General features: G+C 43.2%; 4 protein-coding genes and 1 long non-coding RNA gene across 6 annotated transcripts in view; 2 read left to right on the forward strand and 3 right to left on the reverse strand.

The window, feature by feature from the left end:
* Nucleotides 1-268: 268 nt before the first annotated feature.
* LOC121399067 lies at nucleotides 269-18,872 on the forward strand. Its single transcript, XR_005964726.1, has 4 exons — nucleotides 269-715; nucleotides 6,488-6,562; nucleotides 6,704-7,111; nucleotides 18,399-18,872. It is a non-coding gene; the product is annotated as an uncharacterized LOC121399067 (long non-coding RNA).
* A 4,052-nt stretch (nucleotides 18,873-22,924) lies between these two features.
* b2m.S (beta-2-microglobulin S homeolog) lies at nucleotides 22,925-29,619 on the forward strand. Its single transcript, NM_001088531.1, has 4 exons — nucleotides 22,925-22,997; nucleotides 27,183-27,458; nucleotides 28,616-28,640; nucleotides 28,814-29,619. The coding sequence occupies exons 1-3, from the start codon at nucleotides 22,937-22,939 to the stop codon at nucleotides 28,624-28,626; spliced, it is 348 nt and encodes a 115-aa protein (NP_001082000.1). The 5' UTR covers nucleotides 22,925-22,936; the 3' UTR covers nucleotides 28,627-28,640; nucleotides 28,814-29,619.
* A 5,025-nt stretch (nucleotides 29,620-34,644) lies between these two features.
* tnfrsf12a.S (tumor necrosis factor receptor superfamily member 12A S homeolog) lies at nucleotides 34,645-45,317 on the reverse strand. Of its 2 annotated transcripts, none has more exons than XM_041578009.1 (5): nucleotides 44,670-45,317; nucleotides 37,555-37,650; nucleotides 36,570-36,707; nucleotides 36,408-36,465; nucleotides 34,645-35,094 (listed from the first exon to the last, which is right to left on the reverse strand). In XM_041578009.1, the coding sequence occupies exons 1-4, from the start codon at nucleotides 44,743-44,745 to the stop codon at nucleotides 36,413-36,415; spliced, it is 363 nt and encodes a 120-aa protein (XP_041433943.1). In that variant the 5' UTR covers nucleotides 44,746-45,317; the 3' UTR covers nucleotides 34,645-35,094; nucleotides 36,408-36,412. The 2 variants fall into 2 exon arrangements, with proteins under 2 accessions (XP_041433943.1, XP_018096301.1); XM_018240812.2 differs by having other exon boundaries at nucleotides 34,645-35,091; nucleotides 36,403-36,465; nucleotides 44,670-45,309.
* An 11,962-nt stretch (nucleotides 45,318-57,279) lies between these two features.
* On the reverse strand, nucleotides 57,280-60,653 carry gjb3l.S (gap junction beta-3 protein-like S homeolog). The gene is made up of 2 exons (XM_018240787.2): nucleotides 60,097-60,653; nucleotides 57,280-58,174 (listed from the first exon to the last, which is right to left on the reverse strand). Exon 2 carries the CDS (start codon nucleotides 58,170-58,172, stop codon nucleotides 57,447-57,449), a length of 726 nt encoding a protein of 241 aa, XP_018096276.1. The 5' UTR covers nucleotides 58,173-58,174; nucleotides 60,097-60,653; the 3' UTR covers nucleotides 57,280-57,446.
* An 8,096-nt stretch (nucleotides 60,654-68,749) lies between these two features.
* Nucleotides 68,750-71,882, reverse strand: part of spnl.S (spn like [provisional] S homeolog) — a 4,340-nt gene continuing 1,207 nt past the window's right edge. The window contains exon 2 of the mRNA XM_018240774.2: nucleotides 68,750-71,129. Coding sequence (XP_018096263.1) covers nucleotides 69,818-71,062 — 1,245 coding nt within the window. The 5' untranslated portion in view covers nucleotides 71,063-71,129 and the 3' untranslated portion in view covers nucleotides 68,750-69,817. The remainder of the gene's footprint in view (nucleotides 71,130-71,882) is intronic.

The raw sequence follows: 71,882 nt of genomic DNA on the forward strand, positions 1-71,882 counted from the left end.
ACATTCCTTTAATAAAGCTAAAACACCTAAAAACATTGTGGCATTCTGCCAAAGCTTGAAACATTATCTCGCCCTTATCTTTATCGAAAAGATTACTTTTTACCTTGCCCTTTGCAACAAACCGATTCAATTTTTCAATATCTGCAAAAATAGAGAGGAGAAGCAACATATTAACATTTTAAACAACTTTTAGATATTTGAAAGTGGCAAGGGATCTCAGAGATAGCAAGTTAGATTGAATTCCAAAACCTGCAATTAAAGTCAAAGGAGTTGAAGCAGATGATTCACACCACAGAAGAGGATTACAAGCTGAAAGAAGCTACAGCCTGCACCAGTGCATTGCACGAGTTAAATCAGAAGATGGAAAAGTTTCAGCAGGAGTTTTGCAAGGGAAACTCAGGAAGTTCAAACGAGACACACGGGATTACGAGAAAGGGGAAGTTTACAGTTGGAAGAACGCCAGACGCGAATATCGACAGCGCAGAGTGCCAGTGAATACGACACAGGAAACTTCTACTCCTTTCTCGTGTGCCCAAGACAGCTTTTCATCGGCGTCCTCACAAAGTGCTGCTGCTTCCTCTTCATTTGGTTCTGCTTCAGCTTCTTTTTTAGGGGTCGATCAGTTGGAAAAAAGGCCCGGACGAGAAGAGGGGGGAGAAAGAAACCGACCACCAGGCAAGCGCAACGAATTCCAGAGGCTGGCGAAAAAACACCGGTAACTAACATTTTCAATTTGTCTGACTATGTATTATCGAACAACGAATTGGCAGTCCTTAATAAGGGTTTGAACTTTGTTCCAGTACACACGAACTCTCTATTTAATTTTTCTGTGGATTTGTTTAAATTTACTAGAACGCTAAAATTGAAAGCATATTTTTCTGATAAACAACAGGGGGTTAAAAATGAAACAGCTATGAAATTGAGAAATAAGTTAAATGTGAAAAGTAACTTTATGCCACCAGTCCACTATCCCTCTATCGATTCCTTTGAAACTGCAGTGATGTTAGATCTGGAAAAAACATTGGCTAAAAAGGCTATTTCTAAATCTCACAATTTAACTCCAAGTGAGAAAAAAGCAATGAAGTCTTTAAAAGATAATACCCAGATTCACATCACTAAGGCTGACAAGGGAGGAGGGATAGTGATCCTTAACAAATGTGATTATGAGAGGGAAGCAGACAGGCTTCTGGGTAATACCTTACATTATAAAATGTTGTTAACTGATCCAACAATGAAAATTAAAACGGAGTTGGAAATTTTGCTGAATGAAGCGGTGCTGAATGGTATCATTACTGATGAGCTTAATGGTTTATTAATGCGTTATTTTGTGAAAACTCCTTATCTTTACTTTTTGCCTAAAGTACACAAAAGCCTGGTGGATTGGCCTTTTGTGTCGAACGTAGGTACACTGTTGCAGCCTTTTGCCATCTATGTGGATACTTTTTTACAAGAATTATTACCAACATTAAAATTTTGCCTGGTGGATACTACAGATTTTTTAAATCGTCTTGAAAAGATCAGTTTGCCAAAATGTCCCTTTTTGTTGTGTTCCTTGGACGTCAAGGACCTATTCACATCGATTCCACATGTTGATGGGATAGAGTATACGGGCATACTTAACTAAGACCAGTCACCCAAATTTCAAGATTAATTTTATTTGTACGTTATTGGAGATAGTTCTAACCAATAATTATTTCTATTTCAATGGTCAATATTTTTTGCAACTACAAGGCTGCGCAATGGGTGCTAACATGGCGCCCGCATATGCAAATATTTACATGGATTTTGTTGAGAACAGCTTTATCCATAACAACAATCAGTATAGTCCATTTATCCATAATTATATGAGATACGTGGACGATACATTTTTTATTTGGACTGGGTCTACTGAAAAGCTATTTGAATTTTTGGAGTATCTCAATAAGACGCATGATACCATTAAGTTCACATTGGAGTGTCACGAGACCTCGTTGCATTTCCTGGATGTAAATGTGTCTTATACTGGGACTGGCTTTTTGACATCCTCGTACTGTAAACCTACAGACAGAAACAATTTATTGTGTGCTACTAGTTTCCACCCTCCTGGAGTTTTCAGAGGGTTACCAAAAAGCCAGTTTGCCAGAATTAGACGCATTACATCGAATGACGATCTATACAAGCAAGAGTCTGATAAAATGGTGGAAAAATTTAAAGAAAAAGGATATAAACATACTGAACTTGTAAAAGTAAAAAATGAGGTGTTACAATGTTCTAGAAAGGAAATGCTTAGCAAACAGAGACAAGAAAAAAGGCAGGCAGCTAGGATACCATTCACCACTGTATTTGATTTTAATTCTAAAATCATTAAGAACACTGTGTTAAAGTATTGGGGGCTGGTAAGTGCACCTCCATTATTTTCATATAGGAGAGGACGATCAGTGGGGGACTTGGTAAAACAAAAGGCGGTTCAAGGAACCACACTGCAAAGTACCCTTACAAGTATCAAATTACAGGGCACCCACCATTGCCACAATTGTGGACACTGCAGTGGGATCATTGCAGGTGACACGGTTACACATCCCCTTAAGGGTTCTAAGATCAGGATAAGGGGTTGGTTCACTTGTGATACTAAGGCGGTAGTGTACTGTATAAAGTGTCCTTGTGGACTCGCTTACGTCGGACAGACGAGTAGAGCAATAAAATTACGCTTAAATGAACATAAAAGTACAATACGCAATTACCATCCCCCGATAGACCAAAAGGATGTAAATGAAAGTAATAAAAAAAGAAGGGAAACTGCTTTGGCCAGACACTTTTTTGAGAAAGGTCACAGGGTGTCACAACTAAGATGGTTGATTCTCGAAAAAATTACCCCAAATAACCAGCAGGACAATAAAAAATGATTATTACAAAGGGAATGCCACTGGATCTGGGCATTGCAGACAAGGGTCCCACGTGGACTGAACGAGGACTTCAATCTAACTTGCTATCTCTGAGATCCCTTGCCACTTTCAAATATCTAAAAGTTGTTAAAAATTTTAATATGTTGCTTCTCCTCTCTATTTTTGGAGATATTGAAAAATTGAATCGGTTTGTTGCAAAGGGCAAGGTAAAAAGTAATCTTTTCGATAAAGATAAGGGCGAGATAATGTTTCAAGCTTTGGCAGAATGCCACAATGTTTTTAGGTGTTTTAGCTTTATTAAAGGAATGTTTTAATGTTTATACTGAAATACTATTTAACTTTGTTCACAGGATTTGCTCTGTATCGAAAATATTTTTTCTACAATTTTTCTAATTGTTTAAGGTCTTGGGAACTGTATTTGGACTTTTTTTGAACTTTTTTTGTACTATATTTTATCCACGAATGGAGTTGCTAATTGTAGTAATTAAGGGTTAAATTACCAAACATGTGTGGGTTAATTTATGCATAAGTAATGTTTAAAAGGTTCACTTTGTGGTGTGCTTTGCTGTCTGACGAAGGGGCCCGCCCCCGAAACGTTACATTGTAATAAACACGCAGGGCTTTGCCCGCATGCATCGAGCTCTGAGTGCCAGTTTTTCTTCTATTACGCTGACTACAATTGGGGTTGCCGATCCCTTCTGACTGTGCACCGGGCCAATTTATGCTGGAGAGGCCAGGGTGTGCTGGTGGGTTCTGGAAATTGAACAATACAGGGGGATCACAGGTGTGAACAATACAGGGGATTAGAGTCTAAATTTGAGGTTTAAACAATGCAGGGGCCAGTTAATCTCTGTAGTGATACCTATTAAATCTTACATATGGTAAACCACAGAAGGGTGGGTCGCGGGCCGCCAGTTGGACAGCCCTGATTTAGATCATTGCTTGAGGCTATTAGTTTGACCCGTAAAAACTGGCCCTTAGGGATACCTTTAATTGTGTTCAGGACGTGATAATTCTCTGGTCTGGGTATATTATTCCTATCTGTGAGTTAGAACAGGTCAGTAGCTATATGTTCATTAACATTACTGACCTGTACATCTAAGTATTGGATACTTACTTTATCATATTTAACTGTGACTGAGGGATCCCCGCAATGGCGTAACTAGATGAAACTGGGCCCCACAGAAAAATAATTTTAGGGCCCCAAAAATATCCAGAGGTTGTCCTGTTTAACAATATAAATTAACATTACTCATTAAAGGAAAACTATACCCCCCAAACAATGTAGGTCTCTATTAAAAGATACTGAGTAAAACAGCTCATGTGTAAAACCCTGCTTCATGTAAATGAACCATTATCATAATAATATACTTTTTTAGTAGTATGTGCCATTGGGTAATCAAAAATAGAAAATTGCCATTTTAAAAAATAAGGGCCGCCCCCTGAGATCGTAAGATTCACTGTGCACACATACAAACCACATGTAGGGTCACATGAGCCAATTAACAGACAGAGTTCTGCCTTTTGCTTCCTCACTTCTTCCTGTTACAGTTAGAGTTGTAGTATTTCTGGTCAGGTGATCTCTGAGGCAGCACAGATAGAGTCACGAAATGGTGGTTCAAGGCAAGAGATGTAAAAGGGCAATATTTATGTAAATATATATTCCAGTTTGGTAAGATTCTTTAATATGTCATTCAATTTGATATAAACTATCTGTTGCTTAAGTATTCATTTTGGGGGTATAGTTTTCCTTTAATAAGGACCTTTTGGGGCTCCCTATACCATCTGAACACCTGTGCAACTGCAGGGTCTGCAACTTGGTTTAAAAAGATCCAAAACTGAGTTTCACAGGTCATGAAAGGTGCAGGGCTTGTGAAAAAGTGGTGGGTTTGGGTGGATCATAAGTAAGTATTAGAATAATGGGTGTGGTTTGGGTGGATCAGGGGTCTGACTGTGTGCTAGGGCCATTATTTGCAATGGGGGCCCATTCTATTATTTAATAGGGCCCCATTGTCATGGGTTCCAGGTGACCAAATGGACTAATAATTGGGGTCCCTGCATTGTGGCAAAAGAAAAGAACCTGGCAATCTGAACAGGAGAGAGTGAAACAGATCTCTGTTAACCTATGGGATTGGAGAGACACAGAAAAATAGGTGGGCTCATCACCCATAGAACATTCATTTCCAAGGGCACATCTGATGGGCACAGGAGGGAAAGCTGCTTCTCATGGATAATATGGATTAGATTTCACAGTTTAGCAAAATTGATTGTGAGCCCCAGAGGCTCAAAGCTGCTTCTGTGTATTCCCAGAAGCGATTTTAAATGCAATTCATGTTATCGTGTGGACCCATCTTAGTGGACTGCAGTGCCTGGGAACACGGGGTAGAGAAGAGGGCAGTATGTGTGTGTCGTACTTGGCAAACACACATGTGATTATCAGCTTGAATCAGCCTATATCTTGTGATGTCTTTTTAACAACCAGTCTTCAAAGAAAGTGAACGTTATTATTACTATAAATGCTTGCAGTAGGTTATCATGTAAGACCCCCATGGCCCAAAACTATAACCCTGTCTGTTTTCCTTTGCTTCTTTTATTATACAGTACATATCTATATAAATATAAATACACATACCTACTTACCTCTGGCACCGAAAATGTTGCTGCCACTGAGCACAATAATTCTGTGCTCTGATCTTTATTTTAATATATATATATGTACATATATGTACATAATCTTTGGGAAATTATTTGACTCATCTGCTTTTCCTGCCCCAATAAAGCAATAAAACATTCTTCCCATTGATCTACCAGGAAACAAGAACCAAAATACCAGTTCCACATCTTTGTCACTGAGAGAGTATAGGATCAACAGCTAGGTGGATAACAGTAAATTAGGCTTGGATTTGGCAATCTGTATATTTGAGCAAAAATCAGACTGGCTGAGGTCAGATGCCAAAGACAGCCACATATTATTGGTAAGAGTTGGCCAAATCTGACCCCTTTCACTTCTCCAAATGTATTGAAGTCTATGGGCAACATTATCTTTCAGCCATTGGAAGAGTATCTTTTTCATGGTGAAACCTGGTGAAAAATTCACTGATCACTAGTTATTGGGCCTATGGGGGTAGGGTTGTCACCTTTTTACTGGCACAAATCCAGACAGGGAGCAAGGCCATGTGACATTGGAACAGAGATGATTATAATGTTGTTAGGAGATAGGCCAGTGACATCAAGGGGCAGGCAGGGATAGGTTGAATTTCAAGTCAATCAGGCAGAGTTTTCTCTAGATTTCAGACTTTTACATGCTTTTTTTAGACACATTACCCTTACACATACATACTTTTTATAGCAGGTGGGGGCACCCTCAAAGCAGACACCCAATGTGACAATGTGTAAATTTACATTCATTGGTAATTTTACAAAAATAAGGGTTTTTTTGTGAGGTCAGCATACTTCTAAGGGCTTTTACTAGATATGAAATACAGTGAACGTGTTGATTTTGCAGAAGTGGAAGTGCGCTGTTATGATTTTGGGTTCTCTGCAATCCATGTAAAGCAGGAGAAGCTTGGTATTTATATATAAGATTTTTTATCTTTGTATCAAAGGACACGTGGAAGATAAAACGATGCAGAATGGAAACTCTGTGGTGATTTCCAGGAATGTCTTTCTACCTACTGGAGGTATTTTTGAATTTTCACATTTGTTATTGTCAGGTTCAGAAGACACTGCACTCTCTGCATCAGCTGTATTATCATACATATAATACAATATGGATCCAACATGTTTCTCTTTATTTATTTTTATTTATTTGTCTGTTACAGTGGAATTGCAGCAAAATCCAGGCAGAAGAAAACAGAGACATAATCACTTTATGCGCACCCTCACCTAACTCAGTCTGGCCTCTGGCATAATGAGCTCCCACCATGCTTCCCAACAATTCAAAAGTCAATTTATGGCAAGCCCCCAATTCTCCCTAATTTGCCTAGTTTTACCCAGACCACCCCCCATCTGCCCAACACCCTGCCCACTTTCTGCTAACCTCTGTCCTTTTAGAGTCACATGGGTACATGTTTGCCTATTAGATATGGAAGAACATGGGAAATAAATGCTGCCAGGATGAACCTAATAGATACATTGGCATTGGAATATAAATTATAGACTGTTACAACTCTAATAATGGCAGCTCGGGACATTCATCATACACAGAGCCCCAAGTCAAGCCTCTTTAGGTAAGTAAAAACCAGGCCAGGAGGAGTATCCCAGTGGTCAGACAGAGTGAGGTGACACCCCTGTGCTGCATTTAGCACCCCCTAATCATCTGCTTTTGACATTTACTTGCCAAACAGCAGAATGATCATAAAGAGAGAAGGCATGTTAAGGTTCTCATTGCATGCTGGGAACTAGCACATGGAATATCAGATATTTTATAGTCAGACATAAAGGTCTGATCTGTAAATAGCACTGCCTGTTATCCCCCTGCAGACAGACATATAGTAGATTGTGACACAGTAAGAGACAGTCTGTAGATTGTGACACAGTAAGAGACAGTCAGTTTGCCACTCACTATATGTTTACAGATTTACTTTAATCTATGTCAACCCTATACACTGGCTTTTCTTTGCTTTCCCAATTCTTTATAATCTAATAGTGTCATTTCTACAGCTTTTGTATCTCCTCTGCCTTTCTCTGTATCGTTTTGGCCTCTCTTTGCTTGTATGTCCTCAGTTCCTCTGTCTGTATTAGGGATGTAGCGAACGTCGGAAAAAAAGTTCGCGAACATATTCGCGAACTTGCGCAAAAATGCGAGCGGTTCGCGAACGGTTCGCGAACCCCATAGACTTCAATGGGAAGGCGAACTTTAACATCTAGAAAAGACATTTCTGGCCAGAAAAATGATTTTAAAGTTGTTTAAAGGGTGCAACGACCTGGACAGTGGCATGCCAGAGGGGGATCAAGGGCAAAAATGTATCTGAAAAATCTGCCTGTGTGTGCTTGGAAGAGATAGTGTAGGGGGAGAGCTGTTAGTGATTTCAGGGACAGATGATAGTAAGCTTGCTGGCTAGTAATCTGCTTGATACTGCTCTGTATTGGAGGGACAGAAGTCTGCAGGGATTTGAGGGACATTTTAGCTTAGGTAGCTTTGCTGGCTAGTAATCTACTGTTCTCTTTAAACAACTGCCATACGTTGACCTTGTAGGCATTGTTTGCCCAGTTTTTTTGGACGCAGCCACTGAAGCACAGTTGCCAGAAAAAATATGCCATATAAATGCTGAAAATAGTAATTTTTCGCCATACGTTGACCTTGTAGACATTGTTTGCCCAGTTTTTTTGGACGCAGCCACTGAAGCACAGTTGCCAGAAAAATTATGCCATATAAATGCTGAAAATATAAATTTTTTTGGTTGCAGCCACTGAAGCACAGAGGCCAGAAAAATTATGCCATATAAATGCAGAAAATATGCATTTTTTGGTCGCAGCCACTGAAGCACAGTTGCCAGAATAATTATGCCATATAAATGCTGAAAATATAAATTTTTTTGGTTTGCAGCCACTGAAGCACAGAGGCCAGAAAAATTATGCCATATAAATGCAGAAAATATGCATTTTTTTGGTCGCAGCCACTGAAGCACAGTTGCCAGAAAAATATGCCATATAAATGCTGAAAATAGTCATTTTTTGCCATATACGTTGAGTCAACGTATGGCAAAAAATTACTATTTTCAGCATTTATATGGCATATTTTTTCTGGCCTCTGTGCTTCAGTGGCTGCGGCCAAAAAAACTGGGCAAACAATGCCTACAAGGTCAACGTCGTTGACCTTGTAGGCATTGTTTGCCCAGTTTTTTTGGCCGCAGCCACTGAAGCACAGAGGCCAGAAAAAATATGCCATATAAATGCTGAAAATAGTAATTTTTTTGGTCGCAGCCACTGAAGCACAGTTGCCAGAAAAATTATGCCATATAAATGCTGAAAATATAAATTTTTTTGGTTGCAGCCACTGAAGCACAGAGGCCAGAAAAATTATGCCATATAAATGCTGAAAATATAAATTTTTTTGGTTGCAGCCACTGAAGCACAGAGGCCCAGAAAAATTATGCCATATAAATGCAGAAAATATGCATTTTTTTGGTCGCAGCCACTGAAGCACAGTTGCCAGAAAAATTATGCCATATAAATGCAGAAAATATGCATTTTTTTGGACGCAGCCACTGAAGCACAGTTGCCAGAAAAAATATGCCATATAAATGCTGAAAATAGTCATTTTTTGCCATACGTTGACCTTGTAGACATTGTTTGCCCAGTTTTTTTGGTTGCAGCCACTGAAGCACAGAGGCCAGAAAAAATTAAACCAGTAGGGTTTGCACCCTAGTTTGTAACGGTGGCGGAGGGAGGAGGAGGACGCTAAAGGACAGCTGTGTGTGGAGTCATGAGGCTTGAAGAGAAGGACAGCTGCATAGAAGTCAGAACAAGTCTTCCGGCGTGCAGTAACCCTCCGAGATCCACCCCTCATTCATTTTAATAAAGGTCAGGTAATCGACACTTTTGTGACCTAGGCGAGTTCTCTTCTCAGTTACAATCCCTCCTGCTGCACTGAAGGTCCTTTCTGAGAGCACACTTGAGGCTGGGCAAGACAAGAGGTTCATGGCAAATTGTGACAGCTCTGGCCACAGATCAAGCCTGCGCACCCAGTAGTCCAGGGGTTCATCGCTCCTCAGAGTGTCGATATCTGCAGTTAATGCCAGGTAGTCCGCTACCTGCCGGTCGAGGCGTTCTTTGAGGGTGGATCCAGAAGGGTTGTGGCGCTGCCTTGGACAGAAAAACATTTGCATGTCTGACGTTACAGACTGGCCAAAGGGCTTTGTCCTTGCAGGTGTGCTCGTGGCAGGATTACTGGCACCTCTGCCCCTGGAATGTTGATGAGTTCCTGAAGTGACATCACCCTTAAAAGCATTGTACAACATGTTTTGCAGGCTGGTTTGTAAATGCCGCATCTTTTCGGACTTGTGGTATGTTGGTAACATTTCTGACACTTTATGCTTGTACCGAGGGTCTAGTAGCGTTGCGACCCAGTACAGGTCCTTCTCCTTAAGCCTCTTGATACGGGGGTCCTTCAACAGGCATGACAGCATGAAAGACCCCATTCTCACAAGGTTGGATGCAGAGCTATCCATCTCCGCTTCCTCATTATCAAGGACTGCATCATCCACGGTCTCCTCCCCCCAGCCACGTACAAGACCAGGGGTCCCCAAAAGGTCACCACTAGCCCCCTGGGGAAGCCTGCTCCTGTTGGTCCTCCTCCTCCTCCTCCACAAAGCCACCTTCCTCCTCTGACTCCACTTCTGGCACCTCTCCCTGCGTTGCAGCAGGTGCCTGGGTTCGTTTCTGGTGATTCCGACCAGAAATCGTGCGCTTCCAGCTCCTCGTCACGCTGGTCTACAGCCTCATCTGTCACTCGTCGCACGGCACGCTCCAGGAAGAAAGCGAAGGGTATTAGGTCGCTGATGGTGCCTTCGGTGCGACTGACCATATTTGTCACCTCTTCAAAAGGTCGCATGAGCCTGCAGGCATCGCGCATAAGCACCCAGTAACGGGGGAAAAAAATCCCCAGCTGTGCAGATCCAGTCCTACCACCCAGTTCAAAAAGGTACTCGTTGACGGCCCTTTGTTGTTGCAGCAGACGTTCCAACATAAGGAGCGTTGAATTCCAGCGAGGTCTGGCTGTCAGAAATCAAACGCCTGACTGGCATGTTGTAGCGCTGCTGAATGTCAGCAAGGGCGTGCCATGGCTGTGTAGGAACGTCTGAAATGGGCCGACACCTTTCTGGACTGGGTGAGAACGTCCTGGAATCCTGGGTACTTGGAGACAAAACGTTGGACTATTAAATTTAACACATGTGCCATGCAGGGCACATGTGTTAAATTGCCTAGTCTCAACGCTGCCAACAGATTGCTTCCATTGTCACACACCACTTTCCGATCTGCAGTTGGTGTGGGGTCAGCCACCGATCGGCCTGTGACTGCAGAGATGACAGGAGTACAGATCCGGTATGGTTTTTGCTTTCCAGGCACGTCATCCCCAAGACAGCGTGACAACGGCGTACCTGGCACGTCGAATAGCCTAGGGGGAGCTGGGGGTGCACAGGTGTGGAGGAGGAGAAGGAGGACCCAGCAGCAGAGTAAGAAGAAGAAGAAGACGAGGTAGAGAGCGATGGAGGAGTAGAGGTGGTGGCAGAACCGCGTGCAATCCGTGGCGGTGACACCAACTCCACTGTTGTTGTTGAGCTACCCATTCCCTGCTTCCCAGCCATTACCAAGTTCACCCAGTGGGCAGTGTAGGTGACATACCTGCCCTGACCATGCTTGGAGGACCATGCGTCAGTAGTCATATGGACCTTTGGCCCAACACTAAGTGACAGAGATGCGGTAACTTGGCTCTGCACATGTTGGTACAGGTGTGGTATTCCCTTTTTAGAAAAAAAAATTGCGGCTGGGTACCTTCCACTGCGGTGTCCCAATTGCTACAAATTTGCGGAAGGCCTCAGAGTCCACCAGCTGGTATGGTAAAAGCTGGCGGGCTAAGAGTGCAGACAAGCCAGCTGTCAGACGCCGGGCAAGGGGGTGACAGTCAGACATTGGCTTCTTACGCTCAAACATGGCCTTCACAGAAACTTGGCTGGTGGCAGATGACTGGGAATGGGAACAGGTGGTCAAGGTGGAAGGCGGAGTGGAGGGTGGTTCAGACGGGTCAAGGAGAGCAGAGGTAGAGCAGTAAGATGCTGGACCAGAAGGAGTGTGGCTTTTAGTTTGCCTGTTGCCTTTGAGGTGTTGCTCCCAAAGTGCTTTGTGCTTGCCGCTCATGTGCCTTCGCATAGAAGTTGTACCTATGTGGCTGTTGGGCTTACCAAGGCTCAGTTTCTGACTGCACTCATTGCAAATTACAATGCTTTTGTCAGAGGCACACACATTAAAAAAATCCCACACTGCTGACTTTTTGGAAGTGTGCGATCTGGCGGTAACAGTAGAAGTTGGCGGAGTTGGCGGTATTGGCGGCAATGGCGGGTGCGTTGGCCGGCTGAACACAGGTGCCGATACATGTTGTTGCCCTGCTGATCCCTGCGGGCTGTCCTCCCTGCTTCTTCTAAGTCTTATTCTCCTACTGCCTCTCTGACTCTCCGTCTCTCCATCTGAACTACCCTCCTCTTGCTCTCTTCTACTAGGCACCCACAAAACATCAATCTCCTCATCATCATTCTCCTCAGATGCATCAATTTCTTCTGACACATCACAGAAGGAAGCAGCAGCGGGGACCTCCTCCTCATCACTCATTATGTCCATCTCTATCGTGTTCTCTGCCAGAATTAAATCTGGTGTAAGGTCCTCATCTCCTTCATCTTCTTCTGGCAATAATGGTTGCGCATTACTCAGTTCAAGAAACTCATTGGAAAATAACTCCTCTGACCCCAGTGAAGAAGGGGCACCGGTGGTGGAGGAAGTGTTACGTGGGGTGGCCATAGCAGTGGAGGATGAGGAGGATGTTGTGGTAAAGTTAGAAACGGTAGAGGATGGGGTGTGCTGTGTAAGCCAGTCAACTACCTCTTCAGCATTTTGGGAGTTCAGGGTCATTGGCTTTTTAAAACTGGGAAATTTGCTAGGGCCACAGGATTGCATAGCAGCACGGCCCCTAGCACGGCCTCTGCGTGGCGGCCTGCCTTTGCCTGGCATTATTTTTAAAAAAACAACAACAACAACAAAAACTCAGTTGGTTTTTCTGGAAACGATAATACACACAGCTAGATGGCGGGTTGAAGAAAACACTGTGCAAATAATGCCTACAAGGTCAACGTATACACTACTACAGCGGTGGATACGGATTACGTAAAATATATGAATGCTGCTTGAAAAAAAGTAACTCAAGTGGTTTTTCTAGAGACGGTAATATTATGGATATTTAGACAGAATGTGAACAATGTCACACAGCTAGATGGCGGGTTGAAGAAAACAGTGTGCAAATAATGCCTACAAGGTCAACGTATACACTACTACAGCGGTGGATACGGATTACGTAAAATATATGAATGCTGCTTGAAAAAAAGTAACTCAAGTGGTTTTTCTAGAGACGATAATATTATGGATATTTAGACAGAATGTGAACAAGGTCACACAGCTAGATGGCGGGTTGAAGAAAACAGTGTGCAAATAATGCCTACAAGGTCAACGTATACACTACTACAGCGGTGGATACGGATTACGTAAAATATATGAATGCTGCTTGAAAAAAGTAACTCAAGTGGTTTTTCTAGAGACGATAATATTATCAATATTTAGACAAAATGTGAACAAGCTCACACAGCTCGATGGCGGGTTGAAGAAAACAGTGTGCAAATAATGCCTACAAGGTCAACGTATACACTACTACAGCGGTGGATACGGATTACGTAAAATATATGAATGCTGCTTGAAAAAAAGTAACTCAAGTGGTTTTTCTAGAGACGATAATATTATCAATATTTAGACAAAATGTGAACAAGCTCACACAGCTCGATGGCGGGTTGAAGAAAACAGTGTGCAAATAATGCCTACAAGGTCAACGTATACACTACTACAGCGGTGGATACGGATTACGTAAAATATATGAATGCTGCTTGAAAAAAAGTAACTCAAGTGGTTTTCTAGAGACGATAATATTATCAATATTTAGACAAAATGTGAACAAGCTCACACAGCTCGATGGCGGGTTGAAGAAAACACTGTGCAAATAATGCCTACAAGGCCAACGTATACACTACTACAGCGGTGGATACGGATTACGTAAAATATATGAATGCTGCTTGAAAAAGTGACTCCGGTGTTTTTTCTGGAGACGGTAATATTATGGATATTTAGACAGAATGGGAACAAGGTCACACAGCTCGATGGCGGGTTGAAGAAAACAGTGTGCAAATAATGCCTACAAGGCCAACGTATACACTACTACAGCGGTGGATACGGATTACGTAAAATATATGAATGCTGCTTGAAAAAGTGACTCCGGTGTTTTTTCTGGAGACGGTAATATTATGGATATTTAGACAGAATGGGAACAAGGTCACACAGCTCGATGGCGGGTTGAAGAAAACAGTGTGCAAATAATGCCTACAAGGCCAACGTATACACTACTACAGCGGTGGATACGGATTACGTAAAATATATGAATGCTGCTTGAAAAAAGTGACTCCGGTGTTTTTTCTGGAGACGGTAATATTATGGATATTTAGACAGAATGGGAACAAGGTCACACAGCTCGATGGCGGGTTGAAGAAAACAGTGTGCAAATAATGCCTACAAGGCCAACGTATACACTACTACAGCGGTGGATACGGATTACGTAAAATATATTATGGCTGCTTGAAAAAGTGACTCCGGTGTTTTTTCTGGAGACGGTAATATTATGGATATTTAGACAGAATGTGAACAAGGTCACACAGCTCGATGGCGGGTTGAAGAAAACAGTGTGCAAATAATGCCTACAGGGCAAATAATGCCTAAAAGGTCAACTTATACACTACTACAGCGGTAGTAAAATAAAAAAAAGTAAAATAAAAAAAAATGAATATTAAAAAAAAAAATTAAAGTTGGTGCTGCTGAACTACTAGGAGCAGCAGATTAGCACACCAGTCCCACTCCCCAACACTGCTAGACTAATAGCACTGGGCTCTTATAGTAGTAGTAGTAGTAGTAGTAGTAAAACAACAAAAAAATAAATAAAAGCAGTCCTTACAAGGACTACTGTTATTGCAGCAGTCAGCAGATGAGATCAGAAGCAGGACAGCTGCCCACTGCAGCTACATACAGAGCACTGCAGTAGAAGGTAGATTACTAGCCAGCAAAGCTACCTAAGCTTAAATGTCCCTCAAACCCCTGCAGACTTCTGTCCCTCCAATAACAGAGCAGTATCAAAACGATTACTAGCCAGCAAACTTTCAACTGTCCCTGAAATCACTAACAGGCAGCAGCTCTCTCCCTACACTATCTCTTCAGCACACACAGGCAGAGTGAAAAAACGCTGCAGGGCTTCGGTTTTTATAGGGAAGGGGAGTGGTCCAGGGGAGAGCTTCCTGATTGGCTGCCATGTACCTGCTGGTCTGGGGTGAGAGGGCAAAAAAAAGCGCCAACAATGGCGAACCCAAAATGGCGAACGTCGCGCGACGTTCGCGAACTTCCGGCGAGCGCGAACACCCGATGTTCGCGCGAACAAGTTCGCCGGCGAACAGTTCGCGACATCTCTAGTCTGTATCTCCTCTGCCTCTCTTTGTCTGTATCTCCTCAGTCTACCTCTGTATCGTCTCAGCCTCTCCTTGTATGTATATACAGTACTCAGTCTCTCTCTATATATGTATCTCTTCAGCCTCTATATAAGCTTCTTCAGCATCTTTCTCTATATCGGTATCTCTTTAGCCTCTTTATGAACTTCTTCAGCTTCTCTCTTTATACCTGTATCTCTTCAGCCTCTATATGAACTTCTTCAGCCTCTCTCTCTCTCTATATCTGTATCTCTTCAACCTCCATATGTGTCTCTTCAGCCTCTTTCTCTATCTGTATCTCTTCAGCCTCTATATGTACCTCTTCAGCCTCTATATGTACTTCTTCAGTCTCTCTCTATCTGTATCTCTTCAGCATCTATCTGTATTTCTTCAGCCTCTCTATCTGTATCTCTTCAGCCTCTCTTTATCTGTATCTCTTCAGCCTCTCTATCTGTATCTCTTCAGCCTCTCTATTTGTATCTATTCAGCCTCTATATGTACCCCTTCAGCCTCTCTCTATATGTACCTCTTCAGCCTCTCTCTATCTGTAGCTCTTCAACCTCTCTATCTGTATCTCTTTAGCCTCTCTCTCTCTATCTGTATCTCTTCGGCTTCTCTCTCTATCTGTACCTCTTCAGCCTCTCTATCTGTATCTCTTCAGCCTCTCTATCTGTATCTCTTCAGCCTCTCTATTTGTATCTAGTCAGCCTCTATATGTACCCCTTCAGCCTCTCTCTATCTGTATCTCTTCAGCCTCTCTCTATCTGTATCTATTCAGCCTCTATATGTACCTCTTCAGCCTCTCTATCTGTATCTCTTCAACCTCTCTATCTGTATCTCTTCAGCCTCTCTCTATCTGTATCTCTTCAACCTCTCTATCTGTATCTCTTCAGCCTCTCTTTATCTGTATCTCTTCAGCCTCTCTATCTGTATCTCTTCAGCCTCTATATGTACCTCTTCAGCCTCTCTCTCTATCTGTATCTCTTCAGCCTCTCTATCTGTATCTAGTCAGCCTCTATATGTACCTCTTCAGCCTCGCTCTATTTGTACGTCTTCAGCCTCTCTCTATCTGTATCTCTTCAGCCTCTCTCTATCTGTATCTCTTCAGCCTCTCTATCTGTATCTCGTCAACCTCTTTATCTGTATCTCTTCAGCCTCTCTATCTGTATCTCTTCAGTCTCTCTCTCTTTATCTCTTCAGTCTCTATTTGTACCTCTTCAGCCTCTCTATCTCTTCAGCCTCTATCTGTACCTCTTCAGCCTCTCTATCTATATCTCTTCAGCCTCTCTCTCTCTATTTGTATCTCTTCAGCCTCTCTCTCTCTCTCTCTCTCTCTCTCTATCTGTATCTCTTTAGCCTCTACCTATCTCCTCAGATCTGTTCTGAGTGGACTCTCTGGCATCTGTGCAGGTAACACACTTGCTTTGTTAATCATTAGAGTGGGATTAAAGTGGGATTTTACCTTAGTAAGTTGTCACACAGAGCTAGAGACAGTCTGTACAAGCTATTCATTACATTGACAATTCTGGCTGCTAGGCTCAATGATCAACCAGAACTGAAATAATTCAGGAAATTTCTGGTTGTTGAGAAAAGTTATGATAGCAACCAGCAGGGAGTTTAATGGAAGAACACCAATTATTACATTGTGCATAATTAAATCAGTTCCTGGGGTTAGGGGGGCTTCTGGGTACAAATAATCAAGGTATGCAGGAAAGTTAAACAGAACACTAGGAATTGTATTTGCAAGCTATATTGATTCCTTTTTTTTTTAATTCATGGATATTGAAAAGCTGCTTAACACTTGCTTCAAAATATAGGGCCACAATAGGGCCACAATATTATCACTGCCGCCGAGGCCTTTGCCAAGCTGAAGGTAAACTGGAATGTACTCAATAGCACAATTTCTCAGCTATACTATAAGATTCATACAATCCATTGGGAAAGTGGGTGTAGGCAGCACTTTTATGAGGTGCCCCTGATATCTGTGTGTGTTTTGCTTTCTCTGATTTAACTACACTATGCGCCATACGCCCATTACTCAGGGTTACCTTAAATAAACACTCACAGCTCACAGTTTATTCCATTCAGCTGGATAACATTAATTCCATGTTGAGCAACTTGGTGTCAGCCTACGTTATGCTTTGTATTTGATATATTGCTTTTATATATTACACTGTAGCTGTATTGATGTAAGTGATATCTGACCTTGTTCCAATCTATCCTCATAGAGAGGCAGCTTCTCCAGCAACAAATTATTTTGCAGGAGGCAATACTAAAGATAGAGAAGATGATGGCTGTGTTAGACAGACAGGTAACTATTTTTAAAAACATTAAGCGGGGGTGCAATGAGGCTGTGACCACAAAATATATTGCAATATATGGACAAACAATCCCTGTTTTGTTTAAAGGGTAAGGCATTTTTCAGTAGCAGTATGCACAAAATGTCTATCTTAAATATATTGATAATGGGTTGAGTGCAGAGGACCCTTGTATTTGTCTATATGTATTTTGTGGTCACAGCCTCGTTGCACCCCCCTTAATGTTTTTAAAATTAGTGGTGAGCACAACTTTCCCTTGTTTGTTATAGATCTGCATGTGTCCTGCTGAGACTATCCCTCCTCTACCAATGATCTGCATGTGTCCTACTGAGACTATCCCTCCTCTACCAATGATCTGCATGTGTCCTACTGAGACTATCCTTCCTCTACCAATGATCTGCATGTGTCCTACTTAGACTATCCCTCCTCTACCAATGATCTGCATGTGTCCTACTTAGACTATCCCTCCTCTACCAATGATCTGCATGTGTCCTACTGAGACTATCCCTCCTCTACCAATGATCTGCATGTGTCCTACTTAGACTATCCCTCCTCTACCAATGATCTGCATGTGTCCTACTGAGACTATCCTTCCTCTACCAATGATCTGCATGTGTCCTACTGAGACTATCCTTCCTCTACCAATGATCTGCATGTGTCCTACTTAGACTATCCCTCCTCTACCAATAATCTGCATGTGTGCTACTTAGACTATCCAAGAGTATTAATGTACCAGCTTCCTTTCTCCCAACACATTCTTCTCATCCCACATTGGGCTCACCCCAATCTGCAACCTCTAATCTCATTATATTCCACAGCCCTTCACTGGGATAGTGTACTTCCAAGGTTATGTTGTAATGAAATCCTATATGCCATCATGCCTCCCCTGCTCATCTCTTTCCTCCTCTAATCCATAGGCTGAACAAGATTTTATCAGAATCCCCTCCTCCTGGCCATCTGGACATCCAGCTTCCCATCATCTCCGATGAGTTTAAATTTTAAGTTCGGAGGAAGATGTTTAGAGCCCTGATGCCGGGTAAGGAGATAAAGTGCACTGTATAGATAGTGGCCTAATCCACCAATTCAAGCTAAATCCAGTTCATATCATCATAATAGTGTCGGGCACACACTGGCACTAGTTTGGCAGAGATTGATTTGTATTGTATATTATGAGGACCAACTGTTGTATCTCATGAGACAATATGGTGACTTGATCATGAGCACCTATTTGATAGGTATCATGTCATGTAAGAGATAAGAACACTCTGATACTTTACCTGTGATGTTGTGTAGTTGACTTAAATCTTAGAAATTAGAAAACCTTTCTCACATCTTTCCTAAGCAGAAGAACATCAGCCTCTTTCTTTCTCCTGACAACTTCCTTGACTACTTGCTGGTCAGACTGGTGGGAAACTGACCAGCAGGTGGCGCTGTTGTAACACAATTCATTCATATTAATAGCACATGTATCCCTTAATATCTTGGAATAAAAAATAAATAAATAATGAATGTAAATGACCAGAGCACTCTCATCAATTTTACATTCACTTATTTTAAAGGTGTACTTATCCTTTAAATGCAACATGTTATACCCCCAAATGGCCGCAAGATGTCACTACATAAACAGCCAACATTATGCTACACTTTTTGAGGTCAGCACACATGGGAAGTTGATCAGTTCTGGACACAAATCCAAGATAAATAAAAACATTTTTGTTTTATGTGGCACCCCTTCCCTATTCTGCCTGACTCTTTTCCAGTTTTTTGTTTGTGTCCCTTATCTTTCTCTTCTCCCCTTCTGCCTTATTCTCCTTCCATCCATTTATCCTTGGGATTCTCAGCTCATGTCCTCAGTCTTTCTTCTCTTCTTCCTCCCCTTATTCACTCTAAGGACTTCTCATCCTTCTTCTTCTGCCCTCCCATCCCATTTCTGCTTCTGCTCTACCCTCTTGTTCATTAGGAGGTGCCACCTATAGCAGCAGCTGTTGGGTTAGGCGGCAGCCTCCTCCTGAATAAACTGCTGGAAACCTCTGAAGACATTAGAAAAGAGCAGAAAAAGGTTACAGGAACAGAATCTCTTAAATCTTGTGAGACCCTGCTCCTGTCAGAATTTTCACAGTGAGAAGATGGAGGAGACACTTTCTGGGTCGATAGAGGATTGTCCTTAGAGACCAGTTTAAAATGTTGTATAAAGAAAAAAAAAAGAATTGGGTCACCAGATAATTCTTCTGCCTCTGAAGAGGAATTTACACCAAATAAGAAAAAAAGCTTGTAAGGGTAGGAAGGGGTTAATTTACCATGGGAACCACTTTTTCCTCCAAGGATGGAAATCCACACCGCTGCTTCTTAATAATTATGGAATATTTATTGGAACATTCTTGTAACATCCATTCAACTTTTATACATCCAGGGCACATTCACAGTTGTAAATCACGTCACAGTTCAATAACTTTCCATTTCTTGCAAAGCATTTACTCTCCAATTCATGAACCCCTCACATAGAGTCACAGGATCATCCCTTTCCAGGGTCACTAACCTCCCGGTCCTGGCAGCCCGACGTATGTGCTACACCTCGCCTGCCCTACTCCGATTAGGAATTCCCTTCACACCTTCTGGTCCTACCAGTCCAGCATACAACCTCTGCCCCTCTGGCCTACTCCAGATAGGACTTTCCTTGCCCCTCCTTCAGGATCTCCATGCCTCACTATCACTGTTGCCCTCACTGGCAAAGCCTTGTCTCCTAAGCCTCTACCTCCTCGTTGGGGTCTTGGCTACCCATTCTAGTTATCACCTAACTGTCTGAAGTACCAAGTACTTACACTTGTAGCCCTAGCACTATCTTTTTCCAAACTTTATTCACCAACCAACAACCCTTGGGTGTGGTTCCCCTTTAAATACTTAATGTAATATTCCCCTTCCATGTGCTGCTCCTAATTCTGTGCATGTGCCTATCAGCCACTTGAGCCCATGAAACCTTTTCCCACACCATTTGCTTGACAACACTACCATCTAGTGGTGACACATGCAAATTACACTTTTACATTTTAAAACATTTTCACTCATTCATCATTTACAACTTTCCATTTTACACAATTCACATACATTTAGCACACAACACCAATCACCCTCTTACAAGCTGTATAACTTAGTCCTTAGACTCTTGTAAGACTTCCTCAGACAGCTCCCCTTAAAGGACATATAATTTAACTAAAACTAAAACTCCCCCCAATATTGTAGGCAATAATAAACAATATATGGGGTAGCTTTTATTTTGGGTTAAACATTAATTTTATTTTTACAAATAGCCCCTTTATCGGATCTCCCTATAGATGTTCTCTGGTCCCTGTCTGTGTTTCACATGAGGGGTGGGCGTGTCCTAACGGTCCCTGCCAGAAGCACAGTAGGAGGGGACAGCCAATCACAGCCCTGCAGTCACACAAGCACAGACAGGCTTCAGTTCCCTATCAGGTCAGCCTAGCTTTATAAATCAGTCTGAAACACTAATTCTGTAAGCACATTCTGTCTATATCTAAAAGAGTAAAATGCACTGGTTCATTCCGGATGTTCACACTATGGAGAGTGTTGAGAGCTGCAGTTCAGCAATGGAGAGCTCACTGTATAGACAGTGTTGGGAGCAAATACCTGACAGATTCAAGCCTTATGTACTCGACTGGGAGAGTCTAGAGCCTATAAAGAGATCGTGGCTGTGGATGCCTGTCAGCTCTGTGTGAGACTACCTGTCTGTGTGACTCCTTTGGGGTGAGTGTTACCTGAGGGAAGGGGTAGGAAAAGATAAGGATCCAGTGATCTCCTGTTTGGAGAAACAGGCTGTTTGTGTGCCTGCCACGTGGGAGCAAATACTTTCCATCGGGAACGTATGTGGGCAGGTAGCGCTACCTAGGACTGGTACTCTTTTGGGGACAACGGATGGAGACTCTTGGGCTGCCAAAATGGAGTTGCTGGACTTTTCCTGGCAGCGAATTACCAGGACTGGACTGCTACTGGTTCCTAGGGTAGTGGGTCATGCTTTGAATGCATTTATGTGTATAATGTTACAGTTTACTTCCCCTTTAAAATTGCACTTCTTTGTATAAAGTTTATATTTTTTAAATAATAAAGTGTGAGATTGATTTGTTTCCAAATAGACCTATAGAGCCGGACTGGGAGCAAAAAGCAGCCCACGTGTAAACACAAACACAGACACAAAGAGACACACAAACACAGAGGCACAAACACACAAACACAGACAGACACACAAACACAGAGACAGACACACAGACTCCCCTACCTCTCCTAGGAGCTTCGTGAAACAGCACAGGATCTCTGACACCTCCCAACCCGCCTGCCTTTCCCTGACTGATCTCAGGAGGAGAGAGGAACACGCAGCTGCTTGGTGTGTGTGAAGCAGAATCACAATGTTCATACTGTAAGTCTCTCTACAAACAAATCACCACAAATCAGAAGCGGCCCATTTCACAGGTAAATAGAGCGGCCCTTCTGGAAATTGCCCGAACTGACAGATTGTCAGTCCAGGCCTGTCCCCAGGTGTATTCTGGGACCCCATTAGGTGGAGGCGCTGCCAGAGACGAGTTTCCCAATACCTTTCATTTAGCAGAGGGGACTCAGGACCTGCATCAGTAACAATGATGTGATGTACCACCTGGGCATCAGGGGGGTCGCCAAAAATGGGTTACATTACTGTGTAGAAAGCAATTTTAAAAAGTCTTAATTTCTGGTGAACAATCTAAACAACTGAACTCAAAAACAAGTTAACAACCCCATTAATACCCGTCTCTCTGTATATAAATATATAATCGCATGTAAAGTCGGACATAGACGCGCAGAATTGTATCGGAGGAACGATCGGACGCCCCTATTTTACGACTTTGCCACTGACTATTCAGATGAAATAAAGAAGTAAAAGAACAAATCAGACGAAGTTCTGGCAGTGACAACAATCGTTCTGTCTGACAGATAGAAGTGACAGTTACAGGTACAGACTACACAAAATATCCCCGCGGTACAAATAATGTTGGAACGATCCACACACGGTCCAAAAATAACACAAACTTCCATTCAACAACTTTATCTTGACATCTATATGAGCAGCTTTATATCACTGCAGGGAGGCGGGGCCATGAGTACAAAGTCTCTGTCCTGCACTGTCTGTCCTGACTCCACACACACACACACTGAATGAAACCAATAGACACACGTGACACACTCCGCTCAGGACCAATGCGCGCCCCCGACTCCTCCTACTCGCGCCCCTGCGCCACTTCAGCTGCTTTCACTTTCGGAAGCCCCAACCTGCGGACCAATATCTACTTAGCGACCAGTGACGTTTGCCTAATTGTGATTTTTGGTTGGCTGCACCGTGTATGTAGGCCGGCTGACAGCGAGCACAGCAGACATAGTTGTCTGGGATTGAGGGATTGAGAGTCAGAGCGACAACATGAAGATCGCGCTGGTCCTGCTGAGCCTCCTGGCACTGACCCTGGCGGAGAGTAACATTAGTGAGTGTGGCACCGTCCTCTCTCCCTACTATCTCCTCTTTAGTCTATCCCCTACTCTCCTCTCTCCCTACTATCTCCTCTTTAGTCTATCCTCTACTCTCCTCTCTCCCTACTATCTCCTCTCTAGTCTATCCTCTACTCTCCTCTCTCCCTACTATCTCCTCTCTAGTCTATCCTCTACTCTCCTCTCTCCCTACTATCTCCTCTCTAGTCTATCCCCTACTCTCCTCTCTCCCTACTATCTCCTCTCTAGTCTATCCTCTACTCTCCTCTCTCCCTACTATCTCCTCTCTAGTCTATCCTCTACTCTCCTCTCTCCCTACTATCTCCTCTCTAGTCTATCCTCTACTCTCCTCTCTCCCTACTATCTCCTCTCTAGTCTATCCCCTACTCTCCTCTCTCCCTACTATCCTCCTCTCTAGTCTATCCTCTACTCTCCTCTCTCCTAACTATCTCCTCTCTAGTCTATCCCCTACTCTCCTCTCTCCCTACTATCTCCTCTCTAGTCTATCCTCTACTCTCCTCTCTCCCTACTATCTCCTCTCTAGTCTATCCTCTACTCTCCTCTCTCCCTACTATCTCCTCTTTAGTCTATCCCCTATTCTCCTCTCTCCCTACTATCTCCTCTCTAGTCTATCCTCTACTCTCCTCTCTCCCTACTATCTCCTCTTTAGTCTATCCTCTCCTCTCTCCCTACTATTTCCTCTCCTACTATCCTCTCTCCCCTACTATCCTCTCTCCCCTACTATCCTCTCTCCCCTGCTATCCTCTCTCCCCTACTATCCTCTCTTCTCTACTATCCCCTCTTCTCTACTATCCCCTCTCCGCTTCTCCTGACCATTATCTCATCTGTCCATGACTGTGTGCAAGCTCTTGGGTACAGTGTCTTCTCCCTGGCTGGGCTGGATATAGACAGCTCCCTGGCCCGGGCTCAGTATATTAGCCAATTAGACTGAGAAGGCTGAGGGCCTGGATCAGGGAATAGAGTGTAAGCTCATGGGGTATAAATTCTGCTTGGTGGTAGAAGTAAGGATAGACAGGGAACCACTATGCTCCTGACTGCTCATCACTTTCACTATATGTAATGGGAAATGCCTTATTCCCAGATACTAGGGGCCCTACAATCATGTTGCAGTGGGGCCCTGGCCCTTCTAGTTACACAACTGAGCAAACTCCCAGGCTTGGCCCAGAGAATAGAGTGCCAGCTCTAAAGACAAGGCTAGTGTATGCCATTATTATATGGGTACCCGGAGCCGTGGGAATAACTGTGTGACTGTTTCTATGGCAGTCTGGGGTGCAGGGAGTTTCCCAATAATCACATGAGCCTGGGAACGTTCTCTTTCACTTCTGCACAATCAGTAACACTGCGCCTGCGTCTGTCTGGGGGGGGGGTGAGGAGCTGATAAAGGCTCAGTGATGAGCGCAATTTTTCCGCAAAGTTTCACCACGAAAATTACCCAAATTTGTTGCACGTCAAAAAACATTTTTTGTCACCCATAGACTTCAATGCATTTCTTCATTTCTTGAATTTTCATCTAAGTGAAACGGGTCAGATTCACCCATCAAAGGAATTGTTGCTTCTGAATCTGAGCCGAATGCTGAGGATCAATTGTAAATTCACTGAACACTTATGTCCCATGTGACCCCCCTTATAGTCATTGACTAAAGATAGCCATAGACGGGCACATAATGCTGCCGATATCGGTCGTTTAGTCCAATTTGTAGGGAGGCTTCCGACGGGTCTTTCCGATCCACATCTGACATATCGATTGGGAAGGTTTGATTTTTCTCCAGACCGACCCGTCGGAGGCCATTTCGCTCGTCATAATCTGATCGTTCGGCCATAGGGCCAAATGTTCAGATTACCCCCGATATAGCTCTGCCGTTAGTGGCATATCCGGGAAAAGATCCGCTCGTTTGGGGATGTCACCAAACGAGCGCATCTTATAGTGTATGGCCACCTTAACTCAGAGTTAGAGAGCTGAAAAGCAGGAAGTAGTGTTCTGGCTATTATGTTACAAAAAAAGTCTTTAATTCTTGGGAACAATCTGAAAACAACTGCATTGAAAAAAGTGTTTTGAAGGTGAACATCCCCTTTAACAGTACATGGATCCAATAATATTTTGGATTGAAAAATAAATAAATAATTAATGTAAATGACAAAAGTGCTTAGAAATAGCCCCCTCATCAATTTTATATTCACTTATTTTAAAGGTTTACTTATCCTTCTACTTACCGCCCTAAAAATGACTCTTCTACTCACCTGCCCTCACCCTGACTCTTCTACTCACCCTGACTCTTCTACTCACCCACCCTCAACTTGACTCTTCTACTCACCCTGACTCTTCTACTCACCCACCCTCAACTTGACTTTTCTACTCACCCTGACTCTTCTACTCACCCGCCCTCACTCTGACTCTTCTACTCTTCTACTCACCCTGACTCTTCTACTAACCAGCCCTCACCCTGACTCTTCAACTCACCCACACTCACCCTGACTCTTCTACTCACCCACCCTCAACTTGACTCTTCTACTCACCCGTCCTCACTCTGACTCTTCTACTCACACTGACTCTTCTACTAACCAGCCCTCACCCTGACTCTTCAACTCACCCACACTCACCCTGACTCTTCTACTCACCCGCCCTCTGACTCTTCTACTCACTCTGACTCTTCTACTCACCCGCCTTCACCCTGACTTCTACTCACCCGTCCTCACTCTGACTCTTCTACTCACCCTGACTCTTCTACTAACCCGCCCTCACCCTGACTCTTCTACTCATCCGCCTTCCCCCTGACTCTTCTACTCACCCACAATCAACCTGACTCTTCTACTCACCCTGACCCTTCTACTCACCCGCCCTCACCCTGACTCTTCTACTCACCCACCCTCACCCTGATTGTGCTCAGAGGAAAGTGTGCCAGGCCGGGTGATTATCTAAAGAAGAGATCAGAATCACTAGCGGGTGGCTAAGTTGGCTTCAGATTAAAGTGTGGGCAGAACATCATTCATGGGGTCACCAAACTTTCCTGCTGCCTGTGTCTCTTGCTGAGCAGTATGGGTAGTATGATTCTGGCAAATGCACTCAGTGCTCAGGTGAGGGGGCAAACACTTCCCACCAGGGAATCCATCCACTTTATCACTATGTAATGGGAACGGTGTTGAGGATAGATGTAGGGGTGAGGTCACAACAGAAGGGGCTCGTTCCCCTAACCTGACCCGTGGGTGTCCCTGCGAGTCCATACAATCGACTATGGAGTAATACCTAGTGTCCTGCCCCGGGGTCTGTGAATTTCCTATTGGAATTGCCCTGAATCCCACCATGTGATTGGAGGTTACCTGTATTAACTGCTTACCTGCCGTAGATCATAGAACCTGCATCGCTGGATGGCCAGTATCTAAGATTGTGCCAGGGAGCAGGTTGTGCACTTTGTATAATACAAATAGACTATAGAATAATGGCAAGTGCCTTACTTTACTCTGAATTGGGATGGAAAATAAGTTTACTTGCAGAGGTGCCTGCCCCCTGGGTGCCAGAGTAAAGTACACGCTGAAAGGAAACCCCCCCCCCCCCCCAAAAAAAAATATTTGTGTAGCGGCTGTCGCAGCTGCATCTGTTAGATCTGCCCTGGCACAGACAATAAAGGGCACAATAACCATAGACAGACAGTAGCCCCTCCAATCAGATGTGGCAGCAGAGCAAGAAGCATTCCAATCCTTCCAATGTGCTGGAGTGCCAAGCTTCCCAAAACTTACTCACACAATTGCCATCCCGGTCTGTAGAATTGCTGCCTAGAGAGAGACGTGCAGTTCCTCTGCTCCTCTAAGTGCAAGAAGTGGGAAATGAAAGGAGAATGAGTCCCGATAAGTCTATAATTCAGTAGAAGCAGGAAAAGCAATTCCTTTATTTTCCACAAGGGGGAAGAGAAGAGCCACTTCGTACCCATCCCATCTGCTGCTCTTTCCACTTTCATCAACTGTCATTTCTAACTGCCTTCCCTTCATTTGCTGTGGGGGAGGGGTAGATTGTATGCAGTTCTTTTCTATCAGTCAGCATAGATACTGCAGCAACTGGCATCTCTCAACTTTACTTTGGCTCTTGGCAGATGTTGGGAGTTGTAGTATTTGGCCCAGTTCCCCCAACCACTGGTCTCAGGTGCTTCTGTCTCTGCCCCACCCCCCAGGTCCCCCGGTGGTCAAGGTTTACACTGCGGAACCAGTGGACTTTGGCAAAACTAATGAGGTGATCTGCTACGTGTACAACTATCACCCTCCTCGTCTGGAGATGAGACTGGAGAAGAACGGAGTAGAGATCCCCGACTGCAAACAGACCGACCCCTCATTCCAACATAACTGGAAATATTACACCACGAAGAGTACCCACGTGCACATCGACAAGGGGGATAAAGTGGAATGTGTGGTCTCCCACAATGGGAACCCCTCCAAGAAGTACAGACTGGGTAAGGGTGGTCTTCATTCAGCAACAATACAGAGCAGTGTGGGGGATGAGTAAGAGGAGTAACGGGTACAGGGTATGTGAGTAAGAGGAGCAGAGGAGTAACGGGTACAGGGTATGTGAGTAGGAGGAGCAGAGGAATAACGGGTACAGGGTATGTGAGTAGGAGGAGCAGAGGAATAACGGGTACAGGGTATGTGAGTAGGAGGAGCAGAGGAGTAACGGGTACAGGGTATGTGAGTAGGAGGAGGTACATGGAGCTTGAGTGTATAATTCTATTAAATAGACTCAAGGTAGGCAGACGGCACTTCTGGAAGAGATTTATTGGGGTGGCTGCTGTAAATCCTAACGCGTTTCGGGAATTAATCCCTTAGTCATAGATTAATTCCCCAAAACGTGTTAGGATTTACAGCAGCCACCCCAATAAATCTCTTCCAGAAGTGCCGTCTGCCTACCTTGAGTCTATTGAATGTTAGCAGTGTGGATACTGCTTGATAGAGCACCTGGACGAGTACAAGTGGTGAGCAGTAGCGGTCTTTAACTTTTTTTTCGATCTGTATGATTCTATTAGTTATGAGTCTATTAGTTATGAGTCTATTAGTTATGACTATTAGTTATGACTATTAGTTATGAGTCTATTAGTTATGAGTCTATTAGTTATGAGTCTATTAGTTATGAGTCTATTAGTTATGAGTCTATTAGTTATGAGTCTATTAGTTATGACTCTATTAGTTATGAGTCTATTAGTTATGAGTCTATTAGTTATGACTCTTATTAGTTATGACTCTATTAGTTATGACTCTATTAGTTATGAGTCTATTAGTTATGACTCTATTAGTTATGACTCTATTAGTTATGAGTCTATTAGTTATGAGTCTATTAGTTATGACTCTATTAGTTATGAGTCTATTAGTTATGACTCTATTAGTTATGACTATTAGTTATGATTTTATTAGTTATGAGTCTATTAGTTATGAGTCTATTAGTTATGAGTCTATTAGTTATGAGTCTATTAGTTATGAGTCTATTAGTTATGAGTCTATTAGTTATGAGTCTATTAGCCAATAGGGATCACCTTTATACCACTTTGTTATTGTTTTATTTCAAAAGGGTTGCCCTGTCTCCTTTATCTCTAACCCTTTATTCTTTTCTCTCCCACAGACATTTTCTGAGCTGCGACTAGAAGGTGAGTGAAGCTCCGGTGCAGCACGTGGCGCATTACTGGGGCAGATAAATGGGGCAATTACAGATAAAGAGAATAAGGGGCGGAGAGTTGGGGAGGGGCTGTGGTGAGTGGGGGAGGGGCAGAGGTGGGCTTTGGGCTGCAGGACATTTAACTCTTTCTTTCTCTTTTTCCAGGTGCAGCTCAAGATGTGGGCGGGATAATAATTCCAACCAAGTCCCCGCCCACTTGCATTTCCTATAATAAAATTAATTGCCGCTGGGGGAGGGGTAACCTTTACCTTTTTTTAACCGTATATTTTTTTGCAAGGGGGGGGTCGGCAGCAAGTTTGGCGCGCCTCATTTTTGCGCACTGGGTATGGCGGCAGTTAAGAGCCCCTGCCTTATAGGACCAGGGCCGAGTGTAAAGTGAATCTGCCCCCATGACTTTGGTGTCAGGTATAACAGGTTCATTTTACACTCTATCACCCCATAAATCATATTCCCCCTCCCCCCTGTATTATATAAATATACCCCAAGTTACTGGTGTGTTACCCTCTACGTACTTACCCCTGGGCAGTGTTGATTTATACTCAATCTATACATGTGCTTCCTAGTGACACCTAGTGGGTCACTCGTGTAACTGCAGATACCTGTGGTTATTGGTTGGAATGAATGCGCATTGCTGCCCCCTTGTGGTGTAACTGTGCTCCAGCCACAATTTAGCCCCACTCTAGCCACTCCCACCCTTTCTCATCCAATCACTGATCTCTATATATACAGCAGGGTTTTAATCTATATATACAGCAGGGTTTAATCTTTCACAGCTCAAAGGCTATTACAGGAGGGATGTCCCAGCATGCATTGCATTTTACAGCCAGAGATGCTGAGGCAGCAGAAATTCCTTCCCTGTGTTATAACAATGGCTCCTAAGACTGTCCTTTTTCTGATTGGTGTGTGCTCTAATTGAATTGAATTAATTGAATAAATTACCTTTTAAACTACTGGTAGCCCCGCTTTTTATTCTGCTAAATGCACTGTTGATCACTGTTGTCCTTGCTGCACACTTTAAAGGGCAAGTTCATCCTGTTACTTTTCTAATTTGCATTTGGTGTCTCTATTTATTGTATCTCACCCTGCCTAGTAACTCAGTGCAGTGGAACACTGACTCCCTCTACTGGGCACAGAGAGCCATTGCATCTGATAAGTGATTTAGGGTTCAGCTCAGTGATGCTCCATCTAGTGGCCAGAGGCAGTAACTGCAGCAGTGAGTGACTTAGCAGCAATCCAATGTATCAAGTTAAAAAACCTTAAAGGGGACATTTCATATAATATTCATATTCATATATAGTAATCATCCATCTCCAAAACGTGTAATGATGCAGAAAAAAAACTGTTTTGAAAGCAATTTACCTGCTAAAACTGTCATATCAGAGCTGCCAAGAGATCCTTACTGCTCAGAGTCTAAGCTGAATTGAGGTGTGGGTGTGTCTGTTTGTTCTCTCACAGGAAGTGGTCACAGCATTGACTGACAGGCTGAACTCAAGGAGGACCCCTCCCACTGCCTGTGCCTGTTGCTGCTGCACAAAGCTGTCTTAGCTGCTGCCTGATCTCGCTTTTCACAGCTAAAGATTGTGGGTCACTTACAAAGGTGTTCTTTGCCATTTCCACCATATCATCCACAGCAGATTACATTTGCCATGCAAGTATGTTCCAAAATATTTGATGATCTACACTAATTAATAAACATTGTCGTTTTATGTGGGATAAAAGCTACAAAGAGTTATGGTGAGTTTGTGACCCCTAAAAACCATATTAAAAACATATATTTTTGCAAGTGCAGATTCTGACGAATCCAAAATTGTTATGTCTTTCTACTCCAAACTGCCCAAGTGCAACGCTAATCTAAAGGCAGCTGTTTTGATGACATTACAGAAAATCGCCTAAAAATATTGCAGCCTGAAACACTACTTTTTTTAAGCACAATTCTTCTATATCTAAATGAGTATAACGGACTGGTATATTCTTATATTTTACACTAAATGTCTCCTTTAAACACATCAGCAGCTAGCAGGACCTGATAGGGAACTGAAGCCTGTCTGTGCTTGTGTGACTGCAGGGCTGTGATTGGCTGTCCCCCTCCTACTGTGCTTCTGGCAGGGACCGTTAGGACACGCCCACCCCTCATGTGAAACACAGACAGGGACCAGAGAACATCTATAGGGAGCTCCAATAAAGGGGCTATTTTTATAGATAATATTAATGTTTAGCACCATGTAAAAGCAGCACCTTATATTACTTATAAATTAGTTTTTTTCCATTTATCTTATATGTCTCCTTTAATTACAACATTGAATGGCAAGGTGTCATTGTGAGGTTCTGCCACCAGGTGGCGCCATGGTACCAGGAATAAATAGAGTGAGTTTTCAGTGCAGTTGTGTTTCTGGCCGGTTTTACCATAAACTTCCTTGAACTGCAGCTTGTCTGGAGGAAGATGTGGCCACAGAGGGAAGGTTTGTGGTGAGAGAATAACCACAGCGCTGCTCTCTAACAGGATAATGAAGGGATTATGGTGATATTTACTACAGCCTGTGGCTTCCAGGTGCCTCTGAACTGCAAATACCGGAATCTCTAAGGAGTAGCTCTGCCACCTCTCCTTATAGTCTCATGAGTGATACTCAGAGTTCCCTGTATAACTCAGCCTGCAGCCTTGTGTCTTTATATGGTCACAGAACAACCCCTCAGTGACTTCTAATATCCTTATCATTTACAGTAGGGGGTACATTATCCCTTATAATACATGAGTGATACTCAGAGTTCCTGTATAACTCAGCCTGCAGCCTTGTGCCTTTATATGGTCACAGAACAACCCCTCAGTGACTTCTAATATCCTTATCATTTACAGTAGGGGGTACATTATCCCTTATAATACATGAGTGATACTCAGAGTTCCCTGTATAACTCAGCCTGCAGCCTTGTGCCTTTATATGGTCACAGAACAACCCCTCAGTGACTTCTAATATTCTTATCATTTACAGTAGGGGGTACATTATCCCTTATAATACATGAGTGATACTCAGAGTTCCCTGTATAACTCAGCCTGCAGCCTTGTGCCTTTATATGGTCACAGAACAATCCCTCAGTGACTTCTAATATCCTTATCATTTACAGTAGGGGGTACATTATCCCTTATAATACATGAGTGATACTCAGAGTTCCTGTATAACTCGGCCTGCAGCCTTGTGCCTTTATATGGTCACAGAACAACCCCTCAGTGACTTCTAATATCCTTATCATTTACAGTAGGGGGTACATTATCCCTTATAATACATGAGTGATACTCAGAGTTCCCTGTATAACTCAGCCTGCAGCCTTGTGCCTTTATATGGTCACAGAACAACCCCTCAGTGACTTCTAATATCCTTATCATTTACAGCAGGGGGTACATTATCCCTTATAATACATGAGTGATACTCAGAGTTCCCTGTATAACTCAGCCTGCAGCCTTGTGCCTTTATATGGTCACAGAACAACCCCTCAGTGACTTCTAATATCCTTATCATTTACAGTAGGGGGTACATTATCCCTTATAATACATGAGTGATACTCAGAGTTCCCTGTATAACTCAGTCTGTAGCCTTGTGCCTTTATATGGTCACAGAACAACCCCTCAGTGACTTCTAATATCCTTATCATTTACAGTAGGGGGTACATTATCCCTTATAATACATGAGTGATACTCAGAGTTCCCTGTATAACTCAGCCTGCAGCCTTGAGCCTTTATATGGTCACAGAACCCCTCAGTGACTTCTAATATCCTTATCATTTACAGTAGGGGGTACATTATCCCTTATAATACATGAGTGATACTTAGAGTTCCCTGTATAACTCAGCCTGCAGCCTTGTGCCTTTATATGGTCACAGAACAACCCCTCAGTGACTTCTAATAGCCTTATCATTTACAGTAGGGGGTACATTATCCCTTATAATACATGAGTGATACTCGGAGTTCCCTGTATAACTCAGCCTGCAGCCTTGTGCCTTTATATGGTCACAGAACAACCCCTCAGTGACTTCTAATAGCCTTATCATTTACAGTAGGGGGTACATTATCCCTTATAATACATGAGTGATACTCAGAGTTCCCTGTATAACTCAGCCTGCAGCCTTGTGCCTATATATGGTCACAGAACAACCCCTCAGTGACTTCTAATATCCTTATCATTTACAGTAGGGGGTACATTATCCCTTATAATACATGAGTGATACTCAGAGTTCCCTGTATAACTCAGCCTGCAGCCTTGAGCCTTTATATGGTCACAGAACAACCCCTCAGTGACCTCTAATATCCTTATCATTTACAGTAGGGGGTACATTATCCCTTATAATACATGAGTGATACTCAGAGTTCCCTGTATAACTCAGCCTGCAGCCTTGTGTCTTTATATGGTCACAGAACAACCCCTCAGTGACTTCTAATATCCTTATCATTTACAGTAGGGGGTACATTATCCCTTTTGATACACAAGTGATATTCAGAGTTCCCTGTATAACTCAGCCTGCAGCCTTGTGCCTTTATATGGTCACAGAACAACCCCTCAGTAACTTCTAATATCCTTATCATTTACAGTAGGGGGTACATTATCCCTTATAATACATGAGTGATACTCAGAGTTCCCTGTATAACTCAGCCTGCAGACTTGTGCCTTTATATGGTCACAGAACAACCCCTCAGTGACTTCTAATATTCTTATCATTTACAGTAGGGGGTACATTATCCCTTATAATACATAAGTGATATTCAGAGTTCCCTGTATAACTCAGCCTGCAGCCTTGTGTCTTTATATGGTCACAGAACATCCCCTCAGTGACTTCTAATATACTTATCATTTACAGTAGGGGGTACATTATCCCTTATAATACATGAGTGATACTCAGAGTTCCCTGTATAACTCAGCCTGCAGCCTTGTGTCTTTATATGGTCACAGAACAACCCCTCAGTGACTTCTAATATCCTTATCATTTACAGTAGGGGGTACATTATCCCTTATAATACATGAGTGATACTCAGAGTTCCCTGTATAACTCAGCCTGCAGCCTTGTGCCTTTATATGGTCACAGAACAACCCCTCAGTGACTTCTAATATCCTTATCATTTACAGTAGGGGGTACATTATCCCTTATAATACACAAGTGATATTCAGAGTTCCCTGGTTTTTGGGTGAGGCCGGGATGTTGCCTGAGACCTGAGGGCACAATACTGAGAAGTGAAATTCCGGGAGCTCAGGGAAAGTCCTGTGACGTTGCTCATTGTAAGGAAAATAAGGAATGTGTGACACAAGCGATGGGGGCGGAGCCAGGTTAATGGGGCACTTCCTGGTGTTCAGGTAAATAGAATCAAAGGTGAGGGGAGAGAGAGAAGGGGAATATAATGGGAGCTGCACAGAAGAGAAGAGGCAGGAGAGGAGCTGCCAGTCGCACTTTACATCATATCTCTTGCCCTGTGATGTCATTATTAATGACACATTGTTCTGTGTTGGACAGGTGGGCGGAGTGTGGGTTCCCGGCCAGTACAGTGACCCCTACATACTGTACCCCAACATCTGAAAAACAGAATAAGGTGCAACAAGATTTGCTGCGTGTAGTGCAACGAAATGTGTTTAACCACGCCCATTCTATGACCACACCCCCTAATTACCATGTCCATTTTACAAAATGTGGCAGCTTATGAAGGTTTGATCACATTTCTGGGAGTTTTAATGCAATGTTTTATGTTATAACCATTTGGCTAATGAAGGTGTAATTGCCCTTTAAGCTGCGAGTCTCCCTTCTCAGAAGCGACTTGTTTATTTTAAATAGTTACAAATGTATCTAAGTGCAGGTGCTGAGTCTTCATTTCAGAAACTTCATATCTTTTTCTGGAAGCCGCCACCCATCACAACCGCAGGGTCTGCTCCCTCTATAGTTACACCAGCAGTGGCAGCAATAATAATAATAATAATAATAATAAAGAAAACAAAGGAGACCAATTTGCTAAAAAACCTCCTGTGTTTATTCCCCGTGGGCAGGGTTAAGGCACTTGCTGAAATGTTCCAACCACTTTGACTGTTGTTCTGTTTCAGAGTGCAAGTGAAACTGTCACATAGCGAGACTACATGGGGGCAAATGCAGCCAATCAGAGGGCTGTATCCATGGGGAGGTGAGGGGCAGATCTGCAGTCGGATTAGGATTGGAGTACGGGGAATGTTGGGAGATTTAACTGCTCAGGGGGATGAGACATACGGCTCAGCAGAACGTCTTCCATCTCTCTGGCACAAATACTGACAGTGGTCCCTGTGCCCAGCACAGATATAAATATATATATATATGTATATGGAATTTGTACATTTGTCTTCTATACACATATTATATACATCATGGCCGGATAGCAGCTTCCTCTGGATCCAAGTGAGACAGGGGGATCCTGTAACGGTCACCTACGGGGGAAAGGACAAAGAAAGAAGAAATTAGTGGCGCCCACTGCAGGACAAATATTGTCATTGCTCTTGTTTCTGTGTTATATGTCTTGTACAACAGCGCCCCCCTGTGTTCACATTACAGACATGACTTGGGACCATCACAGCTGTGTTTGTGCAATTTAGCCAATAGCAACCAATCAGCAGTGCTTAGAAAATGAATTTGAAGACCTGATTGGCTGCCGCTGACAACTGCCCTTCTGCAATTTAGCCCTATGTTCATCATTAAACCTTTTTATATCTCTGGGATCTCTCCTTATGACATCGCATCAAAACACTTCTCTCTGGGATCTCTCCATATTGCACAGCTGCAGAGCATCTCTCCATATTGCACAGCTGCAGAGCATCTCTCCATATTGCACAGCTGCAGAGCATCTCTCCATATTGCACAGCTGCAGAGCATCTCTCTGAACTGTATACTTGCAGAGCACCTCTCTAAACTACATGCTTGCAGAGCATCTCTCCATGGCTATTATTATTATTATTATTATTATTATTAACATGTATTTATATAGCGCCAACATATTGTGTAGCGCTGTAAAGTAAATGTGATTATACAACTACATCACATGAATTATATACATAGAATATATTGAGTTACATACATTACAATTAATACCGGTACAAAAGGTGAGGAAGACCCTATGCAAAAGAGCTTACACTCTAAAGGGAAGGGAGTAATACACAAGGTGTGGGAGTGGGCAATATGGAATTAAGTGGGTGAGAAATGTGGTACTGTATGTGGTGTTGTGTTTGGTAGTTAAGCAGAGTGAGGGGAGGCTTCTCGAAAGAAGTGCATTTTCAGAGATTTCTTGAAAGCAGAAAGGTTTTTTTTTTCTTGTTCTTTTTTCCTTTTTTTTCTTCTTCTCTTATTGTGTTTTTTTCCCCTCATTACAAAAGGCACAGCTCGGACAGACACAATTTGTGTCACAGCTACTTTAGACAATATCACAAGATAAATCGGACTGCAAAGTCACTTCTACAACATAGTTCTTTGTCACAGGAACTCTAGGTAGTTTCATGAAATTGTGGGAGACAGTTGGAAGGCATTCAGACATGATCCCACTACACGAACACATACAGGGGTCTGCAGACACAAAACATCTGTAATAAATGTTTGCTTTGGTAATCTCATTTTTTTTTGTACAGTTATTTCAAGTAACACATAAGCGCTTTACATACTCAAATAAGTTAAAACATGAAATTGTCAATACATAGGCATCCAAGGACAAAACATTTAAGGCCATTAGATACAAGTCAAGCAGTTCTCACCTCTCAGTGTTCAGTGTACGAGCAGAGCTTCAGCAGAATGGCTTCCGGTCTCCTCTATGGGAGCTGAGGAGAAGCAAGAGAAATCCATTATAGGTTATTGATATCTCCCCATAGCGATACCCCGGCAGAACCAGCAACCATACCCAACCCCCAACCCAACGACTTACTGGTGAACTTGCTTTTCCTGCGGCAGTGAGTCAGATACACAGTGAGGCTCAGGATTATGGTGATAAGAAACACCCCTCCGGCTGAAAATCCAATGACCCAAATCCAAGGGAAATCCGGCTGTTCAGTTGTAAATGGACCTGAGAAATAAAGGGGAAATAGCTCTAGTAATTGGATGTCCCACAAGGTTCGCCCACCCTAGAGGCTCAGTGATCAGCCTTTGATGTGGGATCTCATGCTGGAGACCCTGCCTGGGACACTAAATCCCCTGGTTTCCCACCATCCTTTGTGCCCCGGGACACAAGGTCCCCCAGGAGAAAATTGCTATATTTACACAATTCTCATTCCTATCTCTGCCACTGGTACCAGAGAGGAGAAGCTGTCTCCTATTAGGTAGTGCCCCTACTACATTACTTTCTCACAAGACAAGTGACACCCTCATAGGGTTAGTGGTTGTAATTATTACTGTTTCTTAAACTGGGGGTGCCCTCTGGGAGTCAACATTTGCCTTGAATGATTATTATGACAGCTTTGTCTCATGGTGGCAGGACCCTTGGCAAAATAGCTTGTCTGGGGCCCCAACCTCAACTGTCAGATTTTGTATAACTATAGTTGTACAGGCTACAGTTAGAAAGCTACACAGCGTCTGCCTATTCCAGCCCTTCCTAGAACAGATTGTAGCGCTGTTGTGTTACAGGGGGCTCAGGCCAATCACCCCTATTTGCACAACCTCAGACAGATCAGTTGGGGGCATATTTGAATATGGGTGCTAGGCTAGTTGAACATAGCAACCAATCAGGAGTTTGTTTTCAATAAGTATACTTACAGCTAAGCTGTGATTGGTTGACATTGGCAACTGCTCAGGTGCAATTTAGCCCCCTTAGTAAATCAGCCTCAGCAAGTTTATAGCTCTCACTACTACCCATGATTCCATGCTACACTCTCGCTTAGGCCGGGCAGTCTCTTACTATCCAGGGAGTCTCTTACAATTCTGGCAGAAGTCGCTCTTTTCGGAGTTCTTGCACACGCTGCATTCCATGCACTTCCCCAGATCTTGGCTGTAAGCGCGTCCCTCTGGGCATTCTGGGAAAGAGACAGAGAGTCGGTATCACTGTACAGCACATACTGTAGATGTCACAGGGCTGAGATACTTTCTATCACTCTACGCTGGCAGATGCCCAGTGCCATGACATCAGTTTATTTATATGTGGCACATGTTAGCTAGTGATGTCACCGGACACTTTGGGCTGATGATGTCACATACCAAGTGTGTGGGGGAGACAGGTGCATATAAATATATACGAGGCACCCAGTGTTGTAATTAGGCTTTGGGTGGGGGGGGGGGTTGTGTAACCAATGCGCTTGTTTGTTTGCATTCCCCATGCAGCGGCTCTTGTTGCACAGTAACGCACTCTGCCTCAGTATAAAGGCAACACAAACCTGTTCTTTGTTTTATTTTTGTGCCCCAGAAACAGGGAACAAAGATTATTTTTCCCCAGCGGCTGAGGAAACATATTTTCCTGCACTTTGATACAAACACCTAAACATGAGCTATAACTTATTGTTACTATACAAAGGCATGCGCCCAGCTCACAATATACAGGCGCCTCAGCAGAAATCCAGTGTATTGTCCCCATGATAAAGGGGGAGCCCCGCTGTCTAAATGCAAAGCCTGTGTGGGGTATTGTCCCAAATTAGGCCGATGGCACAGTGGGTAAAAGTATTGTCTCAACCACTAGATGGCGCTGTTACATCAGTGTCTTTGGATGGGTTTTCCTCATCAGAGCAATCATGGCTGCTGCCTTCATTCTACAGGCTCAATGCCTTCTGCTGTAGCACCATAATCTATCCATGCTCTGGCACTTAATGGGTTAACTCAGTAGGTAGTTTGGCACCAGGGTTAGTTCATAGAGCTGTGTATATAAATCATTAATGAGCAGATACCATGTATAGCGCTGATCATGTGCAGCCTGCACTCTAGTCACATAGCGATGCCATGACTTCAGCCCAAATGTCAGCTCTACCTGCCAAGCTCAGGTTGTGATATTTACATATTAAACTCTGCAAGTGACCTCATTGCATTATCCCATGACTAGGGAGGAGCTTGTTAGACTGAAGGGGTGGGACTAAATCTCTGAAGCCAAGGATGAATGACTCCTATGCAGCCTGTGCCAGGGCAGGTTAATGTTCTATAAATGCGCAGGACTCACTAACTGCCACCTGCCATAAAGCAACACCCTGAGTGCTACTGGTCTTTATGGGCTTCCAAAGAGGAGGTCTCTGTAGCCTCTCCTGGCAGGTAGTGGAGACCCATAAACCAGAAATTGTATGGGCAGGTAGGGCAGAGTAACTACCACCTTGGGTCAATTTAAGTATATATATATATATATATATATATATATATATATATATATATATATATATATATACTGTGTGTATAAATATATAATGAATCTCATCATCGTTGTTCTTTCTGATAGTCTTCCTCTATGTACAGAGCAACCCTCCCAGAAGTGCCCAGTGGCCCCTGACAAATCCATAAAAGGGCACATGAAACATTTACACATTGAATAAGTGATTATCACATGAGTCATTAAACCAATCAGTGTGGGTATAATAGAAGCAGTGGCACATAACACTATGCCAGGCTTAATGTATAACCTGGGCACCACTTGCTTCTTGGCACCACCGGGATTCTTATGGAATTCTTCCCCCCGTCCCAGTTTCAAAGAAAATTACCATTCTAGGAGCGCAAGGAGCTGCACCTCGGGGCACAGGAAACTGTCATCTCATCTAATAGGGCCCATTTTCCCTTTAATTGGTGACTGTGGTTTAATCACCATGTGCTGGCACCAACATTAAATTGTAAGCTCTGCTGGCCTTGCCTCAGATTCTGCACTTATTTATGCAGCAGAAACTCTAGATATGGAGAACAGCTGTCAGGAGCCTCTCTCTTGTCTCTGTCACTTGTATCTCTCTCCTGCCTCTCTAGTGTCCCTCTCACTGTCACTTGTCTCTCTCTCCTGCCTCTCCAGTGTCCCTCTCACTGTCACTTGTCTCTCTCTCCTGCCTCTCTAGTGTCCCTCTCACTGTCACTTGTCTCTCTCTCCTGCCTCTCCAGTGTCCCTCTCACTGTCACTTGCCTCTCTCTCCTGCCTCTCCAGTGTCCCTCTCACTGTCACTTGTCTCTCTCTCCTGCCTCTCCAGTGTCCCTCTCACTGTCACTTGTCTCTCTCTCCTGCCTCTCCAGTGTCCCTCTCACTGTCACTTGTCTCTCTCTCCTGCCTCTCCAGTGTCCCTCTCACTGCCAGTTGTCTCTCTCTCCTGCCTCTCCAGTGTCCCTCTCACTGTCACTTGCCTCTCTCTCCTGCCTCTCCAGTGTCCCTCTCACTGTCACTTGTCTCTCTCTCCTGCCTCTCCAGTGTCCCTCTCACTGCCAGTTGTCTCTCTCTCCTGCCTCTCCAGGGCCCCTCTCACTGTCACTTGTCTCTCCCTCTGTCTCAGTGGATGCCCTGCAGTCTCTTTCAGTTCCCAGTGCTTCCTACTCTCTCACATACCAACCTGAGGACTCACTGGGCAGTGACGTATGGGGATTGGGAAATGGGTGTCAGGGAGGGGGCAGAGACAGGGTGTGAGGAAGGAGGGTGGGGAGAGGGAGCTGTGTATTTGGCAGAGGGAAAGCCAGAGTCAGATCTCAGTGGATACATTTACTTTATAAAGTAATAATACAGTAGGACATTATTAGAGGTTTTGTGCCCCTCTTTCCTTATGCCCACTGAGCCCCCTGCCTGTGTCTCTTTCCCCCAGTTCCTCTATGGGCACAGCTTCCGCCCCTCCTGCTCCTCAGTGAGTCACACACAGGTCTCATATTTGGGAGGTGAGATCAGGAGCTAAACTTGGAAGAGCCATGAGGGGGGGGGGGGTGAGGGGGGGGTCACCCTCTTTGCACCTTCTGCATTCTGTGAAAGAAACATGTTTTAGAGGTGAAATTCCATTTTGAAGGAAGAGTAACACCAAAAAAAAGCATTTTAAAGAAATTAAAATATAATGTACTTTTGCCCTGCATTGGTAAAAGTTATGTGTTTGCTTTAGAAAGACGACAATAAATAGGCTGTGTGTATCTGTGGGGGCAGCAATCCAAGCTGAAAAAGGAGCAAAGGCACAAGATACACAGCAGATTTCAGATAAGCTCTGTAGTATACAATGGGATTCTTCAGAACTTATCTGTTATCTACTGTGTATCCTGTGCTTGAATGGCTGCCCCCATGGCTACACAGCAGCTTGTTTATATAAACTATAGTAGTACTTATCTGTTATCTACTGTGTATCCTGTGCTTGAATGGCTGCCCCCATAGCTACACAGCAGCTTGTTTATATAAACTATAGTAGTACTTATCTGTTATCTACTGTGTATCCTGTGCTTGAATGGCTGCCCCCATGGCTACACAGCGGCTTGTTTATATAAACTATAGTAGTACTTATCTGTTATCTACTGCGTATCCTGTGCTTGAATGGCTGCCCCCATGGCTACACAGCAGCTCTTTTATATAAACTATAGTAGTACTTATCTGTTATCTACTGTGTATCCTGTGCTTGAATGGCTGCCCCCATGGCTACACAGCAGCTTGTTTATATAAACTATAGTAGTACTTATCTGTTATCTACTGTGTATCCTGTGCTTGAATGACTGCCCCCATGGCTACACCGCAGCTTGTTTATATAAACTATAGTAGTACTTATCTGTTATCTACTGTGTATCCTGTGCTTGAATGGCTGCCCCCATGGCTACACAGCAGCTTGTTTATATAAACTATAGTAGTACTTATCTGTTATCTACTGTGTATCCTGTACTTGAATGGCTGCCCCCATGGCTACACAGCAGTTTGTTTATATAAACTATAGTAGTACTTATCTGTTATCTACTGTGTATCCTGTGCTTGAATGGCTGCCCCCATGGCTACACAGCAACTTGTTTATATAAACTATAGTAGTACTTATCTGTTATCTACTGTGTATCCTGTGCTTGAATGGCTGTCCCCATGGCTACACAGCAGCTTGTTTATATAAACTATAGTAGTGTTTCTGAAGCAAACACAACAGGTGTACCAGCTCAGGGCAACAGAACATTATATTTTAATTACTTTACAATACTTTAATTTTTTTGGTGTTACTGTGAGATATTTTGTGTAAAAAACAAGACTGTACCAGTGTGTTACACTCATTTAGATATAGAAGAAATGTGATTAAAAAAGTAGTGTTTCAGGCTGATTTATTGAATATTTCTGCAAAAACCCTAATAATCCCTCCCTTCTCTTCCACTTGCTGCTCCCTGAATTCCCAGGCTGTGCACTCAGCTCACTGCACTGTAGGACAGGAACCAATCAGCAGCTAGCAGGACCTGATAGGGAACTGAAGCCTGTCTGTGCTTGTGTGACTGCAGGGCTGTGATTGGCTGTCCCCCTCCTACTGTGCTTCTGGCAGGGACACACCCACCCCTCATGTGAAACACAGACAGGGACCAGAGAACATCTATAGGGAACTCCAATAAAGGGGCTATTTTTAAAGATAATATTAATGTTTAGCACCATGTAAAAGCAACACCTTATATTACTTATAATTGCCACAAAATTAGGGTTTTTCATGTATGCTATATGTCTCCTTTAATTACTTGGGAGCTTGGATGTGGTTAATTTCAATGCCAATATGTATTAAGCAGAAGAGGGACTAAATGACAAACAGAGGAACGAAGTCATTTGGCTGTGTATCAGCTAATTGTAGATAAGCTTCTTAAGAACTGCTGAAGTCTATGGTGCAGGGCAGCTGGAGGGCCACAGATGTAATGTATATAGGAGATCTGTATGATAATCCCTATAACCAGGTTACACATTGGGCAGCAGCAGCTATTAAGCAGGTATTAAGATTCTCAGAGTGCCAAGAGATACCTGAATACATATGAGGCCTAGGTGCCCAGAAAGACTTCTTGTCTCAGTACTGCAGTACATAAAATTTCCCTGTGGGGAGCTCTTGCTTTTACTCTCAGTTCTGAGGCTGCTCCAGATTTTATGCTAAGCTCATTGACTTAATTGACCACAGGTTGGTTGCTACGGACAGTGACCAAGGTAGCAACTGGTATATGGTCAGGTAGGTACAGCTGTGGGTGGAGCTAGTTTTATGGTAGGGCAGAAAGAACACTTGCCCCAGGTCCCTGAACCACAGAGGTACTTGTAGAAATATAATACACAAAGACTATGTTGTTCAGCCTGGCCCTATGGGGCCCAATTGTTGCTAGTGTCCTAATACTGATTTAATTCAGAGGAAAAGGCAGGCTTTTGATATATATATACTGTATTTATATACATACATATACAGTATATAGGTATAAAGTTCTATAATATAGTCTGATGCTTTGCTAATACACAGGGAAAGGGTTACAGAGATTATGGAGTGCAAAATATGGGGCTGTGCCTTTAAAAGATCAAGTGTCGCATTCCTTTGGGAAACTAACCACCACTCTGCAGCCAATAACAGAGGGGAAGGGGCGGCAAAATCCCAACTATGTAACTCAGTAACTCAGTTATTCATTCATAAAAAGGGGGCAAACAAAGAGACTGCAGAGCCTCCCGCCCCCAGACTGCAGAGCATCTCACTCCCTCCCCACACAGGAATACTATGTACAGTAGCTCCCCATCTTGCAGTAGCTTTTCCCCTGCTAATACAGGTTTCACCTCCAGTCCCTCCGGCCCTGCAGAGAATCTCTCATTAATAATATTCCCTGTATCTGATATTAACACCTGCCCTTATTACAGTTCATTTCACCTGCAGCCCCTCCCACCATGTAATATGACACCGCCCCCTACAATGTATGTTACCTGTAGCTCCTCCCACCATAGTACATCTCACAGAAGCACCGCCCCCATTACAATATATGTTACTGATGCACGAGACATTACTAATGTGGGCAGTGGGCCCCCAGCAAATTAATTTTAAGGCCCTCAATATATCCAGAGGTTGACATTTTTACCAGTATATGTTGAAATTGCTCACTAATTAGGGCCTTGTGGGCCCCTATACCTCTTGGGCTCTCCTACAGCCTCAGGTTCTGCTTCCTCTGTAGTCACGCCCCTGAATGTGAGTTATATATTTGGTGATCAAAATGAACAGCAACCCAAATAAATGTATAAGTATAAGTGTCTATGCAAGACAAACCTAGAAACACGGGCATTGTGCTGAGACTGTCCATACAGTGATTGGTTGTAGTGTGTTCCACCACATGGTAACACAGGAGATAAGTGAATTGTGTCTGGGACTGTACCCACCGGCACGTACTTACTCGCTAGATCCCAATAAAACTGCCCATTATATGGTAACCCAATGGATCTGTGACAGTGACCTGCTACTGGGATCTGCCAATGTCCAGGTGAAGATCTACTGGGAGATCAGGGTCTACTCTTTGGTCACCCCTAGTATAACTTATGTGTGACCCCTCAATGCCAGCCCCCCCCTCCCAGTGTGCCCTCCCCTCTTTGACATCACAGTCATTTCATCACTTTCACATTTTTCTCTTCCTTCTTCCTCTTATTGCAACACCGGCTTTTATTCTGTCTGGATTTTCCCATTTCCTCCCCCCCCTCACCAAATGTATCTGTCTTCCCTAGTGCCCCCCATGGATACAATACCCCCCCTTACCAGTCTCCCAGCACCCCCAATAACAGTCCCTCGTCCCCCCACTACTGCCCTATTGCACAGTTGCCCAACTGTCACCATGAACTCTTCATGCCAGTTTCTCTTCCAACCAGCACCCACAGCTTCACACATAAAGTCTCCCCAATACCCCACTATTCACACAGTCTCCCTTGCCCTAGTGCCCCCCATGCACACAATCTCTCTGGTACCAGTTACACCTGTGGTCAAACTTTCTGTTGCCCCAGTGTTTCCCCATGTTGCCCCATTACCCACAGATTCTATTGCCTTAGTTCCCCCATGCCCAGAGTTTCTATTGTCCCGGTGTTGCCCCTCCCCCATGCTGAGAGCTTCTATTGCCCCAGTATTGCCCCAAGCTCACAGACATTGACACTATCCCAGCAGACAGAATTGGTTCTTACCTCGCTGAGAGGCAGCAGAGCTGAGGACAAGCAGGAGCAGGGGGGCAAGTGTCAGTGGCAGGTTCCTTGGTGTCATTCTGTCCGACCCTCAGATGAAATAATAGAAATTGTTGTCCTGGTGGTGCCGCTGGGGGAACCTCTGATCCCAGGCACTGGCCTCTCTGCACCAATGAGCCCGGACACTATCCTGCCTGGGGCAAATTCAGATCAGCTGCACTTGTACTGGGGCAAATCAGATGAGCTTCTTAGTTGCCACGTGTAGGGGCTGATGGTGAGAGCTTATTGCCAGCCTGTCCCCGGCTCTGTCTCTCTCTCTGTCTCATTCCCTCTCTTGCTCCCAAGGAATGAATGAGTCACTCTCTCCCTAATCCTGGCACTGACAGTCTCTGTGTGTGTCTGTCTCTCCTTGTCTGAAGGAATGAATGAGTCACAGGCTCCTCCCCTCCAGCTCTCTGCCCCTCCCTCTTTCCAACTTGCTCTTTAGTATTTTACTCCTTCCTAATTCTTTCTTTTCTCTTATTCTTCTTATTCTCCACTATCACTCACTGTTATTTCTCCCTCTTTCTCTCCTTTATTCCTTCTCTTTATTCATTTTTCCCCCCTTCATTGTTCCCTGCACTGCTGCACTTTCTCCCTTTCCTCTCCGGAACCAATGACTCAGTGACTGGATCCTGATGAAATTCTCAGAGCCTCCCTGTCTTTCCTTTATCCTTCCCCCCAGGCCAGTGACTGAGCAGGACTAAATTGTAACTAATACCCATCCACCCCTTCTCCAATTATCTGGGTCTCTCTGGGTCCTGGGACCCCAAACACTTATGTACAGTCTCATTCTATACTAGAGAGATCCCCACTCTAATGTACAGTCTCATTCTATACCAGAGATCCCCACTCTAATGTACAGTCTCTTTCTATACCAGAGACCCCCACTCTAATGTACAGTCTCATTCTATACTAGAGAATCCCACTCTAATGTACAGTCTCATTCTATACCAGAGACCCCCGCTCTAATGTACAGTCTCTTTCTATACCAGAGACCCCCACTCTAATGTACAGTCTCATTCTATACCAGAGACTCCCACTCTAATGTACAGTCTCATTCTATACCAGAGACCCCCACTCTAATGTACAGTCTCATTCTATACCAGAGACCCCCACTCTAATGTACAGTCTCATTCTATACTAGAGAGTCCACCACTCTAATGTACAGTCTCATTCTATACCAGAGACTCCCACTCTAATGTACAGTCTCATTCTATACCAGAGACTCCCACTCTAATGTACAGTCTCATTCTATACCAGAGACCCCCGCTCTAATGTACAGTCTCATTCTATACCAGAGAGACCCCCGCTCTAATGTACAGTCTCATTCTATACCAGAGACCCCCACTCTAATGTACAGTCTCATTCTATACCAGAGACCCCCACTCTAATGTACAGTCTCATTCTATACCAGAGACCCCCACTCTAATGTACAGTCTCATTCTATACTAGAGACCCCCACTCTAATGTACAGTCTCATTCTATACCAGAGACCCCCACTCTAATGTACAGTCTCATTCTATACTAGAGAGACCACCACTCTAATGTACAGTCTCATTCTATACCAGAGACCCCCACTCTAATGTACAGTCTCATTCTATACCAGAGACCCCCACTCTAATGTACAGTCTCATTCTATACTAGAGAGTCCACCACTCTAATGTACAGTCTCATTCTATACCAGAGACTCCCACTCTAATGTACAGTCTCATTCTATACCAGAGACTCCCACTCTAATGTACAGTCTCATTCTATACTAGAGAGTCCACCACTCTAATGTACAGTCTCATTCTATACCAGAGACTCCCACTCTAATGTACAGTCTCATTCTATACCAGAGACTCCCACTCTAATGTACAGTCTCATTCTATACCAGAGAGACCCCCACGCTAATGTACAGTCTCATTCTATACCAGAGAGAACCCTACTCTAATGTACAGTCTCATTCTATACCAGAGAGACCCCCACTCTAATGTACAGTCTCATTCTATACCAGAGAGACCCCCACGCTAATGTACAGTCTCATTCTATACCGGAGACTCCCACTCTAATGTACAGTCTCATTCTATACCAGAGAGACCCCCACGCTAATGTACAGTCTCATTCTATACTAGAGAGACCCAAGCTCTAATGTACAGTCTCATTCTATACCAGAGAGACCACCACTCTAATGTACAGTCTCATTCTATACCAGAGAGACCCCTACTCTAATGTACAGTCTCATAATTGTATCCCAGTCTGTCTGTAGCAGAGACTGACTCTGTTGCTATGGATACAGACTGGGGCAGTTGCTATGCAGGATCAGGGAACATATTTGGAGGCTGATGGTTATGGAAAGACACAGGTCTGGGTTTCATTACTGGCTGGTGCCCCCTCCTGCTTCCGTACATGAAAAGAACCACAAGATCTGTAGCTCTGAGCTCACGACTAGAGGTGGGACCCCTGGCGCAAAATCATGGGAGCTCTGTAACCCCTTAATGGCCTGCCAGAATAATGGGCAGGAAACGCATAAATCAATTGTGGTCAGACCTCTGCACCCCCACCCCATATGTATTATTTGTGTCAGGTCCAAATTGTTTGCCAGGGTGTTGCTAAATCCTGTACAGAACCCAAGCCCCAGCCTGCAAGAGAAGATAGAGAAGATATTGAAGCCACTGGGACAGAATGTTCTGTTATACAGATAGCTAGAATCTCAGCTGCCATAAAGCAGGACAGGACTGCTGCTTCCAATGGGGATCAGATAGGATCTGTGCAGCCACTGGGACAGAATGTTCTGTTATACAGATAGCTAGAATCTCAGCTGCCATAAAGCAGGACAGGACTGCTGCTTACAATGGGGATCAGATAGGATCTGTGCAGCCACTGGGACAGAATGCTCTGTTATACAGATAGCTAGAATCTCAGCTGCCATAAAGCAGGACAGGACTGCTGCTTACAATGGGGATCAGATAGGATCTGTGCAGCCACTGGGACAGAATGTTCTGTTATACAGATAGCTAGAATCTCAGCTGCCATAAAGCAGGGCAGGACTGCTGCTTCCAATGGGGATCAGATAGGATCTGTGCAGCCACTGGGACAGAATGTTCTGTTATACAGATAGCTAGAATCTCAGCTGCCATAAAGCAGGACAGGACTGCTGCTTACAATGGGGATCAGATAGGATCTGAGCAGCCACTGGGACAGAATGTTCTGTTATACAGATAGCTAGAATCTCAGCTGCCATAAAGCAGGACAGGACTGCTGCTTACAATGGGGATCAGATAGGATCTGTGCAGCCACTGGGACAGAATGTTCTGTTATACAGATAGCTAGAATCTCAGCTGCCACAAAGCAGGACAGGACTGTTGCTTTGTGAGTTATTTAAAGTTTTTAAACCTGACTGTCCCTTTTCAACCTGTCAGTTAGAATGTCAAATACTTTTGCAAAACTAATATGGCAGCTCCCTCATTGGGAACAAGGTAAAAAAAAAAAAAAGCGCTCAACAGTAATTTTACAGCAAAATTATTATAAAGAGAATCACGTACCAGAGGCCTCCCCTTCAGACTAAAAGAAAAGAAGTTTCATTTAAAGGAACAGAGTAGGGGGTTCATCACAGTGAGGACAGTGAGGTTGGGGAATGCACTGCCGGGTGATGATTCAGTTAATGACTATAAGAGGGACTTGGATGATTTCTTGGACAGACATAATACAAAGGCTATTGTGATACTAAACTCTATAGTTAGTATAGATATGGGTATATATCATTTATGTGACAGTAGGGAGGGGTGTGTGTATGGGGCTGGGTTTTCATTTGGAGGGGTTGAACTTGATGGACTTTGTCTTTTTTGAACCTGATTTAACCATGTAACTATGTAACTATGTAACAATGTAAAGTCAAAGTTATGATACATATAAAAATTAATTTTATTTCTGGTGTCAGTGTCTCTTTAAAGAATAAGAAATCTTTAAAACAAGTGAATGTAAAATTGATGAGGTGCTATTCTTAGCACTTTTCTCATTTACATTCATTATTTATTATTTTTTCATTCCAAGATATTAAGGGATACATGTACTGTTAATATGAATGAATTTTGTTACAACAGCGCCACCTGCTGGTCAGTTTCCCACCAGTCTGACCACCAAGTAGTCAAGGAAGTTGTCAGGAGAAAGAAAGAGGCTGCTCTGATGTTCTTCTGCTTAGACCCCCTTGTCAATTTTACATTCACTTATTTTAAAGGTTTACTTATCCTTTAACCCTTCTCCCCTTGTTTCTCTGCGGTGGGCAACATACAGTGCCTAAGCTTCCTCCGGCTCCCTCTTACCTACACCTAAACCTTCAAATCCCTAACTGGCACATAATCACACGGGGGCTCAACCCCAAAAAGTCACTCTTTGTTGGGGCAACAGGCTGTCCTTGCTAACTGGCCTCTCTATCTCTCACTCCTAGGGATGAGCAAAGTATTTCACTGTGTTTTGCCATAAAAAACACCCATAGACTGTAATGTATAGTGCATAAAATGTTGCGTGGTTTAAAATGAAAAAAACAGCAAACGCCCCATTGACTTCAATGCACTTGGCAAATTTTTTTGCCATTTTTGATGGGCGAATTTGAACAGTTTCATTTCGCCAAAAATTCACCGGCGGCGAAATGTCGCAGACGCCCATTTAAGTCGATGGGTGTCAACATTTTTTTGTTGTGCAGCGAAATTGTTTTTTGACGCAAGATGCCATCCAAGTCTATCCCTGCCTATCTACTTTGCCTATCCCTGTTCACCCCTAGAGTAAGATCACACCCACTACTAGCAATTTACTAATCCTCCTACCTGTCCTAGCCAGCAAGATCTTCAGTCCTGCCTACTTGATATTTATAGGCCAAAGAGTAAGTGCACATCTCCTGTATCTCCCTATATAGGTTCCTGCACCTCCTTATATAAGTTCCTGCAGGGGAATTCCCCTAAAGGTTAACCTTAGGGGGTGGCACCACCTGCTGGCTGAACTACAATACTGCCCAACTATTTACATCATGAAAAACAAGTTATTTTTCATCACTTTACATGTTCCTGCCCTAGATATGTGCCCTCTGCATCAGATTCCTCCCCTCCTACATAGTCCAACACACCTGCACCCCATGCCACCCGGAACTCTCACTCCCCAGGTCTAATCTCATTGCAGTCTTTAAAGGGATACAATAAAGCTTGTGGTCATGACTGGCCAATTGGAAGGTTTCAAAAAAGGAACAATTTATAATACACTAAATGTTAACATGAAGGTGAACTCCCCCTTTAGTTTCTCTTAGAGAAAACAGTTCTTAAAAATTAAAAAAAAACATGTACTTCACTAATAATATGGTTACTCTTGCTATATTTCTCTTTCAGCAGATTGAGCACCTCCTGAAGGAGCATGTTCCCCCGTTTGTCTTTCTTTAGGGGGCACAGTCATCCCTAAAAAGATCTGGTTGGTTTTGTCTCAGAATGACGGGCTTGGCCAGTTTATGTAGGAATTGTTCCATTTCCCATGGAATAGATGGAGCTGTTGTAGTGAGATCTATGGATGAGGTGTAACTGGTTGCTCTGATGAAGGACAATATGGCTCCCATTCAAGGGAAGTAATATGAATAAAAAGTAATGGTTGCTTGAGTAAATCCTAAGGCAGGAGTGCCCATAGTTTACTAATGCGAAGTCTAGTTTTAGTGGTGAGGTCCCATTATGATCTACATCCATAAAAGCATTGTTAGCATTCTGTTCCATGGAAAATATGACTTAAATATTGATTTATCAGAATATGTATATTCATCCCGTATGTTTAACAAACAACTATTTCTTATGTGACCTTAACATAATAAATATCTGAATGAAAAGAATGAAACAGGAGGGTGATTTAAACAAGCTGTTTGGTGACAGTGTCTTGAGATTGACTGATCACCAGCTAAAGGTCTACTGGTACATCCCCATCTACCTTTTGGGAACCCCTGCCCTAAGGAATGAGACTTCTTAGGGGAGCGCTGGTCAACATGGAGCCCATGGGAAATAGACCTTCAAGAGATGTGCAGGGCCCCTAGGGGCTCCAGTGAGCGGCACTGCTATAGATCAGCTCTGTATCCCACAATATGCAAAGTTTTAAAGGAGATGTTTTGTGTAAAAAATAAGAATGTACCAGTGCATTATACACATTTAGATATAGAAGAATTGTGCTTTAAAATGTAGTGTTTCAGGCTGATTTATTGAATATTTCTGCAAAAACCCTAATAATCCCTCCCTTCTCTTCCACTTGCTGCTCCCTGAATTCCCAGGCTGTGCTCTCAGCTCACTGCACTGTAGGACAGGAACCAATCAGCAGCTAGCAGGACCTGATAGGGAACTGAAGCCTGTCTGTGCTTGTGTGACTGCAGGGCTGTGATTGGCTGTCTCGCTCCTACTGTGCTTCTGGCAGGGACACGCCCACCCCTCATTTGAAACACAGACAAGGACCAGAGAACATCTATAGGGAGCTCCAATAAAGGGGCTATTTTTAAAGATAATAATAATTTTTAGCACCATGTAAAAGCAACACCATATATTACTTATAATTGCCTACACAATTAGGGTTTTTTCATTTATCCTATAAGTCTCCTTTAACAGCGCTACAGTGAAATTATGAGACTAAAGAGATATGGTGCCATCTAGTGGTGGAATGGGTTACTTACCCAGGGATTTTTAGGCATAATTAGGCATTAGGCTCTGCCTGAGCCCCCAAAAGGGCCATGGAATGATTTATATGTTAGGTTGGTATAGTATAGTGGCCCCCAGTGGCCCCCAGTAACAGTTATAGCCCCCAGTGGCCCCCAGTAACAGTTATAGCATCTCTGCCTCCCTGACTGTATGTGTGAGCAGCAATAACCAGGGGCAGTTGGTGCTGCACTAAAAAGGCAAATTTCTGATTAAATATCAGTGCTCTTAACTTTATCTCTTTACCTTGAGGCAAATTTAACTAAAGACAAAAATCCCAATGTCTCTGCTCAGATCCCTACAGGTTCCTGCACTCGGCAAACATGAGCCTTGGCCTTGGGGTGGAGCAGGCAGTTGGCTTGTGCTGGGAACTAGAAAATGCGAATGGTCTCTGTATCCATTTCTCCCCACTAGTTAGTGTATGTGTCACAGCTGATCTGACAGTTAGTGCTCATGTGTCAGCATGTAAGGAATGAAGCTGTCTGCTTGCCGTAGTTACACTCTGCTTTACTTTCTGGGCCTTATAATACTGGTTATTTATTCAATCTTTATAATACTTATTATTTATTCAATCTTTATAATACTTATTATTTATTCAATCTTTATAATACTTATTATTTATTCAAGCTTTATAATACTGATTATTTATTCAATCTTTATGATACTGATTATTTATTCAAGCTTTATAATACTTATTATTTATTCAAGCTCTATAATACTGGTTATTTATTCAATCTTTATAATACTGATTATTTACTCAGGCACCAATATCACTTACTATTGTATTAAATCAAGTTTCCATATAATACTCCTCCTGTCCTTATGTAGGGAGAACCGTGCTATAAATGGGCGTAAAAAGTGGGTGGGTTTATGTGAAAGTGGGTGGGGTTTAGAGCAGCTGAATTTTGGTGTAAGACAGAGTTTGTTTTGTGTTTGTTATTAACTGTGTAACATGTGTAAGGAATCGGGGTGCTCACTAGTACCTGACAATGTAGCAGGTCTTACCCAGGCTGGCTCTAGGGCGGCAGCAACTCCCGGCAACTCCCTGTTGGAGGAAGGGTTAACACTCAAGACTCACACCATTACACTTCAAACCTTTTCACTGCAGGGTGCTAACCCTCCTGATCTCCTTATTGGAGCCTCAGGCTGCTCTGCTAACTACTCTGATCCTGTCTTTTACTCCTGTGACTGTAACTAAAACTTTCCTTCCACTTACTTCTCCTATACTAGAACCTTCCTCTGTTCCAGGCAGTCGGACTGGTCCACAGGGATACCAGGAAAAGTTCCGTTGGGCCAAGGTGTCAGTGGCCCCTCATGCTGCTAAACATTTGGCCTATTTCATGGCCATTCCTTATTTTTATGAGAACAACGAGACTAAATCGATTAAAGTGGACCTGTCACCCAGACATAAAAATCTGTATAATAAAAGTCCTTTTCAAATTAAACATGAAATCCAATTTCTATGTTTTATTAAAGCATTCATAGCTGTTGTAAGCTCATTTAAAAATCTCAGCTGTCAATCAAATATTGTCTGCCCCTCCTCTATGCCCGTGGCATAGAGGCGGGGCAGACAATTACTTTCACTTTCCATTCAGCACTTCCTAGATGTCACTGCTCTCCACATATACCCCCAGTTCTCTTAACCATTTAATTGTGTAGCCAGTGCATGGGGATGGACATCGGGTCCCCCATTCTGGTTCATAAATAAGATTCTGAGAAGATGCAAGACTTGTCTTAATAACAGTGTCCACAAAATGGCTCCTGCCTGCTTGCTATAATTATGAATTTCCAGACTGAAGGAAACAAGATTCAAATAATTTATATAGTGTAATTAAAGTTCAGTTTGCTGGACTAATGTGATAAAATAGGATTTTGAATAATTCTTTTGGGTGACGGGTCCCCTTTAAATAATAGATTATAGTATGTAAAGAAAAGTATAGAATAGAAATTGAGTGAGTAGAGGAAGAATAATAGTACTAAGAGTGGGCCGCTGATCTAAGATTAATTGGTGGGCCCCTGGTCAAAGGTATTTGGGTGGGCCCCTGGTGTCCCAGTCCAACACTGGTTCCAGGCCCCATGGAGCACCCCATCATTTCCTCCAGACAGTGTGGAAACCAAAGAGACAGAGAACATGTATGCTTCACTTTTTTATAATCCAGGGGGAACCTGACACCATATACTATAAGGCAGGGGTCCCCAAACTTTTTTTTACCCATGAGCCACACTCAGTGTAAAAACTGTTGGGAAGCAACATAAGCAAAATATTCCTTGGGATGCCAAATAAGGGTTGTGATAAGCTAATTGATGGACCCATGAGGACTTTCAGCCTGCAGGGGCTCTGTTAGAGTAAACCTGTGCTGTTATGCCGCCAAAGCTTTAATTTCAAAATGTGCACTTAGTATGAGGCCACTGGGAGCAACATCAATGGGAATGGAGAGTAACATGATGCTCACAAGTCAATGGTTTGGGGATCACTGCTGTAAGGGGCCTACTCCACTCCCAAAAGAATACAGGCCCCGGCCTAGTTGGCTAATAACCCTCCTGGGGAAGACCTTAAAGGAACAGTTCAGTGTAAAAATAAAAACTAGGTAAATAGATAGGCTGTGCAAAATAAAAAATGTATCTAATATAGTTAGTTAGCCAAAAATGTAATGTATAAAGACTGTAGTGACTGGATGTGTAACATAATAGCCAGAACTCTACTTCCTGCTTTTCAGCTCTCTAACTCTGAGTTAGTCAGCGACTTAAAGTTGGGCCACATGGGACATAACTGTTCAGTGAGTTTCCTCAGCATTCAGCTCAGATTCAAAAGCAACAATTATTTCCCATGTGCCCCCACCTCAAGTCACTGATTGGTTACTGCCTGGTAACCAGGGTAACCAATCAGTGGAAGCCAAGAGAGCTGAAAAGCAGGAAGTAGTGTTCTGGCTATTATGTTACACATCCAGTCACTCCAACCTTTATGCATTACATTTTTGCCTAACTAACTATATTAGATACATTTTTTATTTAGCACAGCCTATCTATTTACCCAGTTTTTATTTTTATACTGAACTGTTCCTTTAAAGGAGACTTATTGTGTCAAAAATAAGAATGTACCAGTGCATTATACTCATTTAGATATAGAAGAATTGTGCTTAAAAAAAGTAGTGTTTCAGGCTGATGTATTGAATATTTCTGCAAAAACCCTAATAATCCCTCCCTTCTCTTCCACTTGCTGCTCCCTGAATTCCCAGGCTGTGCACTCAGCTCACTGCACTGTAGGACAGGAACCAATCAGCAGCTAGCAGGACCTGATAGGGAACTGAAGCCTGTCTGTGCTTGTGTGACTGCAGGGCTGTGATTGGCTGTCCCCCTCCTACTGTGCTTCTGGCAGGGACACGCCCACCCCTCATTTGAAACACAGACAGGGACCAGAGAACATCTATAGGGAGCTCCAATAAAGGGGCTATTTTTAAAGATAATATTACTATAACATATATTACTTATAATTGCCTGCAAAATTAGGGTTTTTTCATTTATCCTGTTTGTCTCCTTTAAACCTCCTACAACTGCAATTGCCACTTGGACACTAGAGGGCAGCAATTCATAAGGTTGATTATAGAAATACTCAGAGTACCTAAGAGTAGTGATCCTCCTCTGGTAATGCCTCTTTGGCTGCTGACAGCCCATGGTAAGGACTAGCTAGTGACAGGTCAGAGGCAGCAAGGCTAGTTAGCATAGGTAGCTGTTGGCCTCTCAAGTAAGTTAGCGTGGGGTTTCTACCAGTTAGGGGTGAGAGTGAATAGGTTTGGGTGAAACTGGGGATCTAAAGGAGCTGTAAGCTTGATCAGAAATGACATTGTGACCCCATACAGGATAGAATAGGTTGGTGATAGTGACCCAGGAGAAGCTTTGGGGCAGTTTCTGTGACTCTAGAATCCAGGCCTAGTGTGGCACAGGAATTAATCACTGTGTCATCCGTCATCATTTATTTAATGTATAGAATGTATTATAATCTGTTATTTATATAGCTCTGACATATACTGCAGCGCTGTACAGAGATTTTGTTTTAGGCCTCTAGGACATTCCAACCTGTCCCTGCCCCAGTGAGATTACAATCTAAGGTCCCTATTACACTCACATCAGCCCCTGCCCCAGTGAGCTTACAATCTAAGGTCCCTATCACTTTCCCATCAGTCCCTGCCCCAGTGGATCTTACAATCTAACATTCCCATCAGCCCCAGTGGGGCATTCACTGTAGTTATGTAGGTAGGTTTGGCTGCCCGGATACCCCACTAACCTGCCTTCTGCAGGTCATCCATTTGCCTACCATGACTATAAGCTCTGTGGGTCAGGAAAGTCTTCGAGTAAAATTCCCAGAAACTTTCCAACAGTTTATACATAATTTTATGTACACTGGCAGTCCGCATAGGGCTACCTATAGCCAATCACAGCTCATATTTCTCACCCCCAGGAACGTTTTGCATGCTTGTGTAACTCTCAAACTTTTTTACATTTGAATGTGGCTCATGGATTGAAAAGGTTAGGGATCCACGATATAACATGTTACTGTCTGCACCTTGCCCTGCTGTTTCCATCTTGCTCTGCTGTCAACATTTGTTCTACGGTCTCCATCTTGCTCAACTGTCTTTGTTTGCTCCAACTGTCTCCATATTACCCTACTCTTTCCATTCTGTCCTACTGTCTCCATCCTGCTCTGTCTCTATCTTGGCCTGTTGTCTCAATCTTGACCATCTTCCTCCATTCAGAGTGTTACACTGATTTCACCTATTGCCTGAGCAATTGGAAACAATAGGGAGGTGCTTTTTCACCTTGTGCTATTGGGCAATATGCACTCATTATTATTTAAAGTGTGTATCATTCAAATAAAAGGATTAAAGACCTATATTTACACCATCATTTTGAAGGATTTATTTTGCAATATAACAGCGAATTATTTCAGGTTCTGTATTACCATTTATTCATATAGCACCAACATATTCAGCAGCAGATATATTATGCATCATTCCAATCAGTCCCTGCCCCAGTGGAGCTTACAATCTAACGCCCCTATGACAGTCACACACAGTAGGGGCAGAAGGAGTACCCAGAGGAACCTACGTGGGGACACACAATCGAAACATGCAAATACTGACCCCTTGTTTGTCAATACTAATTTATTGTTTTGCTGTACAGTGTTTTGCCCTCAAGCAGCGCTATTCAAATAAAAATATACCTACATACATACATACATACACACATACATACATACATACATACACACATACATACACACATACATACACACATACATACAAAATCATGCCGCCTGACCCATCAAGGTACCCCATATACTGTTGTCTCTGATGCTCCTTAAGGAAAATGTCATGAATTCTTAGCAATGGACATCTTCTATGTGGGAATTGAATGGGGAGGAGACCTTCACCTTAATAAAATCCTGCTACAAACGCAATATTCATGAAGTTGGTAACGATTGCATATTTAAAGAAGAATAAAACCTTTGTATAGTAATTGTTCTTCTTTGCATCTGTTCAATGGAAATTCTATATAATATTCCTGTTGCCCAGGACTCACTTCCTTGTATAAGGTTTTTACTCTACTTACAGACCCTGCCATTGTTGGTGAGGCTCATTTCCATAACTCTCCTTCTTTCCCCCCAACGCTTTCCAGTTACCTTTATGCTCCTTTCAGGCAGCAGTTCTCGTGGTTAAACTATTCAGCACCCAAGTCTTACCTGAGAATCAGGGCTACGGGTTTCTGCAAACTCTGTATTGCTTTCATATTGGCAAGAAGTACAAATGGAATGGATCAAGTGAGTCCCTGCAGAATTATAACCATGAAAGCATAGGGATTCCCCTGTAATAAGCACAATTCAACAGGAACGCAAGTATAAGTAAGTGTCCCTTTAATCATATGTTATTTCAGATGAAAAATTAAATAAATAAAATGGCATCTGTTTGGAGAGTGTCAGTATCACATGCGGCCCCTCTATGTAATAGTTCCCTGTGGGTTAAACCTGCCTCCAATTACCCGGGGCTAATGTCCTGTAAGGTCAGACGGACACCTCCTGCTTGTCATTCTTCTTGGGGAGATAGTGGCACCCACTGTAGAACCCAAACACTATGCCCACCAAGACCACACACACAGAGAGGAAGGCCAGGAGGTAAAGAGACATTCGCTTCTCTGCAGGGAATCTCACCAAGCAGTTATAGGGCCCAGGGCACAGCTCTGTAGAACAGACTATAAGTTCTCCGGATACCATGGGCAAGTGCCACCAGAGCAAGGCATAGAGAAAGGCCAGCTCCCCAATCAGCCTCAACACGATGCAGCCTAAATAGAGAACAAGCAGAACCTTCTGTTGGTGGAAATCCAGAACCAGATCCTTATGTGCATGTTCTGAAGCCCAAGTCCCAGTGAGGGTTTTTTCTTCTGGCAATGGCTTCTTCTTCATAGCGGCCTTGTGGAGATTGTGGCGAAGTTGAGAGGTGAAGAGCTCCATCAGGAGAACAGAGGCCACAAAGAAAACATAGCAAGTGTTCCACAGGGACACCACCGGCACATTGAAATGTTCATTGAAGCAAGCCTTCCGGCAGAACTCTATGGTGCCATTACCCTGACAATCAAAGTCCTGATCCAGGCGACCCCAAGGGCGCTCAGACGCGTAGAGGGCAAGAAGTCGGATCACAGCAAAGCCATACCACATGGTCCTCCCGGCATAGTCTGTGGTGGCTTCTACTGCAGTGCGGAGAATGGGGATGAGGCCTGTGACCATAGCCATGGCTGCAAGGAAAGGGGAATGAGTTATATTAAATATAAGGAACCTCTCACCTCTAACATTATAAAGAAAGCATCTGCCTAATTCCTAGGCATGGGGTTATTTATTATCCAGCACTAGATCCACAATGCAGGGAGGGTAGTGATTATTGTGGGTAGGGTGAGGAATGATTATGTCAGAGCTCTCTGCTCTCCCTTAACTGATCAGGGACCTCCCTTCCCTCTCTCGTGTCAAATACAAGTCTCCTGTGGGACAGAAGCTTTGGGGGAGGCTGCTGGCAAATGTTTGAGTAGAGAATTGACAAAACTCTATAATTAAGACGTGAACTACCCATTGTCTCCTGTGGCTTGGTTACTAGAATAACATTGGCTCAGGGTTAATAAACAATGAGCCAACTGCAATGTTTCAGCTCCCACACCTTGTCCTGTTTCAGGTGGAAGTGACGGGCAATCTGTGTGGGGAGACTCAGATCTGGTCTAGCAAGTTCTTCCTCTCGAGGAACCTCTGGAACAAACCCTGGTAGCGGGAGAGGAACAATGCTGCATGCCGACCTTATGCTCTCACTTGTACCCCTAGCACTACTGCCCAGCATGCCCAGTATAAAGACGATTTAACAACTTTGTACAGTGTGGTTGCCAAATTATAGCCAGGCCATGAGTCATCACCCTATTTGGGGTGAATGCTTATTTGTACCCTGGGTACCCCTGGAACTATAGCAGGGTGACACCCCAATGTTTCTATATATCTGTAACCTTGTTATTAGCTAAGGGGGCCCAGTCTGAAGGCCAGTTAGGGGGAGATTTGGGGTAAGTGCTTATTTGTACCCTGGGTACCCCTGGAACTATAGCAGGGTGACACCCCAATGTTTCTATATATCTGTAACCTTGTTATGAGCTAAGGGGGCCCAGCCTGAAGGCAAGTTAGGGGGAGATTTGGGGTGAGTTCGTATTTGTACCCTGGGTACCCCTGGAACTATAGCAGGGTGACACCCCAATGTTTCTATATATCTGTAATCTTGTTATGAGCTAAGGGGCCCAGCCTGAAGGTCAGTTAGGGGGAGATTTGGGGTGAGTGCTTATTTGTACCATGGGTACCCCTGGAACTATAGCAGGGTGACTGTTACCCCAAAGTTTCTATATATCTGTAACCTTGTTATGAGCTAAGGGGGCCCAGTCTGAAGGTCAGTTAGGGGGAGATTTGGGGTGAGTGCTTATTTGTACCCTGGGTACCCCTGGAACTATAGCAGGGTGACACCCCAATGTTTCTATATATCTGTAACCTTGTTATGAGCTAAGGGGGCCCAGCCTGAAGGCCAGTTAGGGGGAGATTTGGGGTGAGTGCTTATTTGTACCCTGGGTACCCCTGGAACTATAGCAGGGTGACACCCCAATGTTTCTATATATCTGTAACCTTGTTATGAGCTAAGGGGGCCCAGCCTGAAGGTCAGTTAGGGGGAGATTTGGGGTGAGTGCTTATTTGTACCCTGGGTACCCCTGGAACTATAGCAGGGTGACACCCCAATGTTTCTATATATCTGTAACCTTGTTATGAGCTAAGGGGGCCCAGTCTGAAGGTCAGTTAGGAGGAGATTTGGGGTGAGTGCTTATTTGTGCCCTGGGTACCCCTGGAACTATAGCAGGGTGACTGTTACCCCAATGTTTCTATATATCTGTAACCTTGTTATGAGCTAAGGGGGCCCAGCCTGAAGGTCAGTTAGGGGGAGATTTGGGGTGAGTGCTTATTTGTACCCCGGGTACCCCTGGAGCTATAGCAGGGTGACTATTAACCCTATTTAATAGGAATATTATTTCATTGGAGCACCTTCTGTTATCAATACACTCCCTATTGGAGGAATCCCACCACTGGAACATATATTATAAAACACTTGCCCAAATTCCCCTGTTATGTGTTAAATCAGAAATATTACCTGGATGAAGAGAGGAGGGGGATCCCTAGACAGAAGATAATATCTTGTATTCTTCCAGTGAGGATACGGCAGTTCTGTTTTTGGATGTGTCAGCTCTTCAGGTTAGGATCGCAGCACAGTACAGATCAGTCAACTCAGAATGAGGCAAATGAGGATATTTTTGTTTCGCCTTCACTTTCTCTGCATAGTCAGTATATAATAGCAGGCAACAGACTGTAGCTCTGTAGATCAGAGTAGCTGATTGCTCTAAACAAACATCTAGCGTTAATGATTGTGCCAAGTCCCGTGCCAGGTAGATGCTCCTGTGAAGGCTGGGAAGTCACCAAGTTCTATACAGTGTAGATCTGTAGTTCATGTCCATATGGATCTCCCGATGAGGTGGCCAGTCAATGAGTTCACTGGTGTAAACAAAAGTATCGGTTGGTGTCCAAGGACCTCACCCACATTTACTGACTTGGGTTTAAGGGAAGAAAAAGTGGTTCTTCCAGTTTTGTGTGAAACGTCAACCTGTCCTACACCAGAATAGCCCGGGGGAATGGAAAGAGATATTCTGCGCAAGGTCCCACCTTTGTTGAAATATCCGTGAATCTCTGAGCTGCTGGATTGTAAGCTCTCCGCCACAGAACTGAACAATAGGCATCTGTCTCTGTCACTAATTGCAATCACTTCCCTTTTTCTTTTAAATATACAAAACCGGTCTATCTGCCTATTTGTGTCTGCTCGGGAGGACTCAATACTAATATTAGCCACATTATATAAGGAGGCAATCATTTGCCATCTTACTCTCCAAATTATACATGGATTTGGCACTGCATCTAACCTGCCATGTATTAATGGGTTATTATACTGGATATTATGTTGTGTAGACAGCGTCTTTATAATTAGCCTCTCCAAAAGAAATAATCATCCTCTGTCTATGGCAGCAGCAATTTCTTTTTTTGTTTTTTTCTTAGGGTTGGGCCCTGATCTGTATATATATGAGTTGTATAGGACGGTGATGCCCTGTATGAAATATGATGAAAACCCTGCATCACTAGACCTGGGTGTCATTGGCCATTCTTGCTCTGGTAAGGCCATTCTGCCAGGCCTTCAAGGTTTGTGATGATCTCTTACCCTTTACTATTGAGATTAATTCTTCTACCGTATGAAATCAGACCCTTTCTCCCTTTGTGTCATTCAAATAGCGTTTTAAAGAGGAACAATGGTCACTTGAAATGCTCCTTCCCTTTCATGAAGTGTAGAGATGTCACCCGATTCAAGGAATCAGCAGAAACGAGAATTTTCTATAATTTCCCCCATTGGGAAAAAAAAACCCTTCTTGCCTATGAAGAAAAGGATTATTATAGTAAATGAGCTGAGAGTGGCTTTAGTTCCCATTTTGGAGCAGAACTGTTGGTTTAAAACAGGTTTTGGGGGCCAACAGTATAAAAAAAATCCTGCCCTTTAAAACTGTGTTAAATCTATTTGGGAAGGGTCTTACTTTGTTTGGCAGCTGCTACCACCCATAAGTGACTACACAAATGAGCCTGGATCAGTTCATGTTACATATTTAATGAATCCTGTATTGGGGGAACAATAACCCACTGATAATATGTACAGTAAGATATACAGAAAGCAGGAAAGGCTCCGGATCATTTGAACAAGAAAATATGTTCATGTGTTTATTGGTAAAGTCGCACCTTTTCATGCACAGAGCACATTGGAACTTTCGGAATTTGAAGCTTGCAGAGGAAGAAACATTTCTATGTATAGTTGTTGGGGCCACATACTTACCACTTTCTGCATTGTCTGGCATCATTCCCAGCAGACTGTAAGTGTCCTGTGCTGCCGGGGCCTTGGGTTAGGCACCAACTTAACTCTAGGATTGCTCAAGCGCCATAGCAGAGCCTGCGCTTGAGCTAAGAGGATCCCTGCAGAAGGCGTCCCCACCAGCCCACTAGACCACCAGGGTAAGTCTTCACAATAAGATAGAGCAGGATATTGCAGTAAGGAGTAAAATGTATCTAAAATCCAAAATCAGGAAGGGGTGGGACCTTCAATATCAGAGTGGGGTCAATTGGTTGATGAGAACAGAGAAAAAGCAGAGATTCTAAACTGTTATTTTTAGTCTACACAAATGAGGAATTGGCTAATGAAGGTTTCATCTTTAATTGATACAATTCTAATAATATAACTATTGGTGCATCCAGAACCCAGATGGTGTTCATCCCAGGGTACTAAAGGAGTTTAGGTCTGGAATTTTTCATTTTTTTGAGGATTTTTTCAGGTCTGATATGGTGAATTCCAAATGTGGTTTTGCTATTCAAAAAGTGATCCCATTCTCAACCTGAAAACTATAAGCTTGTTAGTCTAACATATGGGGTAGGAAAGCTTTTGGGGGTAATAAAAGATAATATACTCCAAGTCATTAAAATTAATATTAAATTGTTTGTTTCATTGTGGATTTTATGCATAGTAGATCTTGCCAGACTAATTCATTTCCCTTCTATAAGAAGATGAGCAGGAACCTAGACTCTAGGATGGCAGTGGATGTGATCTACTTATACATTGCAAAGACGGTACGACACATAAGGTTAATGGTTAAATTAAGGAAAATTAGCCTGGAAGGTAGTATTTGTACATTGATAGAGAACTGGCTGAAGGATACATAATACTAAATTGGAAAACTGGGCAGTAAATTGGCAAATGAGGTTCAGTGTTGATAATTCAAGATAATTCACCTTGGTAAATTATACACTAAATAAGGGATGCACCGAACCCAGGATTCGTTACGGGATTCAGCCTTTTTCAGCAAGATTTGGATTCGGCCAAAGCCTTCTGCCCATCTGAACTAAATCCTAATTTGCATATGCAAATTAGGGGCGGGAGGGAAATCACATAACTTTTTGTCACAAAACAAGGAAGTAAAAAATGTTTCCCCTTCCCACCCCTAATTTAAATATGCAAATGCAAAAAGATTCAGATTCAGTTTGGTATTCGGCCGAATCTTTCGCAAAGGATTCAGGGGTTTGGTCGATTCCAAAATAGTGGATTCGGTGTATCCCTACACTAAATAGTGTGTGGAGGAAACCTTAACTGGGAGAGATCTGGGGGTTTTGTGGATAACATTCTGTGTATCTCTTGGCCGTATATATATATATATATATACACACACACACACAAAACAAAAACTGGGATTTATTTGAAAGGGCTAAATATAATGGACCGCTATCTTTTTCAAGCCAAATGAAGTATGTAGCCATCTATGCGTGGGCTTCATCTTGGCGCTCTAGATACAGACTGACAACATACCAGCAGGCAAATGATCTAGTGATAAACTGTCATCTGCACTCACATTCCTGTGTAGAGATATGACAAGACTGGCCTTTTCTCCATACAACATGGGGGCAGAGTGGCAGAACTGGCAAGAAATTCTTGTTCTAAAAATGGGCAAAAAATAATAAGCCCTTTGAAAAACACAGAAATCAACAATGAAGAAATTTCCCACAGAACTTGTGTAAGGAACAAAGGACTCCAGGCTTGTTATTGGCAGGTGCAGGCAGGGATCTCTGTCTTCAATATTTCCCTATTTTTTTGTCTAAGAGAAATATTAAGGGGTCAATTTATAATTATCACTTGCTTGGAGTGCCTGGCCACCCCTTCCCAGCGCTCATAGCCTTCCTATCGTGTTACGATCAACATGGAGCCAGCAGGGGGCACAGTCTAGCAACCTTGAGGCAGTGTTTGGCAGTTTAGGGCTGGACCATAGTAGGGACAACCTTGTAGCTTTCCTCATAGTCTGTACAGAGAGCTCTCATAAAACTATGGCAGCTCTATAGTGATGTGGGGGCTGGCCCGAAATCTGTGGGATGTATTGGGAGGGTTCTGGGGGGGGAAACGGTCCACCAATTTGGATGCAGGTTGAGTGTGCGCCCCCATTACACAGCACAGAATGTACAGCTTGTGGCTGTGCTCCTGATCCCTTACCTTTTATTGTCGGAATAGTGATCCTGGAATTTCTGGCCTGCACATTAATGCAGCAAAGGTAATTTCTCCAGCAAAGCACAATTCTATAGGAACAGCCTGCATTAATATTCCTCTGTACTAAACCCAGTTCAGCAAGAACACCCCCTTTCTTTCTTTGTTCATAGAAATAAAATCAAATGATGGCAGTGAAATGAGAGCTCCATTAGTTCCCATGTTGGAGTTGAACTGTTGGGTTACAGTCATGCAGTTATCTCTCGCTCAACCCCTCAACCTGTACTACTGCAATACTGGGGGTATTACCTGCCCAATGGCCTGGCCCTGGGGGTTTACCCTTTGGGCTCCCATAGCTGAGCAGTTATTGTGGGTGATGTTGGCGTGACGGTAGCAGTTGGGTTTCTGGGTGTTGTTGGTTCTGTGGGTGTCGCGGATCATTCCAAATAGTCGGTGAGTCAGGAGGTGTGATATCATTATGTAACAATCTGGTTCTGCCTGGGGCTATTGGTTCCGTGCAGGATTCATTGGAAAGTTGGACTAAATATTGCCTTACTGTGCCCTAGAGTTGCTTAGAGAAAGCACAAGCCATACAGAGTGCAGGTCCCTGGGGGAGAGAGCTCAGACTACACTAACATGTAACACAGGGAATGTGCAGAATAAGGAGAGTGAAGCACCAGCGCCCTCTGATGATAAAAAACAGGACATGCACCCTGACTAGTACTCTGAGCCCTGGAGACTATATACACTATATCACTATATACAACAGGTCCTGCGGGTCATTCTAATTCTTCTTATTCATTTACAGGTGTTTAGTCCAGTGGCTCCAGCAATGACTCCTGGCACCTGAGAATTGTTGGGAGGTGTAGTCAGCAACAATTCTAATACCACAAGTTGAATATCCCTGTCATCTGTTATTATACATTTTATTTGGGAGGCTTTAAGGGTAGTTAATGGGAAGGGGCTGAATAGCAAGAGCACTAAGGAGCACAAGAACTATTTGCACAATGCCCCTCACTAGTGATGAACGAATTTCTCCCGTTTCGCAGAAAAATCTGCGAATTTCCAGCAAAAATCGCGAAACTGCAACAATTCCAACGCTACGACAATTCCGACGCCAGCGAATTTTTGCCGGCAAATTTTTGAGGAAATTTCAGCAAAACGCGGAAAGTCGCCGCTAATTCGCGCCTGCCGAATAAATTCGCCCATCACTACCCTTCACACAGTGGGAAACAAAAGGCAGAATGTGGCGTTTTGTTTTTTTACTATGAGGGGATTGTAAATGACCCCTCCTGTTTTTTGCAGTGGAATCCTGGGCTTTGAGGAAGGTTTTTAATTTTTTTTCCTAAGCAGAAGAACATCAGAGCAGCCTCTTTCTTTCTCCTGACAACTTCCTTGACTACTTGGTGGTCAGACTGGTGGGAAACTGACCAGCAGGTGGCGCTGTTGTAACAAAATTCATTCATATTAACAGTACATGTATCCCTTAATATCTTGGAATAAAAAATAAATAAATAATGAATGTAAATCGTAAAAGTGCTTAGAATAGTCCCCTCCTCAATTTTACATTCATTTATTTTAAAGGTTTACTTTTATCCTTTAATAATTAATCATGGGTGATTTGGTTGGAGCACAGCACGTGGAGCTGCTGTTTATTTGCCAGGGATTAGATACATGTGTTGGGGCTGCCTTCCCACCTTCTCCTCCACTCTTTATTGATTGGCTGATATTTGAATGATATGATAATAAGATATTGATCAGCCACTGATCAGCCACTTTCATTCACATATTTACAGCACTGCTGTCAGGAGAGGAGCCCAACTAATTTAAAGGAGACATATAGAATAAATAAAAAAAAAACAAATTTTGTAGGCAATTATAGGTAATATATGGTGTTGCTTTTACATGGTGCTAAACATTAATATTATCTATAAAAATAGCCCCTTTATTGGAGCTCCCTATAGATGTTCTCTGGTCCCTGTCTGTGTTTCACATGAGGGGTGGGTGTGTCCTAACTGTCCCTGCCAGAAGCACAGTAGGAGGGGGACAGCCAATCACAGCCCTGCAGTCACACAAGCACAGACAGGCTTCAGTTCCCTATCAGGTCCTGCTAGCTGCTGATTGGTTCCTGTCCTACAGTGCAGTGAGCTGAGTGCACAGCCTGGGAATTCAGGGAGCAGCAAGTGGAAGAGAAGGGAGGGATTATTAGGGTTTTTGCAGAAATATTCAGTAAATCAACCTGAAACACTACTTTAAGCACAATTCTTCTATATCTAAATGAGTATAATGCACTGGTACATTCTTATTTTTTACACAAAATGTCTCCTTTAACTAGGACAGAGCTAATAAATGACACAGCTTTAAACCTTATATAACATACATTGGGTTACTGACAGAGGGTCATTTAATAGAGACGCTGCCCCTTTAATATGTGCCCAAATAAAACCACAAGCAGAGGGGAAAGCGATGTTCTTTATTGATTCAGTTTCCTGGCACTTACAGAAAAGGAAAGAAAACAGAACCAAACCATGAAAAATTGACAGTCGGATCAAATTGACAGTCAGACTGTCTGTCCTCTTTCTCCTGCCTACCCTACTGACCATTGCTCTGGTGCAATTAGTCTAATCAGGGGTGATCCTGGCCCCTCCGCAGCCTGAGGCAGCAGCAGTTGCTGCTGCCCGACCCCGAAATTCGCTCTTAAAGTACCAGTACCAGCAGCATTTTTGCTGCCCCTCGTACCTAGTGGGGCGCTGCTGCCTGAGGCGACAGCCTCAACTCGCCTCATTGGCGAAGGACCCCTGAGTCTAATTAGTGCAATTATCTGATTGGTTACTATGAGTTACTGGACTCATGCAAACCCAGGTCTTTCCCCCCTGACCTGATTTACCCAGTGTGCATTGCTTCTATGTATAAATTGCACTCGGGGTTCAATTCCTGGGTGTGACCTCGGAGGAAACAATGTGGCCATGGATGGGCTGGAGATACACAAGTAGCAGCTTTAAATAGGGCACCACTACCTGGCAGCACCCATAGCCTTGGAACTGAATAAATAATGTTGCAATGAAGAGGACTGAGGAGCTTACACTCTAATCTTACTACGGTGTCCCATGATAAGTACTGTGCAATCTATAGATCCTGGCTCTGTATAATTAAAGGGGTTCTCCACCTTTAAGTTAACTTTTATTATGATAAAGAATGGCTGATTCTTAGCATCTTTTCAATTGGTCTTTATTCTTTTCCCTTATAGTTTTTTTTTATTATTTGCCTTTTCCTTCTAACTCTACAATTTTATTCTAACTTTGTATCACTCATCTTTTTATTCACCCCTCTCCTATTCATATTCTGGCCTCTCATGCAATCCCTGGTTGCTAGGGCAATTTGGACCCTAGCAACAGATACCTGCTAAAATTCCAAAACTGGAGAGATGCTGAACAAAAAGCTAATTAAATACATTTATAATAATAATTTTAAAAACACAGTAAATAAAAAGTGAAGACCAGTTGCTAATTGTCTCAGAATATCAAGCTCTATGTTATACTAAAAGTTCATGTTAAGGTGAATAACCCCTTTAATGCTGTGTAATATAATAGTGCTAAGTATCTCCCTCTTTTGTATATTACTGATGAGTATCTATAAACATGTTCTGTATAATGGGACTGAGTATCTATACCTGATAATGATCTCCCCTCTCTGTATAATGGGACTGAGTATCTATACCCTGATAATGATCTCCCCTCTCTGTATAATGGGACTGAGTATCTATACCTGATAATGATCTCTCCTCTCTGTATAATGGAACTGAGTATCTATACCTGATAATGATCTCCCCTCTCTGTATAATGGGACTGAGTATCTATACCTGATAATGATCTCTCCTCTCTGTATAATGGGACTGAGTATCTATACCCTGATAATGATCTCCCCTCTCTGTATAATGGGACTGAGTATCTATACCTGATAATGATCTCCCCTCTCTGTATAATGGGACTGAGTATCTATACCTGATAATGATCTCCCCTCTCTGTATAATGGGACTGAGTATCTATACCTGATAATGATCTCCCCTCTCTGTATAATGGGACTGAGTATCTATACCTGATAATGATCTCCCCTCTCTGTATAATGGGACTGAGTATCTATACCTGATAATGATCTCCCCTCACTGTATAATGGGACTGAGTATCTATACCCTGATAATGATCTCCCCTCTCTGTATAATGGGACTGAGTATCTATACCTGATAATGATCTCCCCTCTCTGTATAATGGGACTGAGTATCTATACCTGATAATGATCTCTCCCTCTCTGTATAATGAGACTGAGTATCTATACCTGATAATGATCTCTCCCTCTCTGTATAATGGGACTGAGTATCTATACCTGATAATGATCTCTCCCTCTCTGTATAATGGGACTGAGTATCTATACACTTATACTGATCTCTGCTCTCTGTATAATGGTACAGGTATGGGACCTGTTATCCAGAATGCTCGGGACCTGAGACTTTACGGATAACGGATCTTTCTGATATTTGGATCTTTATATCTTATGTCTACTAGAAAATCATGTAAACATTAAATAAATCTCCAATAAGGATTAATTACATCTTAGTTGGGATGAAGTACAAGCTACTGTTTTATTATTACAGAGAAAAGGGAAATCATTAAAAAAAAAAAAAAGATTTGGATAAAACCGCCTTTCCATAATTCGGAGCATTCTGGATAATGGGTATCTGGATAACGGATCCCATACCTGTACTGAGTATCTATACACTGATACTTACTACTGATCTGTATATGGGGTGAGTATTTACAAACTGATAGGGATCTTATGTAAAGTAATATATTTGCAGTAAAGTATTCGCACGACTATCATTCTTTAACCAATCAGAGCATTGCATCATTGACTTAATATTTACATAATAGAGTTTTTTTGCAGAGTGAAACCAAATATCATTCTAAGCAACTTCCCAATATCCAGAAATTAAAAATGCTGAGTTATGTGTAAATGTAGCAATTTATAGCATTATCTCTCATCCTTCCTTCCACTGCTTGTTCTGACTACTGAAACATTTCGTCAGTTCATTGTAATCAGCTCTACAGTTCCCACAATGCCTTGCATTCCCTGAAAAGAAGTTGCAGAAGCATGCAAAGCATTGTGGGAACTGGAGTCTTGCCTGGAGAGGAGCTGCTTTCTACTACATTGTTTCTGTAGTAAGTCAAGCAGTGAAGAAAATAAGAGAGCCAACCACGGCAGCAAGTGGAATATAAATGAAAACATTGGAATTCATGGCGAGCAGCCTGCAGCCCTCCAGCTGTCAATGGACTGTATCTCCCAGCACAGTGGCTGTTGGGGGCGGTGCTGGAAGTTACAGTATATGCAGGTATCATACATTTCTATAATATATAGCTTGTACCTTTGCCTATTAGGGGCAATATACTTTATAGTGGCAATGGGTACATCTACACTAAGAGTACACAGTCATGCTGCATATCTACAAAATATACAATCTCTTGACAAACTTTATATCTGCAATTATGATATGTTAATAAGAAGTCTAATTAAAGAAACAAGTCCGCTCTTTGCTAATTGACATTATTGAGACATAACGCTGGGAGGATTCTTGGGTCAAACACTTCCTGCCCATATCGGGTCATACTTGTTCCCACATCAGGAACATTGAGGCACAATGTGTTTTCCCAGGGATAACATAGGATTTGTTGGTCAATTTATACTTATCCGATCATCGCTTCATACATCAGCCCTAAATTGCTTTGTCTTTATTGCCCACCAAGTTTTGTTCCACAGGAGGGAGTGGGAACTGTTCTTCTTTTGCCTCCACTTCCCCATTGAGTTTTATCTCCAGCTTTGCATCCTTTGGTACCTTCTGCTCCTCCTGAACCACAAGGTTCTCTGCTTTCTCTTTCATCTCCTCACCACCCACCTTCTTGGTTGTCCCAGCCTCTGCTTCTACAATCTCTATTCCTGAATCCCCCTTCTTCTCCCCAATGACAAAAGTGGTCATCTCCTGCTCATCTCCCAACAGTGGTACAGCCATGCCATTGACCAGCCCATCGGCACCCACTGTCACCTCCCCTCCGGCAAGTTCAGGCACCTGCCCTGCCCATACATCTTTGCTGTCTCCTTTTTTTACTCGCTTGCTGAAGTTCTGAGATCTGCTTCTCCTCTTTTTCCTCAAGACAAGGATCACAATGACAGCAAGTATCAGTAGGAGAAGGCAAATCAGTACGACATATAAAAACAGTCTGGACGTATTGTTAGAATTATCTTTCTTAGGGGTAGGAGTTTTATGCTCATTACTGCCCGAGTGTGTGCCTGTGGCTTTATAATTAGTTTCCGTTATATTGGATTCAGGGGAAGAAGTAAGAAGACCATCACGGCTGGTCTTAAGTCCTGTATCACCAGATACACCATGAATCTTGGTTACGTTATATAAGGTGGTCAATTTCTTGGACACAGTGGGCTCAGTAGTGTAGCCAGTCGGTTCTATATCAATAACTGCTCTTTTATCATCCCCAGTAGAAATGGATGTCAGGAGCCCTGTGCTCACATGGGTGGTGGTTTCCATTTCATTAGCAGAGGTCATAACGGTGTCCTTTTGAGTAGTGCCATTTTCAGCAGGAAGCGAAACAAAATCGTTGCCCTCAATGGAAGGAGTCGCCTGGCTATCATTCTTTTCCTGGACTGGTTCAGCAAGCTTATTTATTTGGGTAGACATAGACTCTGGATCTATGAGGGCTTGTGCTATTGGGATTTGCTTAAATACATTGGCATGACTGATCTCTGGTTGCTTTGGGGTGTCAGTCACAGTTCCAGTGGTTGTATCAGGCACTTTTAGGTGCTGGACCTCTGTGACTATTTTGCTATCAGAGGAGGGACTTGTGTTATCAGGCTCAAACAGAGTGGAGGGAGAAGTTGCCAAAGTGAGTGCTCCCCAAAGCCAAAAACTCTGGCATAGGACAATACACCAAATTCTTTGCTTTCCCATGCTTCTTGCCTTTAAGGCTGGTTTCCTCTCCTTCTGTCTGTCACTGAGACGTTTCTCACACAGGAGTCTGTAAAAAAAAAAAAAAAAAAGGAAGAAATGGCATAAGAAATGCTCAGCCACCAATTCAAGATAAAGGGAGCAACCTCAGATAATAGGAAGCCAGTGTGACAACTTGCTGCTGAGAACCCAATATCTTGATGCCATGTGCCTGAGAACCCAATATCTTTGTGCCTTGTGCCTGAGAACCCAATATGTTCATGCCATGTGCCTGAGAACCCAATGCCCTTGTGCCTGAGAACCCAATATGTTCATGCCATGTGCCTGAGAACCCAATGCCTTTGTGCCTGAATACCCAATGTGTTCATGCCAGGTGCCTGAGAACCCAATGCCTTTGTGCCTGAATACCCAATGTGTTCATGCCAGGTGCCTGAGAACCCAATGCCTTTGTGCCTTGTGCCTGAAATGCAATGTCTTCATGCCATATGGCTAAGAACCCAAAATCTTCATGCCATGTGCCTGAGAACCCAATGTCTTCATGCCATGTGCCTGAGAACCCGAAGCCTTTGTGCCATGTGCCTGAGAACCCAATGTCTTTATGCCATATGCCTGAGAACCCAAAGCCTTTGTGCCATGTGCCTGAGAACCCAATGTCTTCATGCCATGTGCCTGAGAACCCGAAGCCTTTGTGCCATGTGCCTGAGAACCCAATGTCTTTATGCCATATGCCTGAGAACCCAAAGCCTTTGTGCCATGTGCCTGAGAATCCAATGTCTTCATGCCATGTGCCTGAGAATCCAATGTCTTCATGCCATGTGCCTGA

Source organism: Xenopus laevis, chromosome 9_10S, assembly GCF_017654675.1.
Source record: "Xenopus laevis strain J_2021 chromosome 9_10S, Xenopus_laevis_v10.1, whole genome shotgun sequence".
Taxonomy (NCBI): Eukaryota; Metazoa; Chordata; class Amphibia; order Anura; family Pipidae; genus Xenopus; species Xenopus laevis.

Bases quoted from the DNA above. Each gene is read 5' to 3' on its own strand.
- b2m.S (NM_001088531.1), top strand. From the start codon at position 22,937: ATGAAGATCGCGCTGGTCCTGCTGAGCCTCCTGGCACTGACCCTGGCG. The intron at 22,998-27,182 runs GTGAGTGTGGCA...CCCACCCCCCAG, and splicing joins CCTGGCGGAGAGTAACATTA to GTCCCCCGGTGGTCAAGGTT.
- tnfrsf12a.S (XM_041578009.1), bottom strand. From the start codon at position 44,745: ATGACACCAAGGAACCTGCCACTGACACTTGCCCCCCTGCTCCTGCTT. The intron at 37,651-44,669 runs GTAAGAACCAAT...TCTCTTTCCCAG, and splicing joins CTCTGCTGCCTCTCAGCGAG to AATGCCCAGAGGGACGCGCT. The intron at 36,708-37,554 runs GTAAGAGACTCC...TTTATTTCTCAG, and splicing joins GAGCGACTTCTGCCAGAATT to GTCCATTTACAACTGAACAG.
- gjb3l.S (XM_018240787.2), bottom strand. From the start codon at position 58,172: ATGGCTATGGTCACAGGCCTCATCCCCATTCTCCGCACTGCAGTAGAA.